Source organism: Microtus oregoni, unplaced genomic scaffold (assembly GCF_018167655.1).
Source record: "Microtus oregoni isolate MIOR12 unplaced genomic scaffold, Mior012 000022F_ref0000154, whole genome shotgun sequence".
NCBI classification, from domain to species: Eukaryota; Metazoa; Chordata; class Mammalia; order Rodentia; family Cricetidae; genus Microtus; species Microtus oregoni.
Genome location: NW_024543081.1, coordinates 12,559,536 through 12,628,792, shown reverse-complemented (window position 1 = coordinate 12,628,792; position 69,257 = coordinate 12,559,536). Strand labels below are relative to the sequence as shown.

The window sequence follows — 69,257 nt, the reverse complement described above, 5'->3', positions numbered from 1 at the left end:
CCACGTTTGAGCTCTACTTGCTGCTCTATGGTCCAGCCAGGATCTGAGGTGGGGAGGGCTGGTCAGCTCTGCCTCCCTGTGTAGTCACTAGCTTCCTGGACTTGCCTTACTCCTTCCTGCTTACAGGGCAGCCAGGACCTGCTTCCCCCCAATACAAATGTGCCCATGTTCTTCTCCTATCCTTGAGCTTTCTGTGGCTTTGTCGCTTTCAGCACTGCTGTGGGACAGCTGTCCTCAGGGTGTGATGTCTTAGTCAGAGCAGCTGTGTCCACCCAAACTAAGAGCTCCTGATAAGACCGGACACAGCCTGTTGACTGTTGACATTTCATCACAGAAGGAGGGGGTGGGAAGGGCCATCAGACTGTCACCGGAGATCAACAGCCACTCTCCTGCACCCCCATTCCCAGCTATGGGTAATTCTGCCCCTGGTGCCTGTGGTTTTTGGGAAGATGCTGGCATTTGCAAGGGGGAAGGTTTGATGTAACTATGGGAACACCATCACCTATTCTGGGTCTGGATTTTCTGTGATACAGCTGTTTTGGAATCACCTATCCTCCTGTAAGTAAGCCTAGAAGACTCAGTGGTTCACCAAGCTGGCCTTGAGTGGATTTGTGCCTTCGACACCATCTCTGGGAGAAGCACATATTTGCTCACGTATCTCCCTCCCTGCAAAAAGCTTACACAACATGCATTGTGTGTCAGCACCAACCTTTGTGGAAACCTCACAAGAATCCTATGGGGTCTCCTGGAGTCCCCCTTTGACTCACACCTATTCAGGGATTCTTTGTTGTGCCTCACTTAGGTGACAAACATCCCTCATCTTCACCTGTAAGTCCGTGCTTCTAAGGGCGGTGCTGCTTCCTGAACGCGTTCAAATTTCCCCAGTTCGTACTAGAAGGAGATGATGCGGACAGCTCCTGACCCATCTTCCTTCTTCGGAGCTATTGCCTGACTTCCCAATGATAGGCTCAGCGTGGACATAATTACCAACACAGCAGTGGCTTCTGGATCTTTCCATGCCCACCTCACCAGTTTGTGAGGGAGCCTACTGGACTGCGAGCCCCAGGTTCCAGAGGTCCAGGCAAGGATGACATGCCTGGATGTACCATCTCACCCTCAGAGGAGAGCATTGTTCTCTACAGGCAGCTCCTCCAGCACAGAGCCTCAGTGTCTGTCACTGTCCCAGGGTTGATGGCACCATGGTGATCAGATCCCACCTGCTGACAGAAGCAGAAACTCATTCCTAGCTAGTGGATGCCCTACCCACAGTGCCTGCCTCATGGTTCCTGCTCACTAAGCATTGGCTGGCTGGCCAGACCACAGGTTGATGGGCAGCCTGGGCACAGAAGGTCTGTCACAGAGGCTGGGCCTGATCTAACCAATCAGATTATCTCTCAATCGGATGTCCTGGCCCCTAATACAAGGCCCCTAAGCTTAGCAAGAAGAGATGAGCCAATGCAGAAGGTGTTCAGTTCTCATGCATGAGTTTTCCAGCCTGCCAGAGGTCAGGCGTCCTGCTTCTTCTGTGTGAGACTCCACACATCCCCTCCTGCCACAGGATGCTGTGTGTGACCATCCTCCTGTCTCAACGATGAATCAGACCTGCACTTGCGCCCACACCAATGACTGCATATCCCAAGCAAACGTAAACCTTTGGAATTCTCTTGCTTTAGCTCCCACACAGAATTAGAACTTATTTTCACTGTCTGAAAAGGTCTGGGGAGGATTTGGTTCTTTCTCTTTTAATGATCTGTGTGTGGCATCTTTGCAATGAATTCCTGAGACATTTTAAAACACATTCATTTTGTTTGTTTGCTTTATCACATATATTTAAAGATTTTTTTTTTTTAAGTTTTTTGAGACAGGGTTTCTCTGTAGCTTTGGAGCCTGTCCTGGCACTAGCTCTTGTAGACCAGGCTGGTCTCGAACTCACAGAGATCCGCCTGCCTCTGCCTCCCGAGTGCTGGGATTAAAGGCGTGCGCCACCACCGCCCGGCTTAAAGATTTTTTTTATCATATCACGTCTATGGCTGGAAAAATCTTCTTATAAATAAAAGGCGATTGTAAAAAGCAGGTACCATAAAACTGCGTAATGTGTGGATCTGATCTGGGTGTGGAGCCTAGTGGCAGAGAACTGCCTTGCTGGTTCCATCCCTGGTGCTGCAAGAGAAAGAGGAAAGGGATGGTATTTATTTCATTGCTGATGGAAGTCTGTCATCTCAACCCGGATGCTGCTGGAGACATAGGGAAAACTCTGTGAACAAAGTGTGGCTGTTGAGAACATCTTTGTCACTGATAGGAATCAGGTCTCTGTGCACAAATATGCACCAGCTTCTCACATCCAGCCTTGGGCAAGTGTTCCAACGGATCATGGATAGATCTATCATCCATTTATCTATCTGCCTCTCTCTGTCTCTGTCTCTCTCTGTGTGTCTCTGTGTGTGTGTGTGTGTCTGGCTATCTTAATAATCACTTTTCAAGTATTAGGACTTTTGCAGTGTCTTGACAAACAATAGCTGGCAATCTCTAGCGTCCATGAAGCTGCACACGTGGCAGACATTGCTAATTGATTATACTTATGCATGACAGACATTGCTAATCAATTGCACCTGTATTGATTATACTTATGCATGGCAGACATTGCCAATCAATTGCACCTATATTGATTATACTTATGCATGGCAGACACTACTAGTCAATTGCACCTATACATGGCAGATATTTCTAATCAATCGCATCTATACGGGGCAGACACTGATAACCAATTACACCTGTGCCTGGTAGACATTAACACTTAATCACAGCCTTCCTTCCACCAGAGGCTGCATGCAGCTTTTAGATTCTGCAGGTCTGTTTCTGGGGCTGGCCCAAATGATGAGAGCAGGCACCTAGTGACATGTCCGGGTTCCACTGCCTGTTTCCTTTTACGAAGTGAGCTCTTCGCTTTCCCTGGCTGACTCTCCAGGCAGGGAGAACAGATGCTGAGGTGATGCAGCCCTGAAAGCTGAGAGGGCGATGAAGGCGCAAGGGGCCCAGAAGCCCAGCTGTTCCTGTATCTGGTGAGAGACCTGTGCTGGCTCTGGGTAGAGAAAGGAGCCACCATATGCCAGGTGGAGATGGAACCATGAGTCAGTGCCACTGCATGCCCTAGGGAGATCTTGGGAGAGGGACCAGGAGGGGGCAGCTGGCAGGGTAGTGATGGGAAGGGGGTGTCAGGATTCCCAGGGTCAGATTTCAGGGGAAAGGCACCAGCTGGAGAGCAGGTACCCTCACCCAGGCTCTGGAGAGCCTCGGGTGCAGAGTGGGGAGCAGGAAGCAGCTGGGAGCACCTAGGGGCTCAGGGAAGGGGAGGAGGGGAGGAGCTCCAGGCCTCTCCTGTGTTCTTGTTAGCTTGGTCTGTACCTTCATTCCCCAGGTCGCATCTCTGATCTAAGCAACTTCCAGAGCCCAAGTTTTCAGGTGAATTATGGTAGGAATAGTTTGTTCAAGGCAAAGACAAAAATCCCGCCCTGCCTTCCTCATTGTGATGCTCAGCAGAGGAAACCCCAGGAAAGCGAAAGCAAAACTAAAGCACCAAAGCGTGTTAGAGGCAGGTACCGTGGCTCAATCCTGAACCCTAGCAGGTACCGTGGCTCAATCCTGAACCCTAGCAGGTACCGTGGCTCAATCCTGAACCCTAGCAGGTACCGTGGCTCAATCCTGAACCCTAGCAGGCACCGTGGCTCAATCCTGAACCCTAGCAGGTACCGTGGCTCAATCCTGAACCCTAGCAGGTACCGTGGCTCAATCCTGAACCCTAGCAGGTACCGTGGCTCAATCCTGAACCCTAGCAGGTACCGTGGCTCAATCCTGAACCCTAGCACAGGGGTTCTGAGGCAGGGGCTCTCAGGTTTGAAGGTAGCCTGGTTCATATAGTGAGTTCCAGGCCAGTCTGAACTATAGGACAAGACCCTGTTCCAAAATAAACAAATAAATTTGAATAAATAAATTTGAATGAATAAATAAATTTGATTGAATAAATAAATAAATTAATGCAAACCAGTCAGTTCTTTCTGCTCCCACCAAAGAAACATTTTGCCTGTCATGGCTTTGAGAGGTGGGCCTTGTTTCCCATTTTGCAGATGAGGAAACCGAGACAAACAGGAACATAACTGATTTCCATTGTCACGTGTTGATCTCTGAGGCTGAAGCAGCCCTATACTCAAGCAATCCACTCACAGACTCCTACGGATCCCTCAGAACCCCATTGAGAATTCCCATTTCTGGGAGGCCCTCTGAGCTCCTCCTCTTGAGTTGAGGCGATTCGTCTGGAGACTCTGCTCTAAGCATTGTGTTGTTGATATGCTCCAGCCTCACTTCTGTGCCCTGTGGTGCTGATGTTGTTTTCATCCCTTTTTACAGATGAGGTCTGAACTCAGAGTGATCTGATGACTCCCTTTGGGTCACACAGCTAGAACACGGCAGAGAAAGGGTATGAACCGGGGTCATCTGTGACACTGCCACCGGCCCAGATTGTCAACGCTCTTTTTTTTTTTTTTTTTTTTTTTGGTTTTTCGAGACAGGGTTTCTCTGTGGTTTTGGAGCCTGTCCTGGAACTAGCTCTGTAGACCAGGCTGGTCTCAAACTCACAGAGATCCGCCTGCCTCTGCCTCCCGAGTGCTGGGATCAAAGGCGTGCGCCACCATCGCCCGGCTGTCAACGCTCTTTAAAGCAGGTACCAACGAGTATCTCAGGACATCTGGCAAGAACCTGAGGCAAGAGTGACGGCATCTGCGACCCAACGGGATGCTGCCACACGCCCTGCCACAGTGAGTTTAGTGAGACGGGAGGGTGTGGATGAAACGTAAGTTCACTAGAGGCTCTGAGCCTGACCCTATGTCAGCCCTGGGACAGCCCCTCTGCTGACATTTTCCGACCCCAGGGACGTGACACACCCACTGGGGACCTTGAGAAAGCAAAGCAGGAAGTGGGCCTGCATGAGACCCGGGGCGCAGGGTGCCAGGAGGCACCCTTGGTTCCAGGAAACCAGGGTGCTGAGGAGAGAGAGCAGCTGGTGGAGAGGCCAGCTTCTCCACCCCTCTGCGTACCTGGCCTCAGGCAACATGTATGCAATAGGTGCTGGCCTCATGTGGGGCAAGCACATAGGCAAGCAGTTGTAGGTACACAATAGGTACCTGGAGCTGGAGTGTCTGCAGAGGCCTCAGCCTCGTGAGGAAGGAGTGACCATGGAGGGTGCAGACAAGTTGTCAACACTCACGAGACTGTCCCCACACCTGACTCAAGACCTCATCAAGGAAGCAGACTGCTCAAGCAGGAGGGAGGATGTGTGTGTGTGTGTGGGGGGGTGCCTTCGAGGGCGTTCAACTCAAGCTCAGTGAGACTTGGAAGCACCTGATGGACAGAAATAACAAAGCTGTCCATCTGTGCATTCAACACTCTTGTTTAAAGGCTGGTGATGTGCAAGGCAGATGCAGGATGACAAAGGAAAGGAAGACGGCTGCCACCTACACCGCAGCCCTCGATGGCTGGAGAAAGAATGGTCCCAGCCTTCTGGAGCTGCATAGCCTGTGCAATGTTCTGGCTCTGCCACCTGCCGGCTGTGACCTTGGATGGGTACCAAAGCTTCTCTGTGCTTTTGTTTCCTTATCCTGGTGACCCCAGGGCTGTCAGGAGTATAAAGCATGTGATGTACTTAGAAGATAGAACTGTGACGAGGTATTCTGGGAATGGTGAGTGTGGAAGCCCCCAACTCACTGCTTGCTACTGGGGCTCTTGTCTGCCTTGCAGCCCACAGGGGCTCTGGTGGCCCTTCCTAGGCTCTTACTCCTTTGTATGTCTGCTCCAAGTGTCCTGACCATGGAGTTATTCCTAGGAGGTATGACGAACACTGAAGCAGAGGCCCTCTCTTCCTCCCCCAGGTCTGTCATCTTAGCTGCCACCAGCCTTACTCAGGGCCATTGTGTCCCTGTCAGGATTGTCCCACCAGGCCTCTTAGACTCTCAGTTTTCTTGTCAATGATGTGGAGTGAGGGAGGCAGAAAGGAGATTCTGTTTATCTTCTATATTTCTGGTGGCCCGGAAGGCTGGTCTACTGCCTGAGAAGAAGATGGAGGCCCCGCCTTCATCAGCCCCCTCACTATTTTCTAAAACAGTCCTCCCATATTGCTCCCTGCTCAACATTCCGTGTCCAGGGGAATTAGAGACAATGGCTGTGTTTGGGGGCCCACCTGAGGCCAACTTGCCACACAGTTATTTATCAGTGGGGTTACTGAGCTCCTGACGTGAGAGTCTGACCTTTAAGTGGTGAGATTCAAAGGAGCTGGGCTGCCAGGAGACAACGTTGGTGGTGGTGGACTCCAGCAATTGGGTGAGCGTCCCTGCCTGATGGCTCCTGACGTCTGCCCTGGCATGGGACAGAGCAAGTCTCCAGGAGCAGAGTCAGCTGACTGGAAAGAAAATTCCCTCACTGTGATAGTGATGCTTGCGCAGCTGGGACCTCACATGTGGATGCTGATGGAGACTGGGGAGAGGAGACAACAACACGAGGGCTCAGCATGATGACAGTGAGGTGTAACAGCCACTTAGAACGTGCTGGCACTGTTCCGAGGTCTTCCCGTCACCAACTGGCTTCGGGTTATTGTGCTGCTTCTATGGGAAAAAACAATTGCGGGAACAGAAGAGGACACGTGGCTAATAGAAGGTGGGGCCTCCTTGGAGATTATGAGTGTTGATGACCTTGACCAGACCACCAAGAGGAAGGACCCAAGCCTGGGGCTGAATGGTCTTTAGCATGGCTCTGGCTGCAGATTTTATTATTTATTTATTGACATGGTTTCTCTGTGTAGTCCTGACCATCCGAGAACTCACTGTGTAGACCAGGCTGTGTAGATCCGCCTGCCTGTGCCTCCTGAGTGTTGGGATTAAAGGGGCATGTGCCACCACCTCCCAGGCCTTGGCTGCAGCTTTTAAAGATCAACAAAAAGAAATGTTGACTTTTGAACCCTGATCCCTTGGACATTCTGAACTCCCTGCCTGAGGTCTGTGTACCAAGTTCTGCAGCCGCCAGAACCAGGAAGAGACAGTAGGGATATACCCCCACCCTGGGCCTGCAGTGGCCCTAGGGGAAACTTCTGGTCTTTAGAATGAGACAGAACTTGTTACTCTTATTCTAAGCCATTCTTCATAGCCCTATGTCTCAGCTCCATCTTCCCAGACAGTGTCTGGCCAGGGCCCTGGATCCCTCTCCTACCTTCACCACAGAGGGTTCTAGAAAGGCTCAGCTCATTCGGGAGTCTTCTCCCTGCCCACTTCAGAGTATGGGGTGTCTAACAACCCAAAGTATGGATATGTCTGCCGACAGAGTGTACCTATGCAGAAACTGTGAGTGAGATCCTACTAGGAAATGTAGGCACATGTAAGTGAAGATGTCACCTGTCATCTGGGTGTGCTCCCTTTGCTCTACCCAGAGAGGAATCATGGGTAGGTAAGACGTTCATGGTATTGGCTGTTCTGGGCCCTGGAGTGCTCAAGACTTACATACTAGACTGAGGAACCTAGAGACTTACAATTGCGGGCCCTGGGTGCGAGGGACCTATGGCTCTAGGCTTTGGGAACTCGACACTCAGGTTTGAGACTTATTACTCTGGGCTTTAACCACCCTGGCACTTGGAAGCTATTGAACCCTTAGCTTTCAGCAACACTGAATGGTAACAGAAAGCAGCAGGTGGCACCGCTTTCTGTTACTGGTCTTTTACAGGCCTCGGGCGCCGGGACCCTCCACCCTGTCGCAATGATGTTATAGCCCAGAGTGCGAGGCTTCTCAGCCATGACAACTGGCCTGAAGTAGGATGTTTTTCCATATCCTGGGCAGCTCCCTCGAACTTGCCCAACGATCAGGACTTACAGTTTCTCATCTTCAGCTCTTGACATTCCTCATGGACTCTGCCGCCCTTGCTCCCTGTCATTCCTGCCCCAACCCTTCTCGAGAACGCCTCAGCTCTCCTCTGGCAGTTCTTGCCATGGCTGTTGCTTGCTCGGCTGTCCCTCAGCTACTGCCTTTGTGACTGCTGTCCCGGTGTCCTCTTCATGTTCCCAGCTGATTCTATTAACTGATAAGGCTCAAAAATAGACTTCTAAAGAAGTTTCTTATTGGATTAACTGTTACAAAACCAGGAGCCACACAGAAGGAACAAAGGACTTTCTTGGTACTGATCACAGGCTCTCTGCTGCACCAAAATTTTAGCCCTCTGGCCTGGGTGAAATGGCTGCGGGGTCATCTGGAGTTCACCAAGTCCTGCACAAACTGTTCGACCCAGCCATAGCTGAAACAGTGCCTTCTGGGGCTGGTGTTACCCTCCGTTAGCACGCAGCTGTGACTGCCAGGTAGCTTCCTCAAGGTGTCCAGGAGTGTTTACCTTGCTGGCATGAGGCCAGCCTAGCTGGCTGCTTACCTGGTAGTCCTTTGCTCAAGATGGCCAGGGCCTGAGAGAAGCAGCCAACATCTGTCAGTCTTGGAATTAAATGACCTTGTACCCCAAATCTTAGCTTACAGGAAACAAAGCCTTACAAAGGATGCTTACCATGGAATCTTATCAACAACGTCTTAACAGTAATTCAGTGTTCTCCCTCCTCCGCAGTACCCTAGGGAAATGGGGGCCCCAACGAGACCAACTCTCCCACTTCCTGCAATGTCCTTGAGGGACTGTCCCAGCTTACATCATCCCATTGCAGGAAGGCTCCTGATTAAAAAAAAAAAATAAAGGTTATCTCAGATCATCATCCCTTTATTTTATTTTATTTTTTATTTTTTGGTTTTTTGAGACAGGGTTTCTCTGTAGCTTTGGAGCCTGTCCTGAAACTAGCTCTTGTAGACTAGGCTGGCCTTGAACTCACAGAGATCTGCCTGCCTCTGCCTCCAGAGTGCTGGGATTAAAGGCATGTGCCACCACCGCCCAGCTCATCATCCTTTTTATGGACAGTAATTACAACCTGCTACATATGTGCTCTGCCATGTGTGGCCCACGGGAGGGGTGCATCCCCTGACACATTCAGACCTGGGAGAGGAGCCTCTATTGTATGTGGGGGGGGACCCCTAACTGCATATGGGCCTTTGGAGGGGACATCCTACTTCACATTGGCCATAGGATGAGGCACCCTGCTTCATGTGTGCGCTGGGGAGGGGCACCCTGCTGCATGTATGTACTTGAAAGAGGATGGAAACCCATTTAGCCAATTGCACAGCATATGCCCAATCCTGGTTTGTTGAGTCTGCTGAGGTGTTGAGACAGCACAGGCTCTTGACATTGGGAAAGCGTGCCTTGCAATTGATTCAGGAGGCAAGCCAATGGGCTGCTGCCTCCTGGAGCTGGAGGAGAATCTACTTTAGGCCTTTCCCCAAAATCCAATAGTTGTCGACCTGTGGTGTCCTTGATGTAGAGACAACATCTGACCTTGTCTCTGCCTTTACTTGCTGCGCGCGCGCGCGCGCGCACACACACACACACACACACACACACACCACATGCATATCTGTCTCCAAGCCCCCTTTTTATACGGACATCAGTCATATTGCACTAGGGTCCAGCTCACATCTTTCTACCCTCAACAACTCAGCTTTGTCAAGCCTGAGATGGCCACCTGGAGAGGTGACACACCTTGATAACAGCAGAAGGGGAGACTTGGATTTTAACCAGCCTGACTTCCCAACCTCTGGATTGACATTTGTCACCTGAATAAGCTGGGCATTTCAGTGCCTACATCTGCCCTCAGGTGCACCCCTAGCTTTCAAGCCATAGCAGCCAGGCCTCTCTGACTCTAGGACCCAGGAGTCTGAGGGCCAGAAGTGCCGTGGCATACAGATTTCCATGAGCAGTAAGCCTTCATGGCATGTATGTAGAAGTATATAAAAGTATGTCCCTATTTATATAGAATTATATAAAAGTATGTCCCTATTTTCTCTGCTGTGGGCACGAGCAGAGAGAGCACAGGACAAGGGCCAGACACCTCAGTCATAGATCCAGGCTCTGAGATTTTGGGGATCCGAGGCCCTTGCTTGCCTGGGGCCAGCCCCTCCCCTTGACTGAGCGGATCAATAGCTGTGGTCACCAGGTGCTGAGGCCACCAATTGTGTAAGATCTTTCTTAGATCTCCCAGCTGCCATCCTGCCTGGACCAGGGCCCGGGCCACTTGGCATTCGAGAAAACAGGATATGGCATAGGAGAGGGGCCCAGGGTGACTGTGTCCTATTGGTATGTGGATCCTGTTCCCTTCCTAAGTTCTTGCCCATTGGAAGGTTTGCAAGATGGAATCTGGAGACTGGGGTGAGAGGAGGGAGAATGAACTGGGTTGGGAATGAGTGGCTCATAGATAGGGTCAAGGGTCAGACCCATAAGTGGGGGCAAGGACCCAGATAGAGCCGAAGATCAGGGGACAGTCAGGAGAGCTATCGTCCTTTTGAACAATAACCAGTCATGCCTCTCCACCCCCACAAGGCTGGGCTTTCAGATACCAGCCATTTTCCTGTTGGCCCAGGAAGGGCTAAGGCTGCAATTATCATAACTCAGACCCAGGCACCTGCCCTGGTTCCTCTATCACAAAAGGGACCATGTCTACTGAGCATGCAGCTGACCTCACAGAGTAGGTGTGTGTTCACACTCTCCACACCCCACAGCTTCACACATCACACCCTCCCATGCCACAGCCTTGCACACCACAAACTTCACATACATGTGCATCTCTCCTGCCACAGGTGCCTCACAGCTCCCCCCCACCTTATGCCTCACAAACTGTGGCCATCACACTGTGAACATGCCCACACCCATGTACACACAGATCTTCCGTGCTTTACAAAGACTCACTCCACACTACAGACACGTCCTTCATGCAGATATTTTCCCACGCCCCCAAACATGCATCATCTACCCACACATCCATTCCACACTGCACATATATTTTCTATACGCCTGGTACACACACACACACACACACACACACACACACGCCCTGGCAACCACTTGTCCACAGCACACTGAATCTCAGATACACATAGAACTCTCTGCAGGAAACCCTGGCTTGTATCATGTGATTTGAGGAAATGTTTGGGTGAGACCCGCCCGCTCTGCGGCAGCACGGTTCTGCAGAATTCTTCCATGAGTCTCACATGCAGCTTCCGTTTCCTAGATGTGCACCAAAATGCAAAGAAGCAGCAGGATTCATTGTTGCGCATTTCATCTAACCCAAGAGAGCAGCCAAGCCAACATTTCAGTCTACAACCGTTATCCAAATGATCAATGAGATAACTGACACTTTTTCCTCACTTGGGATCTGGGAAATCTGGGGTGTATATTACTTATGAGCCCATCTCAGCTCATACTGACTCTAGCCATGTCCAAGGACCACAGTGGGCACTGCTTTCGGCAACAGGGCTTCGTAGAATAGATAGTCCTAGGTCAATGGAAGAGAGTGTCAACCTCTCCCCCCACTCCCACTCCCACCCCCGCTACGAACACCACTTCTCTTCTCTGTCTCCATAACGTATGAACCCAGGCCTTTCAGGCTAGTGTAGGATGTGTGAGCCCCTGTTCTCACCTGACCAGGCCTCTGTAATCCCCCAGCAGAATCTGTTCCCACTCAGGCTCTTGGGGGACCAGGGGCTGTAACAAGGCAAGAATGTCACCAAGCAACAGGCCCCGGGGGAGAGCTCAGGTCTCCTGCTTCTGCCTGCCTGCTCCCTGGGTACCCATGGGGCAGGGCGGGGCTGGGTAGGCGGGCACTGCTTACCTCCTCCCTCCTGCCTGTTTACCTGTGTTCAGTTACATTGTTGCCCTGGACCTGACTGGAGGCCCATGGAGCTTGGGGCCACAGGCCACAGGGGACAAGGGCCAGGCACCCAAGCCATGGCTCCAGGCCATTGATCCAGCCTAGGCTGGTCAGTTGGGGGTGGAAAGACCTTGGCCTGGATAAACAGAGGCTTCCAGGCCTGTTTGCAGGCCTTGCATCTGCCTTCTGCTCTTGAAGGTAAGCAGGGGCCTCTGAACAGGGGACCAGGATCTATGAACAGCCTGGTGAAACATCTCCTCTCAGAGTCAGGCCCGGCTTCCTGGAGCTCTGAGGGGCCTGAGTTGCTCTGAGCTGGACTTGCAGGGCCTCATTGGTCACAGTGAGCTGGAGCAGAGACCACGGGGTGCACCAAGCTGCAACTGGGGGATTGTAGGTGGAGTGAACCTACCTGGGTGTAAGGTGTAGGATGCCAGAGGGCTTCCAGGGACTGGGTGGCCTGAGATCCTGGTGCCCCGAGACAAGAGAGACCTAGTTTATGGGACTAGTTGCTTTATTTCTCATTCCACTTACGGCTTCATACCCTGGGCTTTCCAGAGAGCAAGGCAGACACGGAGCTGTGTGATCTACACACAGGACCCTTGACTCAGGCTGGAGCGTGCGTGTGTGTGTGTGTGTGTGTGTGTGTGTGTGTGTGTATGGGAGGACAGGGTGTACACCTAGGGGCCTGTATAATGAATAGGTAGATGTGCGTTCCTCAGGGTATCTCAGTCTCTGTGCATCGGTGGGGTGGGTGTGCGTGGACTTAAGTGTGTGCCAGGAGTTCCCAACAGACCCCTCCCGTGGCCCACACTCAGGTCCCTAGCTTCAGCCGTTCACAGCAGGGTTTCCTCTAGGTGCCAACATGTATGTCCCATGTTCTTGGGTCAGAGTCCCAGCTGGGCCCTTCTGCTCAGTCCTAGGGAGTTCATCTGCCGGTACTTCTGATTCCACTAAACAGACCATATAGCAAACAGCCGAGGCTGTGAGAGGTGGAATGGGGCCTGTGTGCCACCCATCCAGCCTGTGGCTGGGGCAGATCTCTCACACTGCGCTTGAATCCAGGTCTGCCCTGTGCTACCTAGCGGCCCTACCCCAGTGAACCCAGCCTGCAGAAGGCGGACAAGGATGCTCCACTGTCAGGAGGGTGGGAGCGGGTACAGAGCAGGGGCTGGGTCTTGCAGATGCTCGACCAGGGGAGAAGATTGCCCCCTTTCCAGGGGCTGCGTGTCATGGATCAGACAGAGAGCACACGCACCTGGTCCATTGCAGTGATGGGATCACCACTCCTCCATGGACACTCTGTGAAAGCTTCTAGCAGGAAGTTGCTGTCTCCACTGAGTGTAGAGAGGTTGCTTCAGAGTTTGTGGGTCAGGAGGGAGCTCAGAGAAGAGGAACACTGGGAAAGGGGACACTTGATTATCAGTAATAAGAATTCATAGGGCTTACAATTCAACTAATGGCATGCCCCAGGCTGGTGACTGGCACTCGGTCCAAAAAGTTTACTATTGTCCTCGTTATTCAAGTTTATAATCAAGAGAAGACCCATGCCAAGAAGGAAGAGGGAAAGTGGTGACGAGGTGGGAGATGGGTCAGCCACTGGGGAGTGTGGCGCCTTTAGGGTAGGTGGGAAGGACCTGGAGTCTTACATTCATTCATTGGACAGCAAGTGAAGGCCCACTCCATACCAGGCTCTGCAAGATGGAGAAAGCCTTGTGTTTGTGCAGTTGTTGGGCAGACAGAAGACTCATAGGCATATCATGGGAGTAGGACTCCAGAAATGCCATGAAGAAAATGTTGCGGGGAAAGGGGTAGGAAAGGCTCAGAGGAGATGTATGGGCCATGAGGCAAACTGAAGGAAAACAGGGGAGGCGGCAAACAGAAAGGCCCTGGGGTGGTAGTCAGCAGGCTGTTTGTCTTCAGTCAAAGGAGGAGAAGCAGAGGAAGACATGTGGGGTCCTTTTGGACTGCGCTCTAGGTAGCTGGAGCTACGTGTGGCTTGCAAGCTGGGCGCATGGTGATGGTATCATCTTGGCAGTTGTGTGGGAATTCACCGATGGAAGTGGTCGTGACTGGCCATTGTAGTGACAGTGGGTCTGGCAGAAACAGATGAAATGGCCTAGATGTGGTAGAGAGGAGAGAGGAGCTAGGATGAGCCAAGGGGATGCCAGAAAAGGATGGGGAGAACTGGATGGAGGCCACACTCCTACACCCCAGCACTCTGGTTAATGAGGTAAAGGCTAGCCTGGGCTACACAGCAAGGCTGTAGGTTCTTAGTGTAGTGGGAAGGTAGAGTCACATATTTTTATGATAGGCTGGACCTCAGAACAATGAAAGCCGTTGTCTAATAGTAAAAGCAGTGGTGTGGCTCTCCTCACAGTGGGTATAGAAGATGGTGCCAGGGGCTCTGTAGTCACTGTAAACCCCAACGCCATGCCCAGCAGAGATTTTGGTTCTCTGGGAGCTCTAACAAAATGGGGTGACTCAACCTGTCACCCAATTGAGGGGGTTGAGGCGACTCGGCATCCTTTTTGGATCTAACCCCCCAGGCCCTGCTTCCCATAAGCTGCTCCACTGACACCCCAGCACCCATTATTCATTTGAAGGAGACACCCTGAGCTGGGCTCCAGAGGTGAACAAGGGCAAAGGCTGCCTGTTTGTTTGTTTGCTGGTTGCTGGCTGGCTTGTTTAGAACAAGCAAGTCCAGAGTCTGGAACAGAGGATCCTCCAGCCTCAGACTCAGATTCCTGAGGCCTAGGATTGTGGATGCACCCTATCGAGCACACCTCAAGGCTCCGCTTTCTGTTTGGTTTGCCTTTGTGTGTATGAATGTGTGTGTTTTTTGGGGTATGGACACAGTGCATGCATGCTGCAACATACGTGTGCTAGTTAAAGAAAAAGGCCTCACCTCCTACCGTGTTTGGGATAGGATCTTGTTTGTGTTACCCGGCTCACAAGCTTCTGAGGGTTCACCTATCCTACGTCCCATCTTGCTATAGCAGCTCTGTGACTACCGATGTCCACTATTGCATCCAGTTTTTAGCAGGGTTCACCTGCCTCCATGCTGCATCTTGCTGTAGGAGCGCTGCAATTACAGATGCCTGCTATTGCATCCAGTTTTTATTTGGGTTCTGGAGATCCGAACTTGGGTCTTCACACTCGCCCAGTAAGCATTCTATTCAGTGAGCCATCTCCCCAGCCCCAGTTCTTATTTTGAAAGGGGAGATGGAGAGAAACAAGGCCCAAAGCCAGGTATGTTGGTTTTAACCAAGGTGGCCCAAGGTGCAAGGAGGTGAGTGACTTAACTCACCAAGGACCCTGAACCCTTGAACCCATTGCAAGACAGTACATAAGAAGGGTTCCCACTCCTAGTGGCTTCACTAGGATAAGGTCTCATGGCAAGGTCTTGAATGAAGGGTGAAGCCTATGACAAGAGAGAATGAGCACATCGGGCAGTGGTGTCGCACATCTGTAATCCCAGCACTCGGAAGCAGAGGCACATGGATCTCTGTGAGTTCGAGGCCAGCCTAGTCTACAGAGCAAGGTCTAGGACAAACTCCAAAATTATACAGAGAAACTCTGTCTCAAAAAACCAAAAAGAAACAAAAAGGGGGGGGGGAGAGAGAGAGAGAGAGAGAGAGAGAGAAGGAGGAAGGCAGGGAGGGAGGGAGGGAGGGAGGGAGGGAGGGAAGGCTTGGATGCCCTGGCACTGGGAACCATAGGGGGATTTTACAGCAGGTGGATGAGGGCAGAGGGCAGGAGACTTTCTGGTGACAATGTGGAGGATGTGTCAGAGAAGGGGACAGGAAGCAGGCAGCCTAGCTAGGAGACTGTTCCAAGAGTCCAGGTGAATCCTCCTACCAACACATGCTCTGGGGGTGCACTTTGGGGTCACAGTGACATCTATAGGAGATGGCGTCACAAGAAGAGAAAACAACAACCCAGTGAACTGGAATCCTTGCTGTGGTGTGTGTGTTTGTGTGTGTGTGTGAGTGTGTGTGTGTGTGTGTGTGTGTGTGTGTGTGTGTGTGTGGAGCCCTGGGTGGGTACTGTCCTTCTGTGTCCAAAGTTTGCTTTGGAGTATCTAAGATAGAGCAACAGAAGGAACTAGGAAGGGTGACTCCCATTGTCATTTGACTATAACTTGATAATTAGAGAAGATAGCCCTACTGGGGGTGGGGTGGGGAGGGGGACAGGACCCAGCTGCTGCTGTGTGATCTTAGCCAGGGGCTTAGCCTCCCTGAGCTTCAATTTGTTTTCATTTGTGTTAGTCCCAGTCATTCAAATACACCAGGAAAATGAGGCTAGGCTAATCCTAGCCTGAGTTATTTCCAAGACACTTGGTGTCTCACTTTCTTCACCTGTCCAATGGGTTCAAAGTCCCAAGAGGCTTACATGGGGAGGGCTGGCTGGAGAAGAACACATGGGGGCAGTTGTTCATATCCTAGGCAATCTGTGGATTAAATAAAGTGATATGTAAAATGTCTCCCGAAGGAATGAGATGATCATGAACTTCTGCGGTCTTCCTCAGTCCCAGGAGATTTTTGAGATGAGGAGAGCAAAGGCCCCCAAACCTTGCAGGGCAACAGGTCTGGGTGGAGAACAGGGATGGTTCAGAGTGTCTGGGGACTGGGGTGCATACATCGATTGGGGTGTTAGACACCCCAAGGAAGGAAAAACATGCCCTCAGATGGAAGGGAAGCCACTGGGAAAGTGGCAGAAGTCTGTTTCATCGTTCCCATCCATTTGTGGGCCCTTCCTTAGGATCCACAGGGAGTCAAACCATCTAGCCCTGTCACCTGCCTTCTGGCATGTACCCCCGAGGCCACTTCTGCTCCCTGTAAGCTGCTCAGCAGTCACTCTCAGTCCCCACTTGCAAAGTCCCTGCCCTTCCATGCAAAGGGCAGGGGTGCTGCCTTGCTTCTGGGCACCACTGGGTCTCAGCAAAGGCTCCCTTGCAGATGCCAAGATGTTTCCAGCTTCCTTGTTCTACCAGGATGCCCACCGCTGAGGTCCCCCAAGCAGCTGGTGGGCAGGGCGATGGAGGTGATGGCGAGGGAGCTGCTGATCCAGAGGAGATGTTCAAGACCCCCAAAAACACCAAGAGAAAAGCCCGAGACTACGCCCGCTTCACACCACTACTGCTGATCTTGGCTGCTTTGGCCTCAGCAGGAGTCATGCTTTGGTATTTCCTAGGTAATGGAAAGAGGGCCCAGTTGGAGTGGTACCCTGGGAGGGTTCAGGGTGGATGTAGGGAAGACTGTCAGGGCTGTGTGTGTGTATACAGTAGGATGGGCCAGGATTCCAGGTTCTGTGGTGCTGTTCTCCTTGAGTTCCTCAAGGTGAGCATTCTGCTGGACCTTTGTAAGTCCCATGCCTTAGTCTGCTCCCTTATTCCTTCAGCTGGGGAGGATGGACTCTTTAGCACCCAGTTCTTGGGTCGGGACAAGCCAGGGTAGGTGCACACCCCATTCTTTGCCTACAGCACTCCAGGATTATCCCTTGGGCTCAAAGCCACATGCTCTGCTGCAGGAGGCCCAGAGGTACCCACGGGACCTGGTACCAATTAATGCCTCTGCTCTTTTGAGCCCAAGGTGCTCCTCTGGGCTTCATCACCTCTGCGTCTCCAGGGCTAAGCATGGAGAACCAAGGGGACCACTAGACAGCATCCAGGCTTGGGAACCTCTTCTTCGTATCTGATGTTGCCTCTTTGGACCTGATATCATAGTCCTCAAGCAGTCCATGGAGCCACAGGAGCATCCGGCCATGCTCTGGGTCCAGAGAAAGCCTTCTGTCCACGCATTCATGGCTTGATGTTCCTGAGTGTTGGATGCGGGTGGGAGATAGCTCATCTCCAGATCTTGGTCATGGAAGGAAGTAGAATGATAAGATTAGTCTGCGCCTGTGAAAATGTTCCCCATATGATGTAGAAGATTTATCTGTCCAAGCATCATGCACCCATTCATCCACCTATTCATCCATCCAACATCTACCACCCACTCACCCATCCAACCAACCAACATCCATTCATTAATTTATCCATCCATCAATCTCTCCCTCTGCCATCCATTTCATCCAACAATCCATCATCCTCCATCAATCCATTGACCATCCACTCATCCATTTATCCATTCAATCATCCATCCATCTACTTCTCCATTGTCCATCCAACCATCCAACCATCTATCACCCATTCATCAACCATTCGTCTACCCACCATCCACTCATTCACTTATCCCTCAATCCAGCATCTATCCATCAGCAACTCAACCATCTAACCATTCAACCATTCATCTGCCACCTGTCAAGCATTCATCCATAAATCCATTCATCCATCCATAATCCAAACATCCATCCATCTGTCCATCTGTCATCCACCCATCAATCCATCTATCTGTTATACATCCATCCATCCATCCATCCATCCAGTGCCAGGCACAGGACTTTGTGCTAGGCTCTGGTGATGGCTTCTGTTCTCATGATTCCACTATGGTGTCAAATACAATTATAACATACCTGTTACGGCCTAGGGTGCTAAGGGAGTTCAGAAACTCCAGAAAGGACAGTTCAGCTTATTTACATGATTAGAGGCTTTCCATTAAACATTTAGATGGAATTCTTTTGCACATATCTACCAGTAAAATTTCAGATCCATGGACAGGACCTGGGAGGCTAGACTCACTTGGAACAGCTCTAGGGAGACAGATCCACTGTCTAGAGTCCAGCTCAGCTGAGAGAAAGATGTCATGTTGAAGATCGCTACCTTAGGGTTTCTATTGCTGTGACAAAAACACTATGGTCAAAAGCAACTTGGGGCGGAGAGGGTTAATTTCACCTAATGTTTCCAGATAGCGCTCCGTCACCAGGAATGTAAGGGTAGGAACCTGGAAGCCAGAACTGAAACAGAGGCTATGGAGGAATATTGCTTACTGGCTTGCTTCTCATGACTTAATCAGCCCACTTTCTTATAGCCCCAGGGCCACTGGTGCAGGGTGTTACCTCCCATAGTAAGCAGGGTCCTCCCACATCAATCACTAATTAAGAAAATGTCCCACAGGCTTGCCCAAGAGTTAGTTATTTTTGAACATCCTTCCTTCCTTCCTTCCTTCCTTCCTCCCTCCCTCCCTCCCTCCCTTCCTTATTTCCTTCCTACATTTCTTTTTTCTCTCTCTGTCTCTCTCTCTTTTCCTGAGACAGAGTTCCACTGTGTAACCCTGGCTGTCCTGGAACTCTCTTTGTAAACTGGACTGGCTTCAAACTCACAGACATCCGCCTGCCTCTGCCTCCCAAGTGCTGGGATTAAAGACGTGCGCCACCACCACCAGGTCAAGAAAATTTTCTCAATTGATGTTCCCTCTTTTCAAATGACTCTAGCTTGTGTCAAGTTGTCATAAAACTATCATCACAGTCCCCATGTCAAACAGGGACTGTCTTATGATGACTCATTGGTTCTTTTCAGAGATGAGTAATACAGGCAAAGGGCCCTTCACCACCAGCAGGAAGCCAGCACCCCAAATACTGAGGCCAGAGGGCGGTCTCATTAAGTTACTGGGTAACTTGTTTTCAGGGATGAAGAGCTAGATACTCACCTGGCAGTCATCTTTCTAACCCTTCCTCCTGTGCCCCAATGGGGTTCTACCTGGGTGCCAGGCAAGAGCTCTAGAACCTACTAGAAAATGCCACCCCCTTAAAACGTTCAAAGTAGAAGAAACCCCTGAGGGAGCTGTTAGGATAACTCCTCCTACCCAGACCAGCACTGAGTGAGGAGATGAGTGGAAGGCATGCCACACCCATCTTGGAGGGATGATGGGCCAGCGCGAAGTGGGGCAGATGACAGGACAAAGAGCAGTATGACTGTCTGAGAGGAGTGCTCAGCTTCCTGAGGCTCTCTGGGGTCTAATAGCGGAACCCCTTCCTCTCTCAGTCATCCTACAGCTCCAGATTGACCTCATTCTCTCTTGCTCCCCGAGGAAAAAAACCTCAGAAAAGAGGTCTCAAGACACCAGACACTAGCCCTCCTATGACGCGGGCTCTGCCTCCCACCCTCCCCATCTAAAACCGGATTCCAATCCCGTCCATCTTACTCACACACTGGGACCCTTTCGTCCTCCACATCTCCTTTGAGCTTCGTCTCTCACTGCAGCATTCCGAGAAGGCGCTAAGTAGTGTGGAGACTTCCAGTGAATGTCTGCTCTCATAGAGCCGGCAGAGCCAGGCTCTGCTCCACCCCAGCCCCAGCTCGTTTAGCCTCTATCATGGCCATTCTTGAATCTTGAATCTTGGTATTTGTTGTATTGGGCCAGGAGCATGCAGTCTTCCTTGCCATGCCCATGCCTTTGCCTTCAACCTCAGCTCTCACTTGTCCAGCATCCTCTCCTCAGGAAGGTTCTCCTTTTGGTCTCCACCTAGTTTTCTTCGGCATCCTTAGTGGTCAAATGTCCTTTATCCCTGGCCACTTCCACATCTGCTTGTCCCGGCTCAGGTCTATCCTCACGGTGCCTGCTATCACTGTTGCTGTCGCTCCACCTGGATGTTCAAGGATCCCCTCAGACCCCAACTGTGCAGAACACAGCTCTCCGCAGTGCCTACAATTCCCACTTCCCTGTGTCCATGTGCTTGCAGGCATCCCTTTTGTCCATGCAGCCGCTCCCTTTACTTATCCCTCTTCCCGTTTCCAGATTGCCCAACACAGCGGATGCTTAGATGCACTTTGGGGATCCCTGGATAACTTGGTGGATGGGGATACAGAGCAGAGTGCTAACAGTGCTGCTTGGAGGCACAAGACTCCAGGGACATGCTGAGGGTTGGAGTGACAGGTGAGAGAGGCAAGGGACTTTTGGACATGCTTCCTTGGTAACCCGTTTCTTTCTGCCCAGGGTACAAGACAGAAGTGACCATTAGCCAGGTGTACTCTGGCAGCCTCCGGGTGCTCAACCGCCATTTCTCCCAGGACCTGGCCCGACGAGAGTCCGGTGCTTTCCGCAGTGAAACTGCCAAAGCCCAGAAAATGGTAAGGGAAGGCAGGATGGCGAGGGGGGTGGAATGTGGGAGGGTGAGTCTGGTGAGTTTGTCCATCATTTTGCAGAGAGTGCTTACTGGGGTAGACCCTGTCCTGGGTACCATGGGAAGGGACTGTCCTGGAGGTGGCATGGTCATGCCCAGAATTCAACTGACTAGAAAGAAATCTTTATTTTGCCTCTTGCCAGGAGTACAGCAGGGACGTTGAGATTGTGCAGCTCATATTGCCAGGGCTCTGCCCCTCTCATACAGTGCAATGGCCATCGGACACTGGACAGTGGGCTACTAGCCCCTTTCCCTCTCAGCCGGGCACAGGACTGTATTTCAGGGGGGCAGGTAGAAATGCTGGATGCACCCCTCAGCCGTGAGAGAAAGGGGACGGCTGCAGGGCTCTTCATACTGGGTCCCAGGTGTACAGGGCTGTTGGTAGCGCTTCCATTGCCCTCGGCTCTACCTCGCTCATTAACAGCAGGCTAGCGGAACTTCCAGAGTGGGTTGACTATACCAGAGGTCACTGGGAGAAGGAGAGAGGACCCAAAGGTAGGCTGGGGCTTTGCAGGGCTTGGATGAGACTGTAGCAAGGGGAGGTTGCAGGGTAGGGTGAGGTGTGGTGGGGGACAAGATGAGAGGACTGGGCCTGGCTTAACCTTGTGCTTGTGTTGGTGGCAAGCCCTCGGCCAAGGCTTCCGTGTCAGGCTGGAAAGGGCACATGACGAGGAAGGGGCTTAGGAAGCCAGCATCCATGCCACCACAGAGGGTAACCGGGGCCTGTCTTCCTCCTCACAGCTCAAAGAGCTGATTGCCAGCACCCGTCTGGATGCTTATTACAACTCCAGTTCCATCTACTCCTTTGGGTGAGTCGTCCCAGCCTAAATGGCCCCCCGGTGAGAGGCTCAGCTCTAAGGGCAGGGAGGGCTGGATCCTATAGGCTTCTGACACAATGCCCTAATCATACTTTTCCTCAAAAGTCCAAAATAAAGGAAAGAAGAACATGGGGAAACCGAGGCACAGAGCGAGACCTTAGCTTCCTGCATGTGGTTCCCCTTTATTGAACTTGGTCTTATCTACAGAGGGTGGTGTGTTGTGACGTGGTTCACACCATACCAGGACTGGGGATGTCTCATGTAGGTGGGCCCAGGTTGGAAGTATGCTTGGGAACACAAGGACAGGAACCCAGTTTAGGACTTGGCTTGCCTGGTCATATCTGGTCTACCACTTACCAAACTGTCTATGACCCTCCTGAGACTCGATCTCTCCTCCTATGGGAGAGAATGAGAAGAAAACCTAGCAGGTGCCCGGTGGGTTTAGTCTCAGTTGTTCCCTTGAGTGGAGAGCTGTGCAGGGACGAGGCTGCAGGTCCCTTTCACCTCTGTCTGCATAGGGAGGGATCCCTCACCTGCTTCTTCTGGTTTATCCTTGACATCCCTGAGTCCCAGCGACTGACACTGAGCCCTGAGGTGGTGCGTGAGCTCCTGGTGGGGGAGCTGCTATCCAACAGCTCGGCCCTGGCTTCCTATAGGACCGAATATGAGGTGGACCCCGAAAGCCTGGTGATTCTGGGTCAGTATTGGGAGGGGAATCCTGGTGTGATTAGACCAGCAGGCCTGGGGGAGGCTATCCCCTCCTGGGAGGGGGATACTTAGGTGACCCCCTGTGACCCTGGAGCCAGGACAGAGGGCGGGGGCAGGTGGCCTGGGGGGCTGGCCTTGGACGAGCCTGGCTTGGCTCCTTTTCCCTGTTTTTATTTTCAGCATTCTGTTTATTTGGCTTCGCCCTTGTTTATTTGTGTGTTCGTTTCCTTTTGACAGAAGCCAGTGTGAACGACATAGCCGTACTGAATTCCATGCTGGGTACGCTGCTGTGTCCTTGCTTTGGCCTCTTTCCTTTTGAATCTGAGGGTTTCTTGTCTGGTCAATTGTTGGGGGTCCCGAGGCTTCCACTGTGGGGGCAGGGAGCCCTGACCTAGGAACACTGGGGGAGGTCACGGGGGGTGGGGCTGGGCAAGGGCTCTGAGCAAGGCTGAGGGGTGGAGGTCCAGGTAGAGGTGTGCTTGTGTGCCTGTGTCTTGGATGTGAGAGAGTGAAGGAAGCTGTAGATCAGTCATGGGGAAACCTATGCCTGCTGCCTGTCAATCAACTCAGCCTGCCCGCCCACCCTTTTTCCTACTGAAGATACATTCTTGCCAATCCATGCTCTGTCCCCCAGTCACTCAGCATTTAAACTGATCTGTCAGAGAGGATAGTTCTGGCTTATTCAAGAACTCTATCTTTATCCTTCTCTCCTCAGCGGAGCTAACCTGAGCTCCTCTCTCTGCACAATATTACATTGCTTTTCTCCCAGAGGCCCCACTGGCTTCTTGCTGAGCCCTGAGAATCCAGGTGCCAGCCGGAGCACCCTGTTGTGCAATGCTGGGGGTAGTGTGCACACTGTAGTCTATAGACTGAGTTAGGCTAGTGTACCCTGTGACTCTGAACACAAGCCTGCAGTGGTTCTCAACCTGTGGGTCACGACCCCTGTAGTAGTATGGGGCGGCAGGGCTGCGTCCCCCACACCCGGCCGCCCACATGGCTAGCTTATGCTCCGAAATAACAACACACAAACTGTATTCTTTTAATCACTGCTTGGCCCATTCTCTTCTAGGCTAATTCTCACATATTAATTTAACCCATTTCTAATCATCTGTGTATGGCACCCCAAGGTGCGCTTACCGGGGAGATTCTAGCCTAGTCCATCCTGGGTCGGAGCTTCATCCCAGGAGCGGGGTATGGCGTCTCTCTCTGAGGCGTCTGCTCCCGAGAGAGCTGTGGAGTCTCTGAGCTCACTTCCTCTTCCTCCCAGCATTTTGTTCTGTTTACTCCTCCCACCTATCCTCTAACCAATAAAATGGGCCAGGGCAGTGCCTTTATTAGCCAATGACCTTCCTCCATCATTTCCCCTTTTTCGGTTTAAACAAAAAAAAAAGCTTTAACTTTAACATAGCAAAATTACATATAACAAAACAGTTATCAAGTAAAAGTTACAATAATCTTTATCATAACTAAGGAAAACTATAACTATAACTAACTATTCTTAACTCCATCAAAGACTCCAGAAAGATACAGTACTACCTAAGCAAACAAGAAAAAAGCAACTTTTAAAACTCTAGAAATGACAGAGACATCTCGCTGCCTGGACAGTCACCCAAAGTTCCTCTGTACCGTTGGGGCATCCATCTTCAGCCTTTAGGCCCATGGTATCCAGCAGACATTTCCATAAAGCAGGAAAATTCAAAGTCAATTCAGTCACTATCTGTTGTGTCCTGCAGAATGTCTCGCAGACTCTTTCATGAATCAGGAACCCCGAAAGATCATCTCACCTTAGGCAAGTTCAGTAGTCCTCTCTCTGCGGGTTCTCTGTGTCCAGTTTATGCAATAGTCCAGGCAAGAGCAGTTTCTTGCCCAAATGGCTATCAAACTCCATAAGGATCCTCTTCGATGCCCATCTTCCTCTTGAAGTACATTGGTGCTGCCAGGAGCAGAGTGTCTCATTGTCATGAAAAGTCCTAAGTTATTAAAACATTTAAAATGCCATATTCTATAATCTTTGAAAAATATGAAGAATGCCTATCTAAAATATATCTATATATCTAGAAAATCTAACTAATATGACTACAAGCTTTACTATTATCGATGATTATCCATTAACAACCTATATTTCTTAATTATACAGTACATATTTAAATGAACTACACAATCACAATACCTTAATCAAAATCAGAAACACTTATACATATAACAAAATTGTCCTTAAATCTCTATCAATAAAGCAAAATCTATACTAATGCAAATTATTCATATCTATATCATATCCCCCTTTAAATGTAAAAGAACATTTATAAACATTTTTTGGGAATATGGGCGCAGTTATTTCTCTCCAAACTGCTTCCTGCTGAATGGGGGCGTCGTTAATTAGGTCTTTCATGGTATAACCTGTGTGCTAGTTTCATCTCAGTTGGCAGTTGAGCGAAGCAATTTTTTGAAGGCATTCACACCAACCCTTCAGGAGGGCGTGGTCCATCATACCAAATCGGAATAGAAGAAATGAACAGCGTCTCATCCTCTGTGAAAACAAAATAAGAAACTCCTTTCCAAAGTATCATGTCCTTAGATCCAAATTTCAAATTTAAGGCATTTTCAAAATATCTATGTTGGATTAGTTCAGCAGCATTTATAAATAAATATCTTTTAGCATCTGTTGCTCCTTCCTCAGCGTTTAAATAATTTAAAGAGAGCATAATAGCATACAGTATCAAAATTCTCTGTGTATTTTCCATCTTTGTGCAGCTTTGTTTTAACCTCTATTTTGTTTATTTTTACTTTTAACTCTTTGCTTTTTGAGAAAGGTTCTCTGTATCTTTGACCTGAAGTAACTCTGTAGACCAGGCTGTCTTTGAACTCTCAGAGATCCGCCTGTCTCTGCCTCCCAGGCATTCGGGATTAAAGGTGTACACTACTACACCTTGAACTCACAGAGATCTGTTTTGTCTCTGCCTTCTAGGCACTGGGATTAAAGGCGTGTGCTACCACACACAACAACTCTCTTCCTTTTTTTTTTTTTACTTTAAGAACTTCAACTTTTAGTCTGCATATATTTTTAACACACTTCAAACCATTTAGAAATTTTCTTTGTCTTTGAATCTCTCTTTACTGTATATCTCTCTTTTTCTGACCACATGAATCTTTAATTTACCAAGTAATCTCAGTAGGACTAAAGGCGTGGCTTTGCCAGCTAGATCCAGTCCATTCCTTAGCTTTCCAGCCTCATGGCGGATATACAGGCTGTAGCCATGTTTATAGCTTCTATGGCGTTTCAAGGTCCCTGCCAGCCAGCGAGCTACAACAGACAACACTCAAGTCCTCTCTCGGTAGCCGGCCCTCCTGCCTCAAACAGTCAGAGTTTGCCCTGGCAGGATGGCCCAGAAAGCCGGCATTTTTAAACGGCACAGCTTTTTTCCTGCTATGGCTGAAAACCGAAAAGCATGTGTTCAGCTTTTCGTCAACACCGTTTAAGTGTTTCGGGCAGGACCTCTTAATGAGCTGCAGGCTTTGCAGCTAAAGCTGAGTCAGGAAGCCTCTCTTAGATGAGGCACTTGCTTGCCTCTAGCAAGCAGAGTAGAACCGAGAAATTGCTGCTACCAAGAAACCAGGCACAATGCTTTCATTTTGTTCTAGAATTACTTCCCAAACTGACTCAGGCTTTATGTGGAAGCAGTTGTCCACGTGGGCGCCATAGAAGCTATAAACATGGCTACAGCCTGTATATCCGCCATGAGGCTGGAAAGCTAAGGAATGGACTGGATCTAGCTGGCAAAGCCACGCCTTTAGTCCTACTGAGATTACTTGGTAAATTAAAGATTCATGTGGTCAGAAAAAGAGAGATATACAGTAAAGAGAGATTCAAAGACAAAGAAAATTTCTAAATGGTTTGAAGTGTGTTAAAAATATATGCAGACTAAAAGTTGAAGTTCTTAAAGTAAAAAAAAAAAAAGGAAGAGAGTTGTTGTGTGTGGTAGCACACGCCTTTAATCCCAGTGCCTAGAAGGCAGAGACAAAACAGATCTCTGTGAGTTCAAGGTGTAGTAGTGTACACCTTTAATCCCGAATGCCTGGGAGGCAGAGACAGGCGGATCTCTGAGAGTTCAAAGACAGCCTGGTCTACAGAGTTACTTCAGGTCAAAGATACAGAGAACCTTTCTCAAAAAGCAAAGAGTTAAAAGTAAAAATAAACAAAATAGAGGTTAAAACAAAGCTTAAACAAAGGTTTAACAAAGTTTAAACAAAGGTTAAAACAAAGCCCCACGTTGGGCGCCAACCTGTAGTAGTATGGGGCGGCAGGGCTGCGTCCCCCACACCCGGCCGCCCACATGGCTAGCTTATGCTCCGAAATAACAACACACAAACTGTATTCTTTTAATCACTGCTTGGCCCATTCTCTTCTAGGCTAATTCTCACATATTAATTTAACCCATTTCTAATCATCTGTGTATGGCACCCCAAGGTGCGCTTACCGGGGAGATTCTAGCCTAGTCCATCCTGGGTCGGAGCTTCATCCCAGGAGCGGGGTATGGCGTCTCTCTCTGAGGCGTCTGCTCCCGAGAGAGCTGTGGAGTCTCTGAGCTCACTTCCTCTTCCTCCCAGCATTTTGTTCTGTTTACTCCTCCCACCTATCCTCTAACCAATAAAATGGGCCAGGGCAGTGCCTTTATTAGCCAATGACCTTCCTCCATCAGACCCCTCTGGGTTACATGGGATTGCATATCAGATATTTACATTACGATTCATAACAGTAGCAAAAATTATAACTATGAAGTAGCAGCAAAGATAATGTCATGGTTGGGAGTCACCACAACATGAGGAGCCTGTATTAGAAAGTCACAGCATTACAAAGGTTGAGAACCCATTCCCACCCAGAGCTGAAGTAGGAGTGAGCGCCCCAACCCCTCTCAGTGAGGAAGACAGCTTAAAATCCCAGTTACTCCTGTTCTGATTCCTTTCCTCCTGCCCTGCTGGCCAGACACTATCTATCTAATCTATCTATCATCTGTCTATCTATCTATCATCTGTCTATCTATCTATCCGTCCATCCATCCATCTATCATCTGTCTATCTATCCACCTATCTATCATCTATCTATCCATCTACCTATCTATTATCTATCTATCTATCTATCTATCTATCATCTATCATCTGTCTATCTGTCTATTATCTATCTATCTATCTATCTATCTATCTATCTATCCATCTATCATCTGTCTATCTGTCTACCTATCATCTGTCTGTCTATCTATCTATCTATCTATCTATCTATCATCTGTCTATCTATTATCTATCTATCTATCTATGTATCTATCTATCCATCTATCCATCTATCATCTGTCTATCTGTCTACCTATCTATCATCTGTCTATCTATCTATCTATCTATCTATCTATCATCTATCTACCTATCATCTGTCTATCTGTCTGTCTATCCATCTATCTATCTATCATCGTTCTATGTGCCTATCATCATATCTATCATCCCCCTATTTGTCACCTACCTTTATCTGTGTGTTTACCCTCTTTCTGTGTATCTATCCTCTATGTGTATATCCATCTTCTGTCTACGTACACTGCTCATCCATCTGTCATCTGTGACACTGCACAGTTAGATACAAACTGGCTGCTGTCTCACCAGCAGTGATGCTCTGACCTTGGACTGACTTTTCCAGCGAGCCAAGATCACTTGTGGCTTAGCAGCTTCTTCCTTAGCACACAGCCCTCAAGCGCCTGTCCCCAGAAGTCACAATGAATCTGGGCCAACCCTCACTCCTGCTTGCTAGAGGGGGCTTGGGGACAGGTGAGCGAGCTGCAGTTGCAGTCCGCGCTGCTATGTGCCGGGGAGCGGGGGGTGTCTATGAGCTAAGAGTGATTTCACACTTGTAAATGATGGGAAAAGATCTTGTGGAAACATGTTTTCTTTCTTGTTCTAGAAGCTCCCCGATAGCAGCCCTAGTTTTGCCTCTTAACTTGCAAAGCCTTTGACATTTCCATCATCTTTTTCCTGTCTGACCTAGCGCAATGCCCCTCAGGACTCCTTGGTCCCCCGGGAGTGGCTGAGGACTTTGAGGTGTTCATTCCCACAAGTTATAGGCATATTTACCAATTGAAACTGAATGACTGAGAAGTCATCTGTTGATCCACTGAACATTAAAACTTAAATTTTTATTGATTTATTGTACATTTATTTTAGACAGGATCTCTCTGTAGAGTTCTGGATGTCCTGAAACTTGCTCTGTAGACCAGGCTGCCCTTGAACTTACAGAGCTACTCCTGCTTTTGCCTTCTGAGTGCAAAGGTTAAAGGTGTTTGCAATTGCACAGGCTTAAATTTTATTTTTAAGAAAAGGATTCCCTATGTAGCACAGACAGACCCCAAACTCTCAATCCTCCTGCCCTAGTCTTCTGGGTGCCGGGATTTCAGGTGTGGGCCACCACACTGGACTTTATTTTTAAAATAACAACGAGCCCGTTCATATCAACAAAATACTTTTATAAGAAGTGGAAGTTTTCCCTAAAACCAGTTTGCTTTGAAGAACGGTCTTGTGACATTTGTCCGTTGGTGTCAGTAATGGCTGCTCTGTGGGTGTTTGTATTTGGTCCGCTGTGACATCACAGGTCACAGGGCTAAGGTCCTCTCCTGTTATGTCCAGTAGACAGAAGAAACAGGGGTCATAGTGTTAATATGAAAAAAGTCTGACCTTGGCCCCTCAGGACATCAAGAGCTCTGTGTGTGGTCGGGAAAGCTCTTGGCACAACCCTCTTTCTGCTTTATTTCCCCCTGTGTGGCTTTATCTCTCACCCCAGGTGATGGCTTTTGTAGCATCACACAGCTGAGTGGGGTGGCACATGCGTTGATCACAGAACTCAGGAGAATGAGGCGGGGTCATGGGACTTTGAGGTTAGCCTGAGCTACAATAGTGAGACCCTGTCAAAATGAAAATAACACCCCAAATACGCCACTACCCTCTTCTTATCTGCTTTATGGGGCTCCTTCGAAAGGTCATGGTCAGCAAGGTGTCAATGTCAGCTTGATCACCCTGGGTGGCCCAGGATAGACGGTTCTGGGTCTCGGCAGCAACTGCTAACCATAGCCAGCATCCGGAGCCAGTCCTGTGGTATCCTCCATGTCGGCATGCAGGCCATGGTCTATGATGCATTTCTGGTGGTGGAGCTGTGCTTGTGGCTGATGTGGGTACCCAGCAGACCCCCTGCCCTCCAGGGCACAGAGGGAAAAAGGTGGATGAGAACTCAAGCCCTCTCTTTTTTCAGTGCTGGGGTTGAACCCAGCGACCATGCATGCCAGTCACGTGGTCAGAAACCACACGCAACCTGCTGGAACCTTTCTAGGAGACTGAATCCTCCATGCCAGGCCCCTGTTTGCATTGTGGCTACCTGGGTGACTGATCCCCTCCAACACACACCCTTGGGGAGGAGCTCTCATCCCCACAGGGAGACAGACACACACACACAGTATCACAAGCTAGGCGCCAGCTCCAGACCGGACATGCTATGAGGGAAAGAACTGTTCTGTGCAGGGGATGGAGGTGGACTGAGCAGCAAGGCAGAGGATGGAGCCAGATAACAGAATCCAGGGAAGAAGGAGGGAGCAGCTCTTGACCCAGCATCCAAAGTCTTCCTAGAGGCCCGGTGTCAGGTGTGAGCCCTGGGGAGCTGGGAGTTGGGTCTAAAGGGGAAGAACACTTTGGCCAGAGAAGACATGGCCTCTTAGGCCATGAGAAAACACCTACGAGAAGCCAGATAGTGGGGGAAGTGTAGCGAGCTGCATGGAATCACACCTGATGGAGATGTATAATCAACTATGCTATGATCACGCAATGATTATCAGCTGCCTGCATATGCGTGAACCTATGGGCAGTGCCCACCTGGCAGTTCGGGGTTGGCAGCTCATGCCTACTTAAGGGCTGGGAGAGGTTTGCCCGGAAGAAAGAGGAGAGAAGAGAGGAGAGAGGTCAAAAGGAGAGAGAGGAGAGAGAAAAGAGAGAGGGGAAGAGAGAGGAGAGAGAGAAAGTGAATAAAGTCCTGGAATAAACTGCAGTGAGAAGAGCTCCGGTGGTCGCGTCATCCTTGCGGGACGAGGGTGGCCGTGACAGAGAAGTCTCTCCCTACTCCAAGCAAATGCTTGGGCAGCCCCTGTGCCTGGGAGATCTGTGCCCCACTGGTGTCTGCGTGGCCAGGGCAGGAGAGGGGACTGAATGACAGGTTGTAGCCTCAGACTCTTCCTGGCCTTTGATAGGCTATGGATTATGACTTTTTCTGTATGCCAGAACTCAAGAGTCACACAGCTGAGGCATGTCAATGCCAGGGTGATTTTTAGGGACACCCGACTGCCTCCCGCCACCTCAGGTTCAGTTCCAGATGCCCCAGACCTGTTGCTGGCAGAGCGCCTGGCCTCCTTGCCTCATGAAGCTTAGGGCCAGGCTTCCTGGGTGCTCCAGAGACACAGCTTTGCTGGCTCTGGCGTGGCGTCCAAGCTCATGGATGAAATGAGATTTAAGTAAATTACATTTTCTAAGCGCATTTAATTCATTATACTTAATAAGGAAACGGAACATATTAAATTAGGTTGAATTTAACGGGGGAGGACATCCTGGGGTGTGGGGTCTGTGGGTTGAGATGCAAGGGGAGGTGCGAAGTGACGGTGGCTGTCAGGTTGGCTGGGGCTGAGCCTCCAGTGGGGACAGCTGCGGGGCGACAAGCCACAGAGCTTTCTCCTCTCCCTTTCTCTCCTCACGGCCACAAGATCAGTCACTGTTTTTAGTCACCACTTAAGGCACTTCTGGCTCCGTGCGGAGTACCCCGGTATGTGCTGTCCTCAGCCTGTGGCAGCCCTGTGAGTGTGGACCACCGTCCTCAGCGTAGTCACTCCAGGAGGAATCCATGCCAGACTGTAGAGCCTTAACCCTGCTTAGCTTTCTATGGCTCCCTAAGGCCACAGGACAGAGTAGTGCTGGTCCTGATGTGATCCGGGCTGGCCTCTGTGTCTACCTTGCTCTCTTGCAACACCTGCTCCATGATAAGATTCTGCAAAGTTCCCTTCAGGCCTCTCTGCTTGTGTTATAACCTCCTTGCCATCCCTGCACCACCTGGGGCCAAGGCCTGCATCTTCTGTGCTTTTTGTATCTAGCGTTCATTCCGCCACACAGGGCTCAGGGAGTTCATTGAATAAATGAGTGAATGTATGAGTCGGGGGCTGGACAGGGAAGCTACAGGGGAAAGGAAGGTGGAGCGCCCAAGCCTGACCCAGCCCCTCCCCTCCCTGCCCTCTTACCATGGCTGGGGAAGTCTCCGGGGCCATTCCCAGTCTCTCTTCCTGGCTAAGGGCTCTGTCCCTCTCCACCTCAGGCTGTTACCGCTACAGCTACGTGAAGCCAGGCCAGGTCCTCCGGTTGAGGGGGCCTGACCAGCAGGCCTCTAGCTGCCTGTGGCACCTGCAGGGGCCTGAGGACCTCATGCTCAAAGTGCGGCTCGAGTGGACCCAGGTGGATTGCAGAGACCGGGTGGCCATGTACGATGCAGCCGGGCCCCTGGAGAAGAGACTCATCACTTCGTGAGTTCATGAACGGCTGAGGGAGACCCGGGGTCAAAGGTCACACTCTGTGTGCTGGGATCAGGTGCTGCAGCCTCAGGCCCATACGGCTGCTGTTGGGGGCAGTGGAAGAGGAGGCCAGAAGGGCGTGCGCCAAGCAGTGGTCCCTTCTCAGAGTGTGTTTCCCTATCCAGATGTAACTAAGCAGTTGTTGTAGGTGATCCAGAAGGTCCACTTTGGGAAGACACGTGGCTTATTAGCCCGTTCTAGAATCTGGCAGCAGCCTGGTATTTCAACCACCGCTCTGCTGCACCCTAGCTGTGTGCCTCAAGACAGGGATTTTGCCTTTTTGAACTGCAGTTTTTCCAATCTGTAAAGTGGGTGTATACCATTGCTCACCATTTGTCGAGATTGTGAGACCCCACATCTCACCATCTGTGCCAGGTAGGGAATATCCAAGAAATGTGAGCATTGCGACCCTCTCCTCCAGGGTGCGCAGAAGGCTCTTCAGGAAGTGGGCAGGCAGTGCTGAGTTGTGCTGTTGTTTGCTGAGGACTTACTTTGTGCCGGGGGGGAAAAAGGTGGTGTCATTCCCGTGTCTCTTGGTCACGCTATCTTGCACTCTTGTCTGTCCTATCAGGGTCTATGGGTGCAGCCGCCAGGAACCGGTGATGGAGGTGCTGGCGTCAGGCTCCATCATGGCAGTGGTGTGGAAGAAAGGCCTGCACAGCTACTATGACCCCTTCATGCTCTCGGTGAAGTCTGTGGCCTTCCAGGGTGAGGGTTCCCAGGGACGGAGCGGGGCATGGACACGGGCCCTAGTCTCTGGTGCCATGCCTTCTACCTTTCCTGTTGGCAATGGAATGAGTGCGGAAGTCTTCACTCTCCTCTCCTCTCCTTCCTTGTTCCCCCTCCCCCTTTCTCCCTTACACTCTTCCCAAGGCCAACTTCATTTTTAGCAAGTTGGAGACTGAGCCCTGGCAGCCTCCAGCAAAGGTGTCCTGGCAGGGCACCCCCAGGAGTTCTCCTTGGCTCTTCCATGGCCTCATCCACCCTCTTTCTGCCTTCCTTTTCCCGTCCCACACCACCCTGTCCCCTGGTTGTCCTCTGGGTTAGCAGAGCTAAACTTGAGGACTCTACCTAAGCTAGGGCTGGGGCCTCTTTAGTGCCTCTTGCTATTTATAGCTGTGTTTATTTCCCTGCTGTGTCTGTCTGTTTCTTCTCACACTCCTGGACCCTGCAGGGTCTAACAACTGGTATTCTCTTTGGGTTCCCAGACATTACAGTCTATAGTCCAGGGAGAAGTGACCAGAGAACCCGAGGTTCCTCCCCCTGAGTCCTGAGCTTCTATCTGTTTGACTCAACCAGCCTTTCCTCCTCTTGTCTAAATTTCATCTCTCTGTGTGTGTATGTATGTGTATGTGTGTGGTCTGTGTCGTGTGTGTGTGTGTGTCTGTGTGATATGAATGTGTGGTCTGTGTGTATATATGTGTGGTGTGTGTGTATCTGTGTGATATGTGTGTGTGGTCTGTGTCTATATATGTGTGGTGTGTGTGATATGTGTGTGTGGTCTGTGTGTATATATGTGTGGTGTGTGTGTCTGTGTGTGTGGTGCTGGGATGGACCCTAGAGCCTTGACACATTTTAAGCAAATGCTCTAGCATGGAGTTATGCCCTCAGCCCCTCCAAACCTCTTTGCAGAGGAGCAGCCTTCCTTCCACAGCTGCACCATGAGGCCTGCTGTGAGCATATTTCACATGCTGTGAAGCTGCTAAGTGCAGTGCCCGCCACAGCTGCACCGTGAGGTCTGCTGTGAGCATATTTTGCATGCTTTTAAGCTGTTAAGTGCAGTGCCCGCCACAGCTGCACCGTGAGGCCTGCTGTGAGCATATTTTGCATGCTGTTAAGCTGTTAAATGCAGTGCCCGCCACAGCTGCACCGTGAGGCCTGCTGTGAGCATATTTTGCATGCTGTTAAGCTGTTAAGTGCAGTGCCCTCCACAGCTGCACCGTGAGGCCGGCTGTGAGCATATTTCCCATGCTGTGAAGCTATTAAGTGCACTGCTCAGGTCACTGGCAAGATCAACCCGGTCAGCAGATAGAATGCACTATGCCCCTTGCACCTGCTCACTACTGCGTGAGCACTCTTCTCCCCATTTTGTAGATGAGGAAACTGAGGCACACATACACAGTCATGCTTGGCTCCAGGCTTTTCTGTTAGAGGCAGTGGGGTGCAGTGAGGTCCCTGGAGGGCCACGGGACCCAGTCTAATACTTGTTCTTGGACCCAGACTGCAAGGTGAACCTGACACTGGAGGGCCGGCTGGATCTACAGGGCTTCCTCCATACACCCTATTACCCCAGCTACTACTCACCCAGAACCCACTGCTCTTGGCATCTCACGGTGAGTTCCACCCCACCTGGAGCCTGCCCTCTGCTCAGAGCAATCCACTGGGCTTCAGCACCTGGGATGGGAGGTGGTGACATTCTGTCCTGCCCAAGGGCTCACAGGCTAAGTACAAAGCCTGCTGCGATGGTGGTGGTTGTAGCTTATCTGAGGGGATTGTTGCCCCAACTTGGCCACACCCTATGATACACATGATGACCTGCCCTTCTTTCCCAGGTACCCTCTCTGGACTATGGCTTGGCGCTCTGGTTTGATGCCTATGCACTGAGGAGGCAGAAGTACAATCTGTTGTGTACCCAAGGCCAGTGGGTGATTCAGAACAGGAGGTAATCTTCTCCCCTCCCCCTTCCTCACAGGGACCTCAAGCCCCCTTACCCCTGCCTGGCCTGGGAGATAGGAGAGTGAGTGGAGGCTGAGGCTGGTTCTGACTGTCCCCACCGTCCTGACCACCCCCAACTCTAGCCCAGCTTCTCTAGATGCCCTGCAGGCCTCGGTCAGATGTCTTATACAGCGATCCCAGTTAGAGTCAGTAGAGATCCGCCAAGTGTGGGGAAGGGGTGCAGGGCGCCTGAGAGCACACAGAGGCACCGCTAGCCTTTTCCCCACCCCCCAACATCCAGAGGACCCCATTGTCTTTGGTGCTCTTGGCTTCCACAGGGACAGCCGTTCGTTCTTTGGGTGGCCCTGGACACTTGTGTTCCCTGCAGTGTTTGCCCTGTTCCCTGCTCCTACCCTTGGCTTCCTTGCAAGGAAATCTCAAGCTAAGAACATCCTCTTGGGAGCTTTCAGGGGACAGAGGGAGCTGAGGTGTGAGGTGTGTGTGGGAGGGTTGGAGTTGGCCAGGAAGGTGAGGATGGACAGTCCCCCAGGGCCAGCAACCGAGGATACTACTAGGTCCTGTTTGCCTAGTGGTTGCTCTTATTCTAGATAGAGTGGCAATGCTTGCTTTTTCCAATTCCTCAGGACGATGACAGAAGGGAGGTTAAGATGCCCAGGCTTGATGTGGGCCCATGCTGTTGGAGTGACAGGCTCACTGCGACATAAGCCTGTGACATCTAGGGAACAGAGGTGTCTCCCACCACCTGGAGGAGGGTGCTGCCATGGCTTCCCTTCTCTTTCACAGAGCTCCCTCAGCCACCAGCCCACACTGAGAGTAGCTGGGCTCTTGCTTTCTTGTCAGAGCCTAGGTAACCCTGGCATTAGAGTTCCGTGATGGAAGGCGCTGTGTTTTCAGTCATGACCCCTCCCTGAGTCATGTCCAGAAGGAGAGGGGACAGCCTTGGACTTGGCACCCTCTTCCACCCTGTGCCCCTGACTATCCTATTAGTCGAGGCTGGTCCTGTGCCAAGTGCTGTGAATCCTGGAGCTCAGTGCTCAACATAAGCACCAGTTTCTCTGGAGTCACCCAGATGGGTCACAGTAAGGCCACTCCTAGTGGTCACCAGCTCCAGGTAGGAAGACTGGTCCTCCAAGCCTGGCTCCCGTGCTTCCTTCTTGGGCACTTACCTCTCCCTGCCTCAGGATCTCGTCTCAGTATGCTGAGGCTTGGATGGGCTGTGAGGATGGAGTGCTCATCTAGCATGTAGCAATCCCTGGGCTCCATCCACCCCAGTAATCTCCAATAACAATCATAAAAAACAAAGGGCCTGCAAGTAGGCTCAGTGGGTAAGGTGCTAGCTGCCCTGCCCCCTGGGTTCAATCCCCAGAACCAACCAACATGGTAGAAGAAAAGACCCGACTCCCAAAAGTTGTTCTTTGGCCTCCACAGACCTGCTGTGGCAAATGGGAGGACCTTTCTACAAAAGAGAGGGCGTGGGACATAGACCCCTTCTGCTGAAGACTAAATACGATGGTAGATGAAGAACATACCAACTGTGATTGTTAACTGGCCCTTACTCTATTCCAGGCAGGCCTGAAAAGGGGTTATGCACACCCCACAATCTAGCAAGGATGTCATGCTGAGATCAGGTCTCTACCTGTTTTCTGTGACTATAACCAAATCCCCAAGGCAGGGTGGTTTATAAAGAATAGAGGTTTGCTCGGCTCATGGCTATGAAGGTTGAAGTCTAAGAACATGGCATCAGAATCAGTTTGGCTTTCTGCTGAGTCATGCCATGGCAGATGGGGTTACGTGAGGAGGCAGGGCCAAACTGCCTTGCATGACAGCGTCCTTCATCTGTTAATTCATGAGTAGATGAATGCATTCATCAAGTACAGCCCCTGACCCCGTCACTTTACAAAATGTCCTTCCTCCAAACCGGGTTTCCAGCTGTAAACTTCAGGACTGTTGCCTGGAGCCCGGAGGCTGAGTCATTTGCCAAAAGCCCCTGTGGCTTGTGACATCATCATGGAGCTCAGGCAGCTGAGGCCCCTTGGGCATGACTGCCAGCGGTTTCTGTCCATATGTGTGTGCACACCTGCGAGAGTGCTCACTCTTGTGTGATGTGTCCCTACAAAGGCTCCCAGCAGCCTATGGCATGCTATCTCTCAAGAGAGCCATTCCTAGCCAGGGCACCCGCCTGTTGGTGGGACAGGAGGCCGTCTCTGTTGCTCTCGCCAGTTCCTCTGAGAATGACTGGAAAAGTCCCACCTCATCTCAGCCCCTCACTTGGGATGAAGGATCCCCCCCAGTGGAGACCTGTCTCCTGGTCCTAGGTCATGCCTGGCAGAAGACAAGGCATGATGGGAGCAACACAATGGAGGCCTAGTGCCCTGGTCTTTGGTTACTGTGGGCTGATAATGATATGTCATTGCTGGGAAGTTCTCTGAAGAGTGTGTCTTGGAAAATCTGCTGTGTGGGTAGCTGGGGCCTGAGACGTAGAGGAGGGGAGAGGGAGACCAGGTCCTTTGGCCCAGTCATTGAGGGGTACAGTTGAAAGGCGACTCAGCCCCTGCCCCCAGGTGCCAAGGGGGCCCTCCCACTGGCTGGTCACTCTTGGTCCCCACCCCATCCACCATTTTTTTCTCAGCTCTTCCTTATGCCCTGGCAGGATCCTCTGGTGGCCTGTAGGTGGTGCAGAATTTTGTCCTTGTAAGATCCGGCTGCTGGCTGCTGGGTTTCGCAGAACCTCCTCGTTGGGTGCTACCGCAGTGACGGCTTCCCCCATTCCAGGAACCTGCCCTTACTTCCTCTCCTGTGATGTCACTCTCCTGTGACCTGCCTGACCCTTTCTGCTAGCTTCCAGCTATGAGATAAGACCCATGGTAGCCCCCCTGTGGTTTGGCCTGGCTCTAGGTAGCACATCTGCATCCCTAAGGCCCTGTGGCCAGTGCCATGTGCTGTCACCTTGTGTCAGGTGTCACTTTTCCTGAAAACCATTTTTCCAGATCTTCTTGGAAATACCTTCAAGGAGGTGGGGGCAGGGGATGGCTGTCACCTGATTACAGTGCCGCCACCATACACACTGGGGCCTGGAGTTTGGTGCTCCCAAAGTCACACAGCTCGTCAGGTGACAAAGTTACATCAAACTGAGCTCTGCAGTGCTAGTCAAATGCCCTGGCCACCACAGAGCCAGCCACTGTCCCTTCCTCAGTGCTGTCTCTCTGCCTTTCTTCCTTCAGCTTGGCCCTTGTTCTTAGAAGAAGGCATGTGCCATGTGAGGCCCGGCCCCTCCTCCCTCCTTTCCTCTTCCCCATGTTTCTGCCTATTCACCCAGCATCTCTCCAACCCCTCTGTGGGGAGCTGCTGATACGCCAGATTGACAGGATACTCGCTGAGCATCTGGCTAAGTAAGCCCCAAGGGAAAGACTCTCCCCAAACTCAGAGGGGTGAAACAGCAAGGCAGGAACAGCAAGGCAGGCCACACAGGGCCCCAGCACCTTCTGACTCTAGCACTTGGCTGCCCAGGTGAGAGGGCCTGGTGGGCAGGAGGAATGGAGGGCGGGAATCTCAGAGGGCCATGCATGGGAACAGTTGCCACATGCCTGAATCTTACATTTGTTCAGGGGTGCTCCAATTCGCCCCGTTAACTTCCTGGGGCCCTTTCTAAGTACAGCAGTCTGTAATAACTATGTTATCATAACTAAAGCACAAGTTTATATAAATAACCCCCTCAAGACACAGTGGGGATTTCCCTTAGCCTGGGTCTGGGCTTGCTCCAGGACGCCCCCTGGTGGTACTCATCTTGTTTAGCGCGCCTGGGCTCTGGCTGTCTGGCCAGCAACCATGCTGATGCAAGTTAAATACCTGAGTCAGGAGTTAAACCTGAGAAGTTCAGAAATGTGTGCTTCATCGGTTCCCTCTTTGTTACTCATAGTAATCTGTGATCGGAAATACTTAAGCGGAAAATTCAGAAGCAAACGTGTTTCATTAGTTACCACTCTCTTTCAGAGCGTAATTTACAAAGAGAGACTTAACTTTGACGAGAGTATAGGGAGAGCACAGTACAGGTAGTTGGCACTGCCTGGAATTTCTGGTGTTCATGGGGGTCTGAATGTCTCCCCATACGTGAGGGGATACTACTGCGATTCCTTTAAAATGTGTGCTTTAATGTAAATAACGTTTTTTGAAAAATCACGTTTCCCAAATGCACAGCCCACTTCCCAGGGTCGTCCTCTGAGGATAACAATGTAGGATTCTATCTTTTCGTCCACAAGAACGGACGTTTCCTTAGCTTGAAAAGAAAGGGGGGGGGAGGGGCAGTGGCACAAAAGGCCAGGCTTGCTCTCAGCACCCCCTGGTGGTGATCCTTTCTGTGACGAAACAGCTGTGTTCTGAGATTCTCAAAATGCTCCTTCTCAGGACTCCTTAATTTGCCTTGAAATGATGGAGCACCCCAACATTTAGTGGCACAAAAGAACCTCCAAATCTTTTGAAGATTTAATGACTGGTTTAATAGTTTAAAACTGGCACCCTCACACCCCTGTCTGACATCAGTTATGGGGTACGAATCACCTGTCTGGAGAATTCTGCTGGGTAAGGCGAGAGAGATTGGGGGAAGAAGGGCTAAGCAGCCTTAGAGCCATGCCGTTTAGAATGCCTTCTAGGCCCCCTGAGGTCTCTGGACTGCACTCTGAGAACTATGAGCAGGTGTGAGGCACCTGAAGCCAGAGTCTGACCAGGAACCTGATGGTGAAGGTCAGGGGTTTGGGGGCTTGGTCTCCAGAGCGCCTCCTGCAGGGAGCTCGGTTGGAGGGGCCTGAATTCTTGTTCTACCTTGTACTGCTCCTTAGTCGTCTGTCTATGGGCTAAGGAGGCCTGCCTACCTGGTCAGTGGGTTGGTCAACTGTCTGTAAACAAGAAGGCCAAGCCCCTGTGTTTGGTGGAGAAGTGAGAGACAGCAGTCTACAGAGAGTTGGCCAGCCCACTGACAGGCAGGCCCTCTGCCTCTGCAGAAGCCTTTTGTAGACCCTAAGGTCGGCGGGAATGATGATTTTCCTTATGGAACAAGGGAAGAAAGTGAGACTTGGAGGCCACCGGCTTGTTAAATTCTCAGAGCTTCTGGGTGACTGGGGCTAGAATCTGGACTGAATTTTATCCCACAGGCAATGGGAAAGAGCCACTGCAGGTCTTTGAGCAGGGATGTGACATGAACAAGCTCCTTTCGAGAAGATGACTCTGGGACCGAGCAGGCAGTCAGCAGAGGAAAATCAAGACAGAGGGGGTGTGGGTGAGGCCGCTTCTGGCTGCCTGATCCTCATCCTATCTGTGTGTGGGGACCCCAGCTGTTCCTTCTCTTGGCTGGGAAACCAGTCCATGTGTCTGAGCCATCCCTGGTCACTCCTAGGCTGTGTGGCTTCCGTACCCTTCAGCCATATGCAGAGAGGATCCCCATGGTGGCCTCGGCTGGTGTCACCATCAACTTCACCTCCCAGATCTCCCTTACTGGCCCTGGTGTGCAAGTGTACTACAGTTTGTACAACCAGTCAGACCGTGAGTACGGCGGGGGAGGGGGAGGGGGCTACCCTGCCCCTTTGCTGTCCCCAGATGTGCACAAACATTTATGAGGCTAGACTACAGTGAGGGTTCTGTGTGTGTGTGTGTGTGTGTGTGTGTGTGTGTGTGTGTTTGCACGCCACATGTAAGAGCGCGTGCGCACTGGGCACAGTTCCATGTATTTCTTTGTGTGTGTCATATGGATGTGGTTTTGCATGGGCCATGGACATAGGTACTGGAGCAGGTATATGGGTACCTGATCATGTGTGAGGATATAGATTCATATACTTCATGCCATGTGTCCTAATGGTACCCTTCTGCTTCCATGGCTTCCCGTGGTTCTCCAGCCTGCCCTGGAGAGTTCCTCTGCTCTGTGAATGGACTGTGTGTCCCTGCCTGTGATGGGATCAAGGACTGCCCCAATGGCCTGGATGAGAGAAACTGCGGTGAGCAGTCTGCCACTGTCCCTCTCCCCCTGCCCCTCGCACTGATTAAACTCTACCCCATGAGTCCCCCTTATGAGTACCCAAGAACCCAGGGCTCTTTTACTGTCAGGATGGCAAGGAGGCAGCGTGGGAAAGTAGCCTCCTCGGAGCCACCCCTGAGGCAGTGTCTGGGACAAGCTGTGACCCTCAGATTTCTGTCCTAGCTAGTCTTCTAAAAAATAACCAAGAGGGGGAAGGCAGGACCAGGCAGGGATGGTTTGGGGGCTGGGACTGACAGGAAATGGGATCCAGGGTAGGAATCCTGTATCTTTCTCCTTGAATGGGGCCCTCATCCCTCTGGCCAGAGGCAGGAATTGGTGGTCTCCAGACTAGGGCTTTCAGGAATAGTTGTGAGAAATGCCAGTCTCTGCCCCTAGACCCACTGCCCAGGCATCGGAGCGCTATGGCATCTGGGCTGTCATGCTCCGCACTTGCCTTGTGTTCTCAGTCTGGGAGGAGAGAACCAGAGGAAGATCCTGAATGTCTGGGGACCTCAGACACATCATTCATGTCTGTCCCCACCAATGAAATGGGGCTTGCCAGGATTGCTATCAGAAGGATTTGTGATGGCGGACACGTGATACAGGGAGCATCTGCTGCCACTGTAAAGCCCCGGTCTGGTCTTCTGTGCCCACAGTCTGCAGAGCCATGTTCCAGTGCCGAGAGGACAGCACGTGCATCTCACTGCCTAGAGTGTGTGACCGGCAGCCTGACTGTCTCAACGGCAGTGATGAAGAGCAGTGCCAAGAAGGTAGGGGGACCCTGCCCAGGGTCTCCAAAGAGATCAGAGGGAGGTCACAGCAACACCTTCTACTACAGAGGTCTCTGTCTTCTTGTTCAAATACCATCAACCCCCTGTACCTATGACAGCATGATCAGCTGTCCACTCAGAGGTCTGTGTATCCATCCATCCATCCATCCATCCATTCACCCAACTATCCAACATCCATTCAGTCATCCACTCACCTGTTACCCAACTGTAATATCCATCCATTCATCCATCCATCCATCCTCCCATCCATCCATCCTCCCTTCCATCTACCCATCCATCCATCCACCCACCCATCCATCCACCATCCATCCATCCATCCATCCTCCCTTCCATCTTGACTTCTGAACCACCCTTTCCATCCACTATTTCACATAACTGCATGCTCATCCATCCATCCACTGACCTGGCAACCAACTCTCTGTATACACAACTACCTCCCTAGGAGACCACTGTTTCCTCCACTAGTCAGCCAGTCTGCTAGCCACCTGGTCATCCATCCACTCACCCATCCAACTGACAAACCAACCAGCATTAGCAGGCTACCAAGTGATGGGCCAGGTGCAGTGAGGGGGCAGAAATAAGACAACAGTGATGTGGTACCTGCCCTCCAATGGGTTCCCTTTTAGTAAGAGGACGTGACAGGTGACCAAAAGTCTTTGGGACACCCCGTGTGGTAGTGTGGGAAGGATGGGGGCATGGGGAGCATCTTAGATGTAAGCTTTTAGCTGAGCCCTGCAGAGAGATGGAATTTAAACAGGCTGGAGGGAAGGAAGCGAGGACAGGCACAGAGAAGGCAGGGTTGGGATGTCCATGACAACAAAGAGGGGAAGGGAGTCTTTGACTGCGGGGAAACGTGGCCCTGCTCTTGGGTCTCTAGTGGATAGGGAAAGCATGGTTTTGCTTTCAGGGCCATCATGGGAGTGTGAGGTCAAGCAGCTCTAGTCTGAGAGGGAACACAGCCTCACTATCAATGGGACCAGGCTGCATAGGGGTGGGAGGAGAACCTAGAGAAGACCTGGGGAACCCTTTGGTGTGACTGAGGCCCCTCCCTAGTCTCCTGGCCTCTCCTGGTGCCATTTTTTTCCGGGTCTCACTTTGGAAGGCTCCCTCAGGGCTCAGAGACCCACCTTCGGTGGCCTGCCTGGTCCCCTCCATCCCAGGAGTGCCCTGTGGGACATTCACCTTCCAGTGTGAGGACCGGAGCTGTGTGAAGAAGCCCAACCCAGAGTGTGACGGACAGCTGGACTGCAGTGACGGCTCAGACGAGCGACATTGCGGTGAGCCTGCCCGCTGCAGCTGTGCATGAAGACCAGGCCTTGGGAGGGGGCAGGGATCCTCGGGGGGGACACGGGGGGGGGGGTGGCACCATGTGCCTGTTCTGTGCCTATCTGTCGCTATCTCCTCTTTCTGGGCACATTTCTCCTTTCCCCCACATCTCTCCATTGCTTTCCTTTGTTTTCTGTCTCCATTCTTACTAGCCTTTCTTCCCCCCCTCCTCCTTCTCTGTCCACCCCTGGCCCTCTCCCACCCTTAGACTGTGGCCTCCAGGGCCCCTCCAGCCGCATTGTGGGCGGGTCCATGTCCTCTGAGGGTGAGTGGCCATGGCAGGCCAGCCTCCAGATTCGGGGTCGACACATCTGTGGGGGTGCTCTCATCGCTGACCGCTGGGTCTTAACGGCAGCCCACTGTTTCCAGGAGGACAGGTGAAGGGCCAACACAGGGCCTGGAGGTGGGTGGAGGGAAGGTCACGGGAGGTACAGTGTGTGCAAACTGTATGCAGACAGAGGAAAGGGTAGAGAAGACCCCCTGACTGGCTGCCATGACAGGTGGGATCTGGTCCGGCACTGCCCCTAACATGCTGTGTGTTGCTAGGCTCGTTCAAGCTTCCTGTGTTCTCTGCTGGCTTTAAGTCGATGCCACAATTATCTACTCATTCTAGTGACCCAACAACTGTGCTCCTCCTACGCACCAGGGGCTGTGCTGGACATTAGGGAGGTCGTAAAGGAGACAACCGCCCAAGCTGGTCACAAACCATAGCCCCTACCATAATTTAAACTGTGACGGGGGTGCTGGGTAGGACCAGGGAAGTTCTCGGGGACATCTCACTGGCCCCCAAACCTTTTTCCCTGGTGAGCTGAACCCCTTCCAGTCCTAACCAGATTTGAGCCCCAAACCCCTCAGGTCCCTAGAACAGAAGCCAACTCTCTTGTGTCCTCCATTGGATTCTGGGGGCCTTTTTGTCTTCCCCAGGCACACTCTGCCCCGTCCACCTGCTCTTCTTACCTCTCTGCTAATTTCTTCACAAGTCATGCCCCTGACCTCCCTCACCCGCTTCCAGTCTGCAAAGTGAGCTACAAACAGGGAAACACTAGCCCAGGTTGGCACTGGGCTCTTCTTATGTGTCTCATTAGAGTCTCCTAAGAATATGGAAGTAGAGAATTGTCCCATTTTGCAGATGGTAGGGCTGAGGCCTAGAGAAGGTCAGGCTTTGCTAGGGAGAGATGAGGCTGGGGGTGAAGCCCATGGGAGAACCCAGGCCTGTATTCAGTCAGCACTGTACACCAGCCAGGGGTTTGAGAGGAGGAAGACAGAGGGAGACAGGATCCCTGACTCCAGGGGGAAAGCTGGCTGCTGCCAATTGGGTCTCTGGACAGGAGACAAAGCAGCTGGGCTATGATGCCTTCCCCTGCTTCCCACCCAGCATGGCCTCCCCGAGGCTATGGACAGTGTTCCTGGGTAAGATGCGGCAGAACTCACGCTGGCCAGGCGAGGTGTCCTTCAAGGTGAGCCGCCTGTTCCTGCACCCGTACCATGAGGAGGACAGCCATGACTACGATGTGGCTCTGCTGCAGCTGGACCACCCTGTGGTGTACTCAGCCACCGTGCGCCCCGTCTGCCTGCCTGCACGCTCTCACTTCTTCGAGCCAGGCCAGCACTGCTGGATCACGGGCTGGGGAGCCCTGCGAGAGGGTGGTGAGCAGGGGCAGGCGGTGGGATCTGGGATGTCAGGTGCAGGCTTGGGGGAGGGCTGTCAGGGTCCCATCTCCAGGCCCTCCAACGTTGGGATCAGTGGAACTGGATTTTATAAGATAGAATCTGTAATATGGTCCGTGGGCCTCTCCTTTGCCTTGGAAGGTACTGAAGAACTTAAGTAGGAGGCATAGGGGATAGGCAGGGATGCCCCAACTTGGCTGTATGAACCTTGGGGTGGAGGGTGGGGGTTTTAATTACTACAGACTGGATTGAAGGGAAAATGTCATATAGGCCACTCAGTCTTGGGAGGTGGGAGGGCATTATGGCCCCATTTTCTTGATAAGAAAACTGAGGCTTGGTTCTTAGTTACTGAAAGCCACCCAGTCAAGGAATCTGAAACAGGGACTCGAACCTAGGACTGTCCTCTCTCTAGGGCCCAGAGTTTTCTGCTTCTGCTGCTAGAAAGGGTCTTCTCCCCTCCTTGCCTTAATGGACAGGAGTTGCCATCTTTAGAGGCTCCCCCCGCCCCATTCTGCAAACACAGGCTTGGCAGGCTAACTGCAGAGTGACTGCAACCTTGGCTGCTGGTGATTTACCACCCGGAAGGAGGGGCAGGTGTGGCGTGGTGCTCGAGATTGAACAAGGGCCTCCCGTGTGCCAAGACAGCTGCCCCACCACCCAGCTGCACCCCGGTCTCTGCAGAGATAGCTTAAAGAGGGGGACGCTGAGGCTCAGAGAGGGGACTTGGCTAAGATGACAGAGACAAAGCAAGGGGTCCTTGCTTGGCTGCTCACACATGAGCACCTACTATGTGTCAAGTGTTGAGGCAGACACAGGGCATGAAGACGAGAACACTCTTATGGTGTGAGCTACCAAAGACAGGAACAGGAAATAGCCTGGAGGAGGCACCTGCCCGGCATGGCTGGGAAGGCATTAGGAAGAGGGGTCTACACTGAGCCTGGACCGACTGAGCAACCAGGTGTTGGTGGTGTCAGCGAGAAAGGCCTGAGGATGTTAGCAGTTCCCAGCTGGAGGGGAGGCAGGTGTGGCTACCAGAGGGCCTTGGAGCAGGTGTGCCTTGAAGGCCACCACAGGATTCAGGAGGAGCCCCCCCCCCCACCTACATCTTAGAACCAAAGGGGCTTCAAAACCCCAGTGTCTGGCCCAACCGTGGACTGGTGGACAAGATCTCCCATAGTTCTCCGGGACAAGATCTGGGCTGGACAGCAAGGGCCACTAAGGAGTTGAGTCCAATGAGAGGCTCGTACATATATTTGATAGCATCCCCCTGGGGCTACAATAGAACAGAGGGAGTCTGCCCGAGCCTGGATGCCCTTGTGAGGAAGGAAGAAGGGGACATGTTCTAACAGGCTTTTCAGGGGGCAGAGGTGAGGGCTTGGTCATCACAAGCCATGCAGAGGAGCCAGCAGTGACAGGGCAGAGCGGGGAGGGCTCCTGCGAGGTCAGGATGGCTGCAGCAGGAGCAGATTCCTAGCCCCTTTCAGTTGCTGCCACCCTCCCTGCAGGTCCCAGTAGCAGCACCCTGCAGAAGGTGGACGTGCAGCTGGTCCCTCAAGACTTGTGCAGTGAAGCCTATCGCTACCAGGTGACCCCGCGCATGCTCTGTGCTGGCTACCGCAAGGGCAAGAAGGATGCCTGCCAGGTAATGACCTGCAGGTTCTGGGCCATGGGGAAGATGACTGTACCCACTTTACAGACGAGGAGCCTGAGGCAGACCCTTGGGGTGGAAGGTCTTTGGCTCTGCTCCTTGATGTCCTGAGACCTTGGGCCTGGGTCATACAGGGAAGGACTGAAGTGGGGGGCCTCCCCTGAGGCAATTATGTCTCTCCACTCCTCTTTCAGGGTGACTCTGGGGGCCCGCTGGTGTGCAGGGAGCCCAGTGGCCGCTGGTTCCTGGCAGGGCTGGTGAGCTGGGGCCTGGGCTGTGGCCGACCCAACTTCTTCGGCGTCTACACCCGTGTCACCGGTGTCGTCAACTGGATTCAGCAGGTGCTGACCTGAGGAGCTGGTCTACAGCGCTGGACCCGCCTCCAGCCCAAGTTCAGGGCACCCGCCCAGCCAGGGCACAAGTATTCTGGGGCGAGTGGCCTGGCTGAGGCCTGTTCCCTCAGGCCTACCCCAGTGACAGCACAGAGAAGGCATGCCAGCTGGGGGTCAGGATACCGCCTGAGGTCCAGGGGCCAGCCTCCGTTGGCTTCACCTCTAGCCCTTTCTCCTTCTAGCTGTTCCCCCTCTTTCCTCCTTCTACCATTGTTATGGGGTGGGGTCTGGTGTCAGTGATGCTGGCTCCCAGTCTGTAGGAAAGTAAGATTCCTTTCCCACTTGGAGGGAACTGACTCAGAGAGCAGATTCCAGCCTGTGAGGCCCCCGTGTACTGTGGATGGGTGGGAAGAAGGTGCCTTATCAAGCAAAAACCCTCAGAGCCCTTGAGACCGCCAAGTGGGCCACACTATAAGCCAAACCACGGGGCAGCGCCAGCTGCAGGTGCCTGCTGCAGCTCCGTCTGCTCCGGGGCCCTCCCTGCCATTCACTGGAGGACCTCCACCTGTTCTGAAAATAAAGCACTTGACCAAGCCCAGATGATGCTCTCTGAGTGACCTCACACATCTTATGCCTGTCACTGGAACAGACCTGCTGCTGGATCAACCCTTTGTGACATGTCCAGAGGCCACTGCGGAGAACAGTGGGAGGGGACTCAAAGGCAGGTAAAGGTTTTCTGGAGGAAAGGAAAGGGCCAAGGGTATATAGCTCTAGATATTGGGGCATGCAAGGAATAGCAAGCTGGATACAGCCAGAACAGAGGAGAAAAGGGGGAGCACTGCAGCGTAGGGGGGTGCTGCAGGAAGGTGAGACCCGAGAATGAGCGGAGGATTTGACCTGGGGGCTATGGGAGCCACGGCAGGCTGGAAAGCAGAGTTGCTTCACATTTTACAAGCAGCACCCACACCATGTTAGGGCAGCTGGAGGCAGGTGACTGGCGATGAAGTCCTGGGAGAGAACAGAGGTGACTGGAGCAAGCCATGGAGGTGAGCTGGAAGATTTAGGGCACAGGGGCGCCCCTGGAGGCAGTAGTGATAAGTGGCACGTGCACGGAGCTCTGGAACTGACAGGCATGAAGGCAAAGGGGTGGGGCCAACCATGAAGCTGCCGGAGACACTGGGGCCTGCTAGGAAGGGAAGGGGCCAGGCAGATAGCGAGGGCCTCTGTCACAAAAGGGTCATATGGCAGCCCTCTCCCAATTCCTAGCCCTAGGGGTTTAAAATAGGGGTCCCACCTATTCTCTATTAAAATTAAGACAGGTGAGGAAGGAGGACCACATCTTTCAAGAAGCCTCTAGCTGGCTCCCGAAGAGCTGGCAGGAAAAGTGGGCTCACCTTTAGGGACTGCACTCCGCAGGGCTGAGGTGATGTTTTCCGAGCTGTGAGCTGACAGGAGGGTGCCCTGGCCCCTGACCTGAGAATAGGGACAGTCAGAAGCTGGTGGCCCAGCTTCACAAAGGGAGTAGGATGCACAGGCAAGAGGGCAAGGTGATCCAGCAGAAGTGGAGGGGTGGCCCAGGGCTTAGGCTACTGCAGGGCAGAGCAGGGAGCCTCAACTCTGACTCCTGGGTACAGGACTTCGTCATACACTTGGGAAAGTGACAACGGCAGAGGGTTCAGGAAAAGTGGGTCTACCACACCTGTCCCCAAAAGTGGCCCAGAGAAAGAGGGAGGCAGCCAGGCCAGCCTGTTTGTTCAGGTTTATTTCAGGGTGAGTGGGACACAGCTGACAGATGTGTGCCCATCCCAGGGGGGCAAGACACGGAGGGGCAGCTCAGCCCCTTTCACACCTGTCCCCTCCCCCACCACAAGTTCCTGGGCAGCCTCAAAGACCCAATGCACTCTGCTGCCAAAGGCATGGTGGCACGGGGAGGGGCAGCCAAGGTGATGCCAAGTCTGTAGCTTCCTTTCTGCTTGGCTAAGTCTTCGCACTGTCCCCCACCAGTATCTGAAGCCATAATGTCCCACTTGGGGGCTAGGCCAGAGTCCTTCCCCCCAGAAGGTAACGACTGCAGCCCCAGACACTTAGGGCTTAGGAACCCCATTCCTCCCTGGTCCTCACAACACCCCTGTGAGGTAGGTGGGAGGAGGAAGGTTGCCATGGAGGCTGCAGGAGGTGCTATGACTGGGCTGGGAGAGAGTGTATCTGCCATGCAGCAAGGGGACCCAGGCGAGGGGACAAAAGGACCTGGGAGATATGGGTGGGCAGTGCCACACTTTGGCCATGGGCAGGTGACTCTGCCTGGAGACCCCAGGGCCCACCTCAAGCCTTCCAAGGTCCCAGAGGGCCCCAGGCCTGGGCCGGAAGGCAGGATTGGGTCCCAGCCCGGCAGACGCAGGCAGCAGTGACAAGGGAGAGGGCAAGTCTTCCTCCTCGGGCCGGGGGCCCACCCCGTGGTACAAAAATAAAGGATTTCAGATCGGAACCCCAAGTCCCTGGAGGTGATCTGGGGGCTCACATCCGGGTGCCTCTGGCTTGTAATAGCTAGAAAATAAGAGAGGAGAGGGACAGAAGGAAGAGGAGAGGGGGTCAGAAAATCAGGGTGGGGGGTGAGGAGAGGGTGATGCCAGGACAGGAAAGTTGAGGAGAGTGGGGGAGGGAGGGAGAGAGGGAGAGAGAAAGGCAAGTGAGTCCCAGGCTGGCTCTAGAGGAGGGGTGGGGCTGAGGCCCAAAGGAGGCGGAGTCAGGACCGAGGAGGGGAGAAACTGCCAGTCTTGGGCTGGTGGTGGCAGCCTGGTGAGGGGACAGGAATAGGAGGGGCAGATCACTGCTTTCCCAGGCAAAAGGGGGCCACCGGAAGCAGCTGTTCGCCCCATCTTAGAATCCAACTGTGGCCCAAAGAGAGGCAGTGACTTGCCCAAGGTCACACAGGGAGATCAGCTTGACTGGGGGCTATGGTCACCCAGTTAGAGATCAGGTCTTTTCTTGCCACGCTCCAATCCTTGGCAGGCTCTTGCCAGCTCATCAGTCAAGGGACACCACATGTGGCCTGGCCACCCACTCCACAGAACTAGGGGACACAGTACCCACATGCAGTGTTGCACGAGCTTCTAGACATGCGTGATGGGGCAGAGACGCATGGCTAGTCCTCCCCTCCCCTGGCCTGGCTCCAGTGCTGACTGACTATAGGCAGGCAGGTACAAGAGTCTCCACCTCTGGACTTTTTCAGCTCTCAGGGCCTCACCCCAAGCCCAGATAAGTTGAGAGACTTTGGTGGGTGGAGAGAATCAGCCAAAAGCTCGGCTCAAGTCCAAGGACAAGATATGAGCACCCTCCTTGCTTCCGCCCCTCCCTCCAGCTCTGCCAGGCTACAAACCAGGGGCGGCAGCTCTGGGGGCGGGCGCGGGGCCGAGGAGCTCTCACAGCAAGCTCAGGCTTGGGTCTGGGAGTGTGCGGACAGGGACCTGCAAGGAGGAAACGTGAGGAGGCAAGCGGGAAGAGTGGGGCCTGTGGCCAAGGCCAGCCTCAGAGGTGCCCTGCTGGGTTGGAGGACATAGAGCAGATGCGGCTACGCCCCTCCTCCCCAGGCCAGGAGGCAGAAGGGGCCGAAAGGGGCACAGGAGGCGGCAGGCAGGATGCTTGGGGATGCAGGGCCAGGGGGCCCGGGGAGAGGGCACGGGAGACTGGGACTAGGGCAGCCCCAGGGTGGAGACGGGAGCAGGCGGAGAGGAAACCTGGGCAGGGGCAGAGAGGGAAGAGGCAGGGTGCAGATGAGATCCAGGAGGAAGAGGAGGTGGATGAAGATGAAGCAGGACCTCCAGCAGGAAGCGGAGGAGGAGGAGGCGGTGGTGGGAGGGAGAAAAGGTTAGCGGGATCCTGAGATGACAGGGCTGCAAGAGAAAGTGAGAGAGGGATGGTTATGGGCGAGGCGCCAGGCGCTGAGCTAACCCTGGTGGCCCGCCCCCGCAGTTCCCCGGCGGCAGCTGCTCCAGCAGGGAGAGGGCGGGAGGCCCGGGCTGTCATTAGCAATCGTCCTCTTGGGGGCGGGCTGCACCTTTCTCCTGGGCATCCGCCTCCACCTGCACCTGGGCCACCTCCACCTCCTCCACCTCCTGCCGCCGCTGCTCCTCCAGCTGCTCGTCCGTGCTCTGCGCACCCGCCACCGATCAGGGAAGAGAGAGTGGAGACACTGACGAGGGGGCGAGGCTGCGGGCGGCTGTCCGCAGGGACCCCCGACCTCAGGACAGAGGGGCAGGTGGGATGAAAGGGACCTCTGAGAGAAGAGGGCTTCAGCCAAAGCAGCTGGTGCGTCTTCCCTAGCCCAGAGGGGATGCTCAGAGATCAGCCAGGCTGCTGTTACAGAGCCCAGCTATGGGGAGGGCTGGAAGAGGAGCCACTGGGAAGGCCTTACTTTGGGAGGATGGATCCAGAGCAGGAAGCCAAGGTTGTCCCAGGGCAGTCACCAGCCAGATCTAGATGCCAGTAACAGTATCTGGCAGCCTGGGCCAGGTTGGTGACACAGGGAGGCAGAGCAGTAGGGCGTCCTGCACTCTTAGAGGAAGGAGCCAGCCACTGGCATTGGGGGAAGGGGAGGGGTGGTAAGGGATCACAGCAGGGCTGGGTGGTGACACACAGGAAGCCAGAGTTCCTAGGACTCCTGCACATGGGCACAGCGTCCACCTTCCCAACCTGGATCATGCCTATAGTGTGGGCCCTACTGCAGGCCTAAGGGTACTGGACCCTACTCAATTCTGGCCCAAAGGCTGGCTGCCAACTTGGGAGATTGCTGCCTAGGCCAGAGCCCACGGGGCTCCTGACATCAGGCTACCCAAAAGGCCTGGGGAAGGGTAGGACTGTGGGACTTCCCCATCCTGACCTAGGCTGACACTAGACAGTCGTTGGGAAGCCAGGAGTTCCGGTGTGGAATCTCCAGAGCGCTTATGAGCCACTTCTCCCTTCACAGAGAATACAGCAAAGACGTTGAGAAGAGAGACAGAGAAGTGTGCCACACCTGGGCCCCTCGCTCAGCGTGCTCTGCCTCACGCTCCAACACCTTTCCCTGTGGCATCATGAATAAGAGGCGTCAAGCCCACCACCCTGTCTGTGCCCTTGTAACAGTGCTTGCTACCTGACTGCTCCCCAGCCTGGGCCAAGGGTGTGAGCTGACTGGACTGTAGTGGCATGGGATGGATGACATTGGCTGTGACCATGACCATGAGCGTTATGTGGGTGCAGCAGGAGGGAGGACGGAGCAGCGGAATGGGGGAGAGGTGCTGTCTTCGCACAGGGCAGGGACTCACCTTGGTCTTACGGCTAGACTCAGAACTTAGGCCGTGTGGGGAGCTATGGAGTTCCTTAGACACCACACACAGGAACTCGGCCTGGTCCTCGCTGCCGTAGTTGTAGGAGGAACCGATGTTCACCAGCTAGAGGAAGGGTAGGACTCATTACCCTCCTTGCCAGCAGAGGGCAAGAGAGATAGCAGTCTACTGGAGGACCCAGGCTAGCAAGCGGCAGGCCAGGGGCCCAGCCCAGGAGCCCTCCACACCCTCCCTGGGGTCTTACAGATTTGCTCACACCATTTCTAGGTTTTCTTTTTCTTTCTTTTTTTTTTTTTTGTTTTTTTTTTCTTTGGGGTTTTTTTTTTTTTTTTTTTTTTTTTTTTTTTTTTTTTTTTTGGTATTTTGAGACAGGGTTTCTCTGTGGCTTTGGAGCCTGTCCTAGAACTAGCTCTGTAGACCAACCAGGCTGGCCTCGAACTCACAGAGATCCGCCTGCCTCTGCCTCCCAAGTGCTGGGATTAAAGGCGTGTGCCACCACCGCCCGGCTCATTTCTAGGTTTTCTGAGACGGGGTCTCAGACTCATTCTGCAGCTGAGGATAACTTGACTTCCTGCCTCAGCCTCTTGAGTGTAGATGTATGTGGCTCTCCTAATAGGGCGCTGGTGCCGATGGAGTCCTACCCAAAGTTAGAACCTTTCCTGGCGGCTCTTCTCAGCATCACAAAGGCCTTGGGAAGGGGATACCATGAGTTCACATCCCAGGATGCCGGGCTGGAAGAGAGGGGGCCCTCCCGTCCTAGCTGGCTGGTTGGTCTTCCTCACAATGGCTATCCTGGAATCCTAGTCCTCTGCTCCAGTCTCCCTGTGGGAAGAGGCTGGTGGGCTAGGTGTGTAGGGAACTAGCTCATCTCTTCTCTTGTTCTCAGGGCAGACTGAATCTTGAGTTCATGGAGGGGGAGGCTCTATGGCTCTAGAAACCCAAGAGGCGGAGTATGGCCACGTGGCTGATAACAGGAGACTCTTGTGGTAAGCCATATATGGCCCGGAGGCACGTACCTTGGGAAGCTACCACCTGGGGCTTCCAGGAAAGGGAATCACTGTGCATGACTGTCACGAGCCCTGGAGGTCAGGCTCAGGGTACAGCATGGATTCCATTCAACTCTGTGGTTCTGGTCTCCTATACCTGGGCTGCCCCTGAGGACCAGAGACCGGCTGCTGTGCAGATGCCCAGTGACAAGTGTCCCTTGCCTCCTTCTCAGTCCGTCTGTGCCCAGCAGGCATTTTCCTAGTCTTGCTTAGTTCCATTCAAGAAGACTCTGGGTTTGGGCAGGGGGAGGGACTGGAGACTGAGACTACAGGAAGGACAAAGCTTAGGGTGTCCCCTGTACCCAACCCACCTGCTCGAAGCGCCAGCCATCAGACATGGTGGAAACCATCTGTGTGAGCTCCTCCTCCTGGCACTGCAGCACACGGTACACGTGCTTGGGTGGCACCTGTGGGTCAAAGGGTCACATGGAGGGCACCTCTAAGGGCACCAGGCACCCAGCTGCTTCTTCCCACATTGTATAATTCTAAGTGGAGGGCAGGAAAGTTAGACCAGGGAGGAGGGAGCCATGGTCTGAATATCTACCGTGTGCCAGATGCTTCCCTTGCAGGACTCCTCCTTCCGAGACCCTCAGGCATTTTGGAATTTTATACTGAGGCTCTCAGAGAGGTTCAGGTACTTGCCCAGGGTTACCAGCTCAAGGGTGGGAGAGCCATGTGTGTAATATGGGCGATACAAGAGGGAAGGAAGCTGGGAAGGATTTGAGGAGACTGGGTTACCAGCCAAGTCAGGCCCTCACCTCTTTAGCCCCTGTGGTTGGGAGGTGATGTCTCATCCTGTCCCCCAGAGGCCTGGTGTCTGAGCTCTGAAATGCCAGCCCCAACAGCTCATGGGTACCTACAGGGGACTGCCTGACTCCATGAAGTAGACTCATCCTGTATGGCCTTGGGTAGGGTTGGGTGGGTGATTGGCATCCGCTGTGAGCAAGGGTAGCTAGGCAACTTTGAGCATCTCTACTTTCCACGGAGGAAAACAAAGAAGGGCATGATAACCCTTGGTCACACACAGCAGTAGCCAAGTCAGGGGCAGAACCCTACCAGTATATATCCAGGATGTGGCTTGCCGAACAGCCTGGAAGGCCTCCCCCTGCCCTTCACCATCCCCCCTTTCCCTCAACGGGTCCTGGTTCCTCTCTCCAAACCTGGGTCACTGTGTAGTCTTTCTCCTCCATCCTGTCCTTGATGATTCGGATCAGGGGGCCAATGTTGTAGAACTCAGCTTCCTCCAGGACCCCTAGAACACAGAGCAGCTGGTCACCTCTACTGTCTCTATGCCCCATTCTCCTTTCCCCCAGACCCACTTCCTGCTCTGGTCACATTCCTAGACAGGGTCTAGGAGTTCAGGGGTCAAGGAAGAGGGAACATTTCGGATGGAGGGATTTGCTCCATTGGCAGAGTGACTGACTAGCATGTACAAAGCCCAGGTTTGATCCCCAGCACTGCACAAACCATGAGTGGTGGTGAATACTTGTAATCCTAGCACTTGGGAGGTAGAGGCACGAGGATGAGACGTTCACAGATATCCTTCGTTACTTAACACGTGTGAGCCAGCCTGGGCTATATGAGACCTGGTTCAATACAACAGAAGGGAGCATTTTTTTCCCTTGGTCCCCACATAAGAGGCTGAGATGCTACTCTTCAGCCAGCCCTGTCTCCTGTGCTGCAGTGAGCATGTGATCCAGGACTACCTGGTGACCCTGAACGTTTTGGGCATCAAGAGAGAAAGCTCGCTGGGACTGTGTCCTAGAATACTACAGCGAGGGCCTAGGCCACCCACTGTGTGTCCTCGTTCATCAAACGCACGTGAAGTACCAGGCCTGTTGAGTTATGATACTTGTCAGAACTAGAAGTGAATACTTTCATTATGTCCAATGAACAACCGGGGAAACTGAGTCTGAGAGAAAAGCAGCTTTCCAAGGTCACAGGGCCTGTAAGCTGCAGAGCCAAGGCAAGCTCCACTTTCAGAGCCCTGAACCCCTCGCTAGAAGTAAGTTTTTGGGCACTCCCAGCTACCACTCGTAACTGCTGATAAAGCTCTTGTGGATGGATTCATCAGAGGTCCCGGGACGTGAGGGACGCAGGTATCACTGTCTGTGTTATAGACTGATCTTCAAGATTAAGTTAATCATCCCTCCTCCCACTCAGTGAAGTGCAAAGAGCTCTCAGGAGTCTGGACTACAGGAAGTCCCTGCAAGACGTGGGCTGCTGGGCTCTCTGGGGACAGGGACCATCACAGACTGTTATATCCTCTCAGTCCTGAACCTCTGAAACCGAACTGCCATGTGATGGAGGGACTCTGTTATATCCTCTCAGTCCTGAACCTCTGAAACCGAACTGCCATGTGATGGAGGGACTCTGGAAGGTGAGGGGTCATGATGAAGGAAATGAGTGCTCTCTGAATGGTGGCTGATGCCCAGTGAATCCCTCTGCCTGCGTAGAGCACACAGTGGGCAGCATGGGAAAGGGTCAGGCCTTTAGGCTAACACACTGACCCTGAATCCCAGCCTATCAAGTGGGAGGGGTCAGCAGCTGTTGTCATAGCCCCCGAGCCTCTGGGACTTCCTTTCAGCAGCTGGAACTGGACCAGGGGTCATTCTGATCTCTATTGGTGCTCAGCCCATACCTGCCCGAAGGGACGGTCAGCAAGGACCACTGCCTGAGTGACAGAAATCTCCCAGGCCTTGGCTGAGAGAAACCGCGATAGGCATCCAACCCTAAGCTGTGTGCCCCAGGCTGAGACACTCTCGTCTACCTTCTCACTGCCTAGTGTGGTAGATGCAACTGCCTCTAGACTCTGTAGACACAGAGAGGTTAACTAACATTTCCACTGCCACACAGCAAGCTCCCTCCTGAAACCCATCTCTGCAGATCTCCCCCATGTGAAGTTATGAGAACAGCAGAGCCTTGACCGGCGAGAACCTGTAAACAGGTGTTGGCTGTGACGCAGCTGGAGCGTGAGCCTCCCAGAGGGACCTGTTCCTGAGCCCAGGCCTCACCCACGTGATCTCTTCCCCTCGGACTGCTAGGCAGCTAGCTGGAGGCTGGGCAGAGCGAGCTACCTACAGCTGAGTATGATCTCCCTGTCCTTTGGGGGGGATCTTCAGACCACTGTCCCCCGTTGGGGTCAGCCAGAGAACATCACTGCCTAGAGCAAGGGCTGTGTAAAACACCCACAGATTCACAGGGCCCATCTGCAGTACCAACACCACTCTTTTGAATGTGGGTCATGATGCCCGTTTTGTAGGCACTAGTGGAGACCCAGAGAAGATGGACATGTCCAAGCTGTCCTGGCCCGATCCAGAGTGACACTCGAGTGTACAGAGGAGAGCCGGTGTGAGGATGGCTACAGTCCCTGCTGCTAGCCTATTCTCTACACTGCTTCTAAGTCAGTTGGGCCAGGATATAAGCCTCCACAGGCCAGGGAAAGGCAGAAGCCCTACCAGGAACAGCACCCCAAATCCCCCATGAGCCACTGGGCTGCAGAAGCAGCCAGCTTGGGGAACTCCACCCAATGGCTGATGGCAAGATCCTGTTTGGGAGACACAGAATAAGGCAAAGGCGGCCCCAGCTCTTCTCCCATCCAGCCTGGAACATCACAGGCCACACCAGGCCTTCCTGAAGGCTTGGGAGCAAGGTCATTCCCAAAGTCAGCAGAAGCCTTGAGGCCTCACTGGCTCCCTGGCTCCTCTTCCATTTCCACATCACTTCCCCAACTGCACTCAGTGACAGCTTGGGTCTGTCAGATTGGCAGAGACCTGGAGAATGGGACCCCCTTGCAGGACAGGCAGAAAATAATGGGGGAAAGTAGATGCCATCCTGACTTCAAGAATGGTTTTACGCCCCCCCCCCCCCATCCCACCGAAGGCTCTGCCTGGATCCAGAGAGCCCCAGACGAGCGCAAGGAACCAACTCACCCTCCTCAGCCATGTCCTTGTCCAGCACCAGTTTGCCATGCCTGAGGAAGTTCAGTATGGGCCCGAAGTAGGTGGGGTCTCGGTCAATGAGGTAGGCCCCCGTCTCATCCTGTGAAGATGACCATAGGAAGTGAGAGGGGTGTAAACTGCCCCAAGCCCACACATCAGTCCAACTCACCAAAGGCTGGGGAAAAGGACTGCAGGGAGAGAGGAAGGGGGATGAGATGGAAGAGCAAGGCGCTGGGTTCCAACCCTGCCTCTGTCTTTTCTAGGCTGTGTGACCTTGAGTCAATCATTTGGGCTCTCGAGGCATCTCTTCTCTCCCCCATAATCAGGGGCTAAAGTGTGAGCGTAGAGTGTGACCTTTCTTCTGAGTAAGCCCTAGCTCAGCACAGCACTCGGTGAATTTCCCTCTTGGGAAAGTTTTCTTCTTGGAGGCTGTCCCCTTGTGCTAACCCCACTATCCACCAGATGTTTGCAAGTTTCCCAAGAAGCTGCTCTCTGATTGGACACTTGCAGCCCGCAGGGAGGCAGGGCTGGCATCAGTAGGATCAAGAAGCAGGGGACTCACCCAAGGACACAGTGTGAGAGGGCCACAGAATGGGGGTCAGGGGACTTTCACAAGCCAACTCCGGAGGCCTTGTACACGAGGAGGCCAAAGTCAGAACAGGGAAGTTCATCCTACCCCCACTCCCCCCAGGTCATTCGGGGAGTTGGCATGAGAGCAAGGTGAGCCCACAAGTGGTATCTGGTAGGCCAGGGCTCTTCCCCACATTAAGCCCAGCTCCAAGACATCCTAGGCCTCCTCCACCCAGCTCCCTACACCCTTCAGCTATCCACACCCCAAGGGCGGGGGTAAGCAGCCGCATCAACTCCTAACGCTGGAGTCTGCCAGGGCAGCGCGGCAGGCCAGGCTTGTCGGTCCCCCAGCACCGCCCCACAGCAAGGGAGCGTCCCGAATCCAGGACAGAGCTCCAAGGCTCCAAATGGCCGTGGCCTATGCTGTCCCGTTGCCACGGCAATAGGCACAGCTTTCCCTCTTGGCTCCGCTTCCTCCCCGTCCTCCTGCCCGGGCTTCCCGCCTCAAGATCCTATGAAAGCTACATCGCCCAGGCCGAGGGCGAGGGACAAACAGGCCGGATAGCCCCGGAGCGCAGAACCCAGACGCCACCCTCGGCGGGCTCACCCGGTCCGACTGCAGCTCTTCGCCTTGGCACAGGCGGCTGAGGAAGGACTTCTGCTCCCGGCACAGAGTCTGGCGGGTGGTCAGGAACACTGTGCCCCCCACGTTCAGCCGCACCCACTTGCCCCAGCCGCCCCCGGCGCGGCTGCCCGCCCCCGCCGGTGGCGCTGCCTCCCCGGCCTCCATCCTCATCGCCAGCCGCGGTGTCTGCAGCCTCCCCTCCTCTGGCTGCGGGCGAGTACCAGGCGCGGGGAATGCCGGGAGCTGTAGTCTGGAGCCAGGACTGGGATGCGCTGCGCCTGTTCTGGTGCGGCTCGGACAACAGATCCCGCCCCACATTACCTTTCTTGGCGCCTGGACACTTGGACGCTCCCTTTGGTCAGACTGCTTGGTTTGCAGAAAGCTAGGACGCTGGGGAAAGAGTGAAATCTGCTACTCCCCACGTTCGTTCTTTGTGCGTGGGCCCCAGCTCAGGAATGCCTGACCTGAGAAGAACTTTCTGCCTCCAGAGATTCCTATATTTACCTATACCTACTTTTTAGAGGATGTGGGTGCATGTGTGTGTGCGCGTGTGAGTATGAGCATGCATGTGTTTCTAGGGATGGAACCCAGGGTCTCTGACATGCTAAACTACACCAGCAATACTTCTTTTGGTTCCATATGTGGACCACAGGGATGAAAATGAGTCACTTCTACCTCCTAAACTCTTTGAGGACATGTAGTTGGATTTAGAGCTGTCTGGACATTTCTGTGTGCCAGAAAGCTATGTGAACATATATATTAGTCATTCAAGCTCCCTGCAGCCCTGCCAGGTTGGCACAGCCAAAACAGTGGTACAGATGGGGCTACAGAAGTAAAGGGACAGCGGTGCATTCCCATACTAGAGTCTGTTTCCTCCACTCTTCCTAGGGCTGGCAAGGATCAACCCAGGCCTCCCACATTAAGCCCAAGCCTCCTCACCCATCTTCCTGCACCACTCAGCTGCCCAATGCCCCGAGGGCAAGCCGAAGCAGCAGCATCAACTTTCCCAGTTGGAGTCAGCCTGGACAGCAGGGATGAGGGAGATGAGGGGGATATGAAGACAACCCTGGTTTGTAGGGCTTGTGGGGCTGGTCACAACGATCCCTAGTCTGCAGGGATGGAGAGAGGTGAGGGGTGGATCAGGTGGGACCAAGGACAGAGCTAAGTCAGGAGGGACACTGGCTTCCCTGATGCCACCTGCTGTCGTAAATATGATAGAACTGAAGTTTGGTGGTGAGGCACCTGATTGCCTGCACAGGTCTGTTTGCAAGATGGGGGAAGGGAAGCCGGGTGGTGGTGACGGCATGCCTTTAATCCCAGCACTCGGGAGGCAGAGGTGAGTGGATCTCTGTGAGTTCGAGGCCAGCCTTGTCTACAAGAGCTAGTTCCAGGACAGGCACCAAAAACTACAGAGAAACCCTGTCTCGAAACAAACAAACAAACAAAAAGATGGACAGCTGCCTCTCCCAGTCCTTGAGGAGTGTGGGCTGCGCCACAGGACTGAGGAGGCACCAAGGCTCTCAGCAACGGAGGAAAGGCCTAGGGGTGGGGCTTTGGGTTGCTCACTCTGGCATTGTGATCCAGAGGATTATTGGGATGGGAAGGGGGAAGTGGGGGAAGCTGTTGTAGTGACAGTATCCCCCGCTGTTTCCCTCTCCTCATTGCTCCCGAGGACGGGTGTCCCTTTCAGGACAACACATCAGGTACCAAAAGTACCAAAACACTGGACATGACTCAGGGAGTGGCCTAGTTTCACTTTCTGTTGCTGTGATACAACATCCTGCCAAAAGCCAGATCTGGAGGAAAATTGGCTCACAATTCCAGGACACAGCCCTTTGTTGTAGGGAAACCAAGGAGGCACTTCATATCCAAACCACAATCCAGCTGAAGCGACACCCTCACCAATGAGGGTCACAGCCAGAACCAGGTAGCAAGATCCAAGGCTCCTGGACAGCCGGCACTTGCCACTGCATTCTGTCCCGTGTCTGTCTGGGTTTTTATCTGGCCTGTTTCGGGTGGGAAAACAAGGTGTACTAGGAGGGCCTTCACCGGATCCTAAGTGGAAAAAGGCCCTTAGCCCTTCTCCCCAAATGACTCTCGTGTGTCACTGGGTTCGCTGAGCACCTACTGTGTGCCAAGATTGAAAGCTGGAGATGAAGATGTCATAGCTGGCCCCTGGTGGTCTTCCAGGAGGGATTGCTTGTCTCAGGGAAGGTAGATTTAAGAGGATTAGATGGAACCCTGAATCCAGGCAGCCTAACTATAATCCTGCATCATCATTTCTTTGTGGTTTATTTGCTTGGGGTCTTTTGCACGCTTATCTCAACCTTCCTCGGAAGATACTGGAAGACACCAAACATTCCTAAACAAAGTGTCTAAAACACTTTCTGGGATGGTGGCTAAGTCTCAGAGGAGTCTAACCTTAATCCTTAACCTTGCTAGCTGGTTTCACTGCCCCCTGCGGGCTCATCTGAAGCTTTTCCTTGGGTCCTGAATTAGCAGGAAAGTGAGGCAGACAAAAGTGGAGGTGCAGTGGCGCAGACTCCCAGACAAGGATGCCAACCAGCAGCCCAGCTTTGTAGCTCAGCAGCTGGATGGCCTTGGAAAGGCCCCACGTCCTCTCTCAACCTTATTTCCCACCTGTGAGGAAGTCGTCAGTCAGCATGCAAGGCCTAGAGGTGCGAGTCCTCCATGCCACCTACACAGAGGCCAGAGAGTACCGGCTTTTGTGAAGCCAGCCAGCTATTCTGTCAAGAGTGGTGCTTGAGTCAAAGACCGCCTCACTAGCCGTGGATGAACTAGCCTACCAACCACTCTCTGCTGAGAAGGGAAGAGAAGGCAGGAAGAGAGGCCACCCCTAAATGCTCCAGGGCAGAGTGGCTGCTATCGCAGGCTAAGCCTTGTGGTCTAACGTGATCCTTAAGTCACTCTTTGATGGGGACTCAGCACACCCTCTGGGCTCTCGTCTGAGCACACCGTTCGTGGGTGGCCCTGTTTTGAATCTTCTCCTTTGAGCAGCACCTAGCATCGGAGAGGCTTGTGTCATCTCTCCCGGCAGGTCTATGACGAGGCTGTCACTCAATCCATTCTCCTCACCTTCAAGTACAGAATGTCAGAATATATGATTAGCTTCAAGTCCTTGTTTGGTTCCTCACGTCAATTCCACCCCTGCCTGAGGGGCGGGCTCTTCTGCTTATCTTTGTGTGGGTGCTGCCTGGAAGTCAACACCTGGTTAGGTCACCCGAGGAGACAATGGGATGGAGTGGGTCAGAGAGCACACGTCTGGCCGCAGGAACTGCTCCTACTGAGCAGCAGGCTTCATGGTCTTACCTAGGATGTTCTAGAATTTTAGCAGATGCTCACCAAGCCTGTCTCAGGGGTGGGGGTTTGGTTTCAGAGGAAACCCAGGGTGGGGGCACATCTGTAATCCTCCTACTTGGGAGGCAAGGGCAGGAGGGCTACTGAGACCGCCTCAAAGATAAAAGGATGTCTCAAAAATAAATTAATTAACTAGGTGAATTCTCTACCCTCTTCTTGAGTTCACAGGAAGGACCCATAACTGCCTTCCACTCAATGGGGTGCCTTCTCAACTCACTTGTATTGAGGCAGTCTGAGGCCAGGCACAGTGGCCCATGCCTTTAATCCCCGCACTCAGGAGGCAGAGACAGAAGGTGAGTTCAAGGCCAGCCTGGTCTACGTGGCGAGTTCCAGGAGGAAGAGGTGCCTGCTCACATTTTGCAGAGACATACCTGGTGATGTTGTAGCCGCTGGGCACCGGGGACCACCTGGGCCTGGGTCTGGGAGCTGCTCCCTTCAGTCAGCAGGGGGCGCTCGTCAGACTCCTCTGTAGCCTGCCCTACTCCTTGGTTCCCTGGTGTGGTTGGGTTTTCAAAAGCTTGGCTCCTAGAACGAGGCTGCCTTGAAGCTTGTTATCAGTCTATTCTCAACGTCACACTGTGTATTCCCCCCTCCCCCACCGCCGGGCCCCAGCACTGGCCACCCCAGCCAGGTACACGGTGAGTGACCACTTTAATTCCAGTCCAATTGGAAGCTGCAGCTGTCTGCTGTCCTGGAAGGACCCAGAGGGAAGGTCCGGTTCTTTCCTGCTCCCGCCCCCGCCTCCCCTCTCCTCTGCAACTCGCCTGTGACACCGTCTACAGAGTCAATTCCTGCTGTCAGCTGAGGATACAAGCAGAAGAAAGGAAGTGAGAGGCTTCCCTACCCCCGGAGCCCTTCTTCTGGGGGGACTTTCTTGTGAGCAGAACATATGGCTAGCTGGCTAGTTTTTGTTTTGTTTTCTGGTGCTCGTGGTGGGCGTTCTTTGGAGCCCTCACTGCTGGTAATCCTTCACAGTGCAAGGCCCTTCCCGGGCAGTGCCTTCTCTGATTGGTCCTTGGATACTGCTCGAGGAGCAAGGCTATAACAGAGTCTGGGGATTGACCCAATGCCTAGCGCTAGTACAAAGCTCCCCTGGAGAATCCATCTCGCCATCACGTCCTTAGCTAGCCCCAGGAAAGCCTGTAAACAGTATGCACCCTGCTCAGTACATCTTCCGACTTATATGGTCTGCCTGCTTTTCTGAACCTCACCAAACCCCATCTTTGAGCCTGCTGTACCCAGGACAAAGGGCTCTCTCTGCAGAGGTCTGCAGGAAGCCACTTCACTCAGAGAGGGAAGGCCCTCAGGTGCACCAGGCCACAGTGGCAGCCTGTGAAGTCTGTCTGTCCTCTAGCTGCTCTGGGGCTTTGTCTGTCTCTGAGCTGGACTTCCAAGATGAATCCTTAACCACTTCCCTTGGGATAACAGCTTTAGGTGGTCTTTGTACTTTGTTTTCAGAATGTGAGTCCAGTTATCAGCCCCAGTAGAGACAGAATCAGAAAAGCTGATAAAACCAAATAATAATAATAAAATAAAAAAACCCACAAGACAAAAAAAAAATTCCATCTTCAGATTTAAAGAAATGTCACACAATTACACCCCCCAATTCAAAATGTAAATACTTCATTACCTTTATTTCTCATCTCCCCTTCCTTCCCTTCCTCTGCTTTTTTTCATTTCCTAGCCTTTTTTTTTTCTTTATAAACTGCAGTAAATGGTTTCTCCCTCCTAAACTGAGCAAAGGGCACTCCCCTGTGACCACAGTATGGGATCAGTATAAGACCCAGAGGAGGTGGGAGTGGGGCTAAGCCCGAAACACTCCTAGAACCTGTCCACAGACTTCCATCTAATGTCCTTTCTAATCAAAGAAAATACATGCAAAGAAAAAAAAGACACCAAGATTTACATTCAAACCGCCTTGTACTTGGTTGGTCAGCTCCTTGCTGCTGCCCCTGCCCCTGCTCCTGCCCTCATCCCTACCGTGTAGCCCAGACTGTTCTCGAACTCAAGATCCTCTTGCCTCAGCCTCTGGATGCTGGAATTTCAGGTCTTTGCCACCACACCTGGCCTCTCAGCTCTCTGCCAGCCTGCAGCAGTTTCTCTGCCTTCTGTTCTCGAAGCGTCTAGGTGATCTGCGTAGCATGCCCTCCACTTTGGCTCTGCCCCATCCTCTCTCACAGGGAGGTTTGCCTTGTGTGTTGTCGGCTGGAGCCTCACAGATGGGTGCTGGGTTCTTCTGGTCACCCCATCTTGGAGAGGGGGCGAATGCAGGTCAGCTGTGCAGTCACGGCTCCTTTGGGAATGAATCATCAGTTGAGAAGACAGGGCGGTGGGGGAGACGTGATGATTCCCTTCTCCCCCAGTTAATTTATCTCATCATGAATTCCACTAATCACTGATTGTTCTTGTGTGAAATAATCAATGCTGCTGATGGCCAAGCTCTGATTTTGTAATCGCATCACTGCTTCTGTGTGCAGTGGTGTCTGTCCATTGAACAGCCTCCCTCTGCTTCCTTAATTAATATCAACACAGACTATTAGAATCTTTAGTCTATAAGTTTAAATATGTTACTATTGATATGATTTTTATATTCAAGCTGTCAAAGATTTGATTAATGTGAACATCTTTATGGCTTCTCTATCTTTTTAAAAAAAATAATATTTTGGGCAGGAAATGTGTCCCATTGGTAGAGTGTTCACCCAGCATACATGAAGCCATGTGTTCCATCTCAAGAACAGCATAAACTAGGCATGGTGCATGACTGTAATCCTAACTTTTCGGAGGTAGAGGCAGGAAGATGAGAAGTTCAAAGTCATACTTAGCTGTATTGAGAGTTTGAGGCCAGCCTGGGATATGTGCGACTCTCTCTGATGAACAACAAAACCCCAAATCTCCATCATCCCACCATCCCCACCATCCCACCATCCCCACCATCCCCACCATCCCCATCATCCCACCATCCCCACCATCCCACCAACCCCACCATCCCACCATCCCCACCATCCCCACCATCCCACCATCCCCACCATCCCCACCATCCTACCATCCCCACCATCCCCATCATCCCACCATCCCCACCATTCCAGCATCCCCACCATCCCCATCATCCCACCATCCCCACCATCCCACCATCCCCACCATCCCACCATCCCCACCATCCCCACCATCCCACCATCCCCACCATCCCCACCATCCCCACCATCCCCACCATCCCACCATCCCCACCATCCTACCATCCCTACCATCCCCACCATCCCCAACATCCCACCATCCCACCATTCCCACCATCCCCATCATTCCCACCATCCCCACCATCCCACCAACCTCACGATCCCACCATCCCCACCATCCCTAATTTTCCCACTATCACCATCATCCTCATTTTTAACACTATTAGCACTGTCTATCACAGAACTTGGCATCCTTAAGTAACACCCACCCCCATGGTTTTGACCCATCTCCATCACACTGATTTGAAGAGTGTGTCAGTGAAAGGGACGTTTGTTAAGCACATGCAGGGTCCTTAGCTCCATCTTCAATGCATCAAATAAACTCACAATCACCACTGCTGCCACCATGAAAATAATGAACGCATGAATGCTCACATGATCTCTCCCTGCTCCAGCAGCAACCAGGCCCTTTTTGTGGATTCTGAGTCAAAGTGCATGCCTGGGCACTTGGTAGGTTCATACCCCTGAGGTCATTGCTCCCATGGGCTCTTAGGGAATAGTGAGAGAGTTAGGAAGTAGACATGTGTATCTAGTCTCATGTAGCTGCACACACACACACACACACACACACACACGCACGCACACACACACGCACACACACATGCACACAGGCAAGCACTTATGTTTCTCTCTCCTTCTGCTCAGAGCCTGAGGTCATTGACTTTTCTAACTCTGACCAGAATGGTGAGTTTATTCTTCCTCTCCTGTCCCATTTTCCTCTTTCTAGCAAAGAAAATGTTGGTTCTCAGGTTTCTGAGTTTGCCCACTTTGTGTTTTGTCCTTACAGCCAAATACCACATTCAAGTATTGCCAGAATGGGCTGGTGGCTGAGAGAGCCGAGGGCTCATTCTCCTTTGGTTGGAGTGGTTGTCTCTGTCTGAATCCCAGCTGTGCTAGCATGCTGCTGATAGAGCTATGTTCTTGTCTCCTTCATCGCTGTTGATTGATTGATTGGGATGATGTTTGGTTGGTTTCATTTTGGATGTCAAAAAGCTACAAGCGGGAAACAGATAAATGCTCCATCTATCCTGCTGTTTCTGCACATTCCCCTGGTGGCCAACCTCATTCCTTTCCAATTTACAAATCGGAATGACATTTTACAGGAATGAACAGGTCCCCGTCTCTTTCCATACTCCTGTTTTCTTATTCAGTGGCTCCATGATGGGTAGGTAGTTTGTGGTGTGTTGCTCTTTTCTATTTTGCTGTTTCCACTTAACACTTTGTCTTGGACTTCATTTAAAGTTTTGATAGACTTTATCAAAACTTTAAAACAAAAGGGAGAGATGTTCTTATCTCTCCCTTTTCTTTAAAAATTGTTTACTGTTATTATTATTTGTGTGTGTGCGTGTGTGCGTGCATGCCTGTCTCAGGTTATCAGGCTTATGCAGCAAATTCTTTTACCTGAGAAACCATCTCACTAGTCTGCCTGCCTGCTTGCCTTCTTTCCTTCCTTCTTTCCTCCCTCCCTCCCTCCCTCCCTCCCTTCCTTCCTTCCTTTCTTTCTTCCTGTGTGTCTGTCTTGGGACTAGAGAGACAGTTCAGCACTTAAGAGCACTTTCTGTCCTACCAGAGGACCCAGTTCATTTTCCCACCCCAGCCCCATTGGATCCAACATCCTCTTCTGGCCTCCAAAGGCATCTGCATACATGTGGCATACACACACATACACATAAATTAAATTTTTAAATCTTAAAAAATTAAGTAAGATGAAGTCTTGCTATATATCCCAGGCTAGCTCCAAACTTTTAGTCTTCATGCCTCAGCCTCCTAAGTGTTGGGGCTGCAGAGTTTGCCACCAAGTCCACCACGCCCACCATGTCCACTACACCCACCACGCTCACCACGCCCACCACACCCTAAAACTAGTTAATAAAATTATTACTACTGAAATTAAGGGTTTTCTCTCTCCTATAGTCTCTATTGCTTGAGTGTCTGTAGAATACCAATTTGCATGTGTTAATTTTATGTGGTATCAAGTTATTGTTCAGGTAACTCATTCTCAATTCTCTGTGGTATTTCAAGAATACAGTTATTACTTGGAAAGAAGATACAAGGATAGCTTTCCTTCTGTCGGTCAAGTTTTTCGTGGTTTGTCCTGGACTGGCTGAGTCTCACTATCCTCCTGCTTCAGTCATCAGACATTCCAGGCATGTACCACCGTGCTTGACCAGGAATAAACATTTTAGAGGATGGTTATTTGATTAGGAGAGAGAGGTCAAGTCACTCATGTGATCAGGGAAGGGGGTGGGGACTATGGAGAACGTGCTCTGAGATCCTTCACCAAATACTCTTCTGGAGTAAGGGACACAGACCGGGAATTCATGCTTGGCATTATCATCCCGTGTGAAGATGGAGACCTCTCTGGCCTGAAGCTGCCCTGCAGCCCCTCTGTTCTCTGAGTCTAGTCTCAAATGCTCTTCAGTGCTTGGTCTCCAGGGTGTGTCTGTGTGGACCCCCTTCCCAGCGGGCAACACACTTCTTAGGGGTATCCTCCTCTGCATCTCCAGTTCCTGGGAGTCAGGGGAGGCTTCTGAGAATGTGCACTGGAATTCATAGTCCAGGCAGATGGGATCAGGAGGGGAAATTAGTGATGGCCATGGGGACAGAGGCAGGACCCTGCTGCTGGGACATAGGTCAGGGAGGGAGAATTTCAGAGAAGTCATTGCAAGGTCTGAGCCATAGGTGACTCGGGGTGGTGGCCGTGCACTGAGACCAAGATGACAGGTGGAGGGAGGTGCAGAGGAGGGGCCCTGTAGGCTGTGGGTAGCTGGAGGCCACAGGGATCTAAGCCTTGAGTGAAGGCATGGACTCACCCAGTAGGACGGGGGGGGGGGGGGGGGGAGTGAAGGCTGAGAAACCTGCTCAGTCACAGTCAGCAGGACCAATCAGCGCTCCTAGGTCCTGGTGCTGACAAGTCTTAACAGTGGACCCTTTGATTTGGGGAGCAATCAGCCTCTGAAAGCAGCACCATTCACCAAAAATATCAAACAAAGCCAAGGGGTTGGGGTACATCTCACCCCAGTCAGGAAAATGTGTTAAAGATATATTCTTTCCATTTATTTATTATTTATTCATTAATTTATTCATGGATTTATCGTATCATTCATCCGTTTGTTTATTTATTTATTTATTGAGACAAAGCTTCTCTGTATAGTACTGGCTATCCTGGAACTCACTCTGTCGACCAGGTTGGCCTTGAACTCAGAGATCAGCCTGCCTCTGCCTCCCAAGTGCTGGGTTTAAAGGTGTGCGCTACCACTGCCGGCTTTATTCTTAAAATGGTGACTCTTCCAGCTACCTTGAGAGCTTGCTCCTTTCCCCTGGTGACTCCACCTTCCCCTGTGCTCACTGGCTATGGGGCTTCCAGTGGGTGCCAAGGCCCCCCTGTGTCTGGAAAAACTCTTGCTTCCATTTCAGAAGAAAGTCTGAGGTCCAGGAGAAGAGGTCTTGGGCAAGGCCAATTCCAGGGGGCCAGGCCCGCAGCACTGCACTGATCCACAACACAGCCCTCAGGTTGATGGGTGTTTTAGACTATGACCTTTAGCACAGTGGTCCAGAGAACTGGGACATTCTGATGCAGCTGGTTAGTTAGGGCTGGGAAAGGCTTCAGTGCGATGGGGTGCTCCGCAAATATTTGTCAAGTAGACAAACCTCTGGTCATTGCTGGCTTTGCGAGTTTCTTCCCAGACCCTCACAGAGTGGGGAGAGGAAGGGCAGGGCGCATGCAAACTGGTGCAGGCCCTGCAGAGAGCAGTGAGTTATTCTGGCATACAGCCTCGTGGGAGGCCCTGGGTCATCGCTGGAAACCCTGGCTGAGTTCAGGTTTCCTCAGAATCTGTTCCAATCACCATGGACTTTCCCAGGATGGAAAAGCCTCAGCTGGGTCAGCCATTGTTTCTTTGCTGGAGTTGTGGTCTCTGGTTGAAATCCATCACTCAAACCTTCCCCAGAACCTTGGGAGCTCTTTATCATGTTCCATGTAGCACACATGTTTCTGTTCTCTTGGTCTCCAAATCCAGAAAACACTGGATTTAGGGCAGGCAAGATGCCCTAAAGAGAATTCTGCTCTGGATAGTAAGTCTCCAGGTGGGCTTTGCACACGAGGCAAATCCCTCCACCGCTTGCAGTTTGTTTGTTTCTTTTCATAAATGTCGCCTGTTATAACAGATCATTTCACAGTGTTCTCTACTCTCTGGAAAATGATAGAAGCTTCGATTTCTTCTCTAGGTTTGAAAGCTCTTGAAGCAAGGATATAATTCTTATATTTGTTATTTTCTCTCTACTAATGTCAGAGAAAACTTAACATGCCTAACTGCTAAAAGTACTCTAAAAATAACAGTATTGGGCCTTGCAAGATGGCTCACAGGATAAAAGTGCTCGCGGGCAAGTCAGGTGACCTGAGATCGATCCCAGGGACCCACGTGACGGAAGAGACCTGAGTTCCAAAAGTTGTCCTTTGAGCTCAAGAGCTTTTAGGAGGATATCACACATACACACACACACACACACACACACACACACACACACACACAAAGGAAAAATACAAAATAAGTAAATAAACAAAACACTAGTGCTTGGTGTTTACTATGTCCAGCACCAAGCAGCTGAGTCGCTTCTGCAGAGTATACCAGTTTAGCCCTCCTGTTACTAAGGAAGGCTCAAGCAGCTCCTCTGGAGGA

General features: G+C 52.3%; 3 protein-coding genes across 11 annotated transcripts in view; 2 read left to right on the top strand and 1 right to left on the bottom strand.

Annotated features, from left to right (window-relative positions):
* The window catches only part of Il2rb (interleukin 2 receptor subunit beta), a 14,192-nt gene extending 13,380 nt beyond the window's left edge, over positions 1-812 (top strand). The window contains exon 10 of the mRNA XM_041672529.1: positions 1-812. This exon is cut by the window's left edge and continues 814 nt beyond it. The gene's annotated coding sequence lies outside the window, so the exon portion shown is untranslated.
* Positions 813-11,838: 11,026 nt separating this feature from the next.
* Tmprss6 (transmembrane serine protease 6) lies at positions 11,839-47,060 on the top strand. 3 transcript variants are annotated; one of them, XM_041672036.1, is made up of 18 exons: positions 11,839-12,014; positions 16,810-17,009; positions 20,690-20,823; positions 21,618-21,685; positions 22,213-22,391; positions 22,640-22,681; positions 31,773-31,977; positions 32,597-32,733; positions 34,246-34,358; positions 34,578-34,687; positions 40,088-40,233; positions 40,584-40,682; positions 41,359-41,472; positions 42,606-42,770; positions 43,028-43,196; positions 44,195-44,466; positions 45,993-46,129; positions 46,330-47,060. In XM_041672036.1, exons 2-18 carry the CDS (start codon positions 16,811-16,813, stop codon positions 46,486-46,488), a joined length of 2,448 nt encoding a protein of 815 aa, XP_041527970.1. In that variant the 5' UTR covers positions 11,839-12,014; position 16,810; the 3' UTR covers positions 46,489-47,060. The 3 variants fall into 3 exon arrangements, with proteins under 3 accessions (XP_041527970.1, XP_041527971.1, XP_041527969.1); XM_041672037.1 differs by having other exon boundaries at positions 16,775-17,009; positions 42,654-42,770; XM_041672035.1 differs by having other exon boundaries at positions 16,775-17,009.
* Positions 47,061-48,213: 1,153 nt separating this feature from the next.
* Positions 48,214-58,291, bottom strand: Kctd17 (potassium channel tetramerization domain containing 17). Of its 7 annotated transcripts, none has more exons than XM_041672039.1 (9): positions 57,953-58,291; positions 56,767-56,875; positions 53,995-54,086; positions 53,146-53,241; positions 51,768-51,893; positions 50,522-50,615; positions 50,283-50,357; positions 49,844-49,931; positions 48,214-49,011 (listed from the first exon to the last, which is right to left on the bottom strand). In XM_041672039.1, exons 1-9 carry the CDS (start codon positions 58,286-58,288, stop codon positions 48,942-48,944), a joined length of 1,086 nt encoding a protein of 361 aa, XP_041527973.1. In that variant the 5' UTR covers positions 58,289-58,291; the 3' UTR covers positions 48,214-48,941. The 7 variants fall into 7 exon arrangements, 6 of the variants coding, with proteins under 6 accessions (XP_041527973.1, XP_041527972.1, XP_041527975.1 ...); XM_041672038.1 differs by having other exon boundaries at positions 50,202-50,357; positions 57,953-58,290; XM_041672041.1 differs by lacking the exon at positions 50,522-50,615 and having other exon boundaries at positions 50,202-50,357.
* Between the last annotated feature and the right edge of the window lie 10,966 nt (positions 58,292-69,257).

Bases quoted from the DNA above. Each gene is read 5' to 3' on its own strand.
- Tmprss6 (XM_041672035.1), top strand. From the start codon at position 16,775: ATGCCAAGATGTTTCCAGCTTCCTTGTTCTACCAGGATGCCCACCGCT. The intron at 22,682-31,772 runs GTACGCTGCTGT...TCTCCACCTCAG, and splicing joins CGTACTGAATTCCATGCTGG to GCTGTTACCGCTACAGCTAC. The intron at 46,130-46,329 runs GTAATGACCTGC...CTCCTCTTTCAG, and splicing joins GCAAGAAGGATGCCTGCCAG to GGTGACTCTGGGGGCCCGCT.
- Kctd17 (XM_041672038.1), bottom strand. From the start codon at position 58,288: ATGTGGGGCGGGATCTGTTGTCCGAGCCGCACCAGAACAGGCGCAGCG. The intron at 54,087-56,766 runs GTGAGTTGGTTC...TCTGTGTTCTAG, and splicing joins CAAGGACATGGCTGAGGAGG to GGGTCCTGGAGGAAGCTGAG. The intron at 51,894-53,145 runs GTGGGTTGGGTA...CCCTTCCTCTAG, and splicing joins ATGGCTGGCGCTTCGAGCAG to CTGGTGAACATCGGTTCCTC.